Genomic DNA, 71,094 nt, shown 5'->3' with positions numbered 1-71,094 from the left:
AAACGTACTTTGCTTGTAATGCAAATTTATCCGCGATCTGCCTATCTATAAATTAAAAACGATATTGGTTACAATGCTATTATTATCGGTTTTAACATGTATCGTAAATCTTATAAACTTGGTTTTCAGATAAAATCGACAAACAATGCCAAAAATGAATACTTCAGGATGACTGGTACATGTACAACATGTACAACAAAATTATTTTAAGCATCAACCAAAACTGACCATATTTGCACTTATAATTATAAAATTGAATATGGAAATGGGGAGTGTGTCAATCTGTTAATTTATATAGGGTTAAAAAATTTGGAAATATTTTTGCCCTCCTTTTATTAAAAATATTGTCTCGCTACAAAATTTCAGTAATTTTGATACCTCAGGCTGACTCATATAACAAAATTATTTAACTCATCAACCAAAACTGACCATAATATTTTCACTTTATTATATAGATCTATATAGCCGCATAGTAAATCAGCAATATTTTGATGTCAGGGTGGATTGTATAATACAAATGACAGCAACATTGCAAAACAACATGTACAATGACAAAAATTTGTCCCCATCAATCTAGATTGCCAGCATGTCCTCTTTTTATTCAATATATTGTCTCGCAACAAAATTTCAGTAGTTTTGATACCTCAGGTTGACTCGTATAACAAAATTATTTTAACGCATCAACAAAAACTGACCATATTTGCACTTTATTATGTATATCTATAAAGCCACATAGTAAATCAGCAATATCTTGTTGTCAGGATGGATTGTATAACACAAATGACAGCAACAGTGCAATACAATGACAACAAAAATTTGTCCTGATCAATCTAGATAGCCAGCATGACCTCTTTTATTCAAAATATTGTCTCGCAAGAAAATTTCAGTAGTTTTGATACCTCAGGCTGACTCGTATAACAAAATTATTTTAAAGCATCAACCAAAACTGACCATATTTGCACTTTATCATGTAAATCTATATAGCCTCATAGTAAATCAGCAATATTTTGATGTCAGAATGGATTGTATAATACAAATGACAGCAACATTGCAACACAATGACGACAAAAAATATACCCATCAATTTAGATAGCCAGCATGTCCTCTTTTTAATTAAAATATGGTCTCGCAACAAAATTTCAGTAGTTTTGATACCTCAGGCTGACTCGTATAACATAATTATTTAAACGAATCAACCAAAACTGACCATATTTGCATTTTATTATTATGTAAATCTATATAGCCGCATAGTAAATCAGCAATATTTTGTTGTGAGAATGGATTGCATTATACAAATGACAGCAACATTGCAACACAATGACAACAAAAATTTGTTCCCATCAATCTAGATTGCCAGCATGTCCTCTTTTTATTCAAAATATTGTGTCACAAGAAAATTTCAGTAGTTTTGATACCTCAGGCTGACTCGTATAACATAATTATTTAAACGAATCAACCAAAACTGACCATATTTGCATTTTATTATTATGTAAATCTATATAGCCGCATGGTAAATCAGCAATATTTTGTTGTCAGAATGGATTGCATTATACAAATGACAGCAACATTGCAACACAATGACAACAAAAATTTGTTCCCATCAATCTAGATTGCCAGCATGTCCTCTTTTTATTCAAAATATTGTGTCACAAGAAAATTTCAGTAGTTTTGATACCTCAGGCTGACTCATATATCAAAACTATTTTAAAGTATCAACCAAAACTGACCATATTTGCACTTTATTATGTAAATCTATATAGCCGCATAGTAAATCAGCAATATTTTGATGTCAGGATGGATTGTATAATACAAATGACAGCAACATTGCAATACAATGACAACAAAAATTTGTCCCCATCAATCTAGATAGCCAGCATGTCCTCTTTTTATTCAAAATATTGTCTCGTAAGAAAATTTCAGTAGTTTTGATACCTCAGGCTGACTTGTATAACACAATTATTTTTCCGCATCAACCAAAACTGACCTTATTTGACCACTTCAATCAAAACTGACCCTATTTGCACTTTATCATGCAAATCTGTGTAGCCGCATAGTAAATGAGTTATATTTTGATATCAGGATGAACTGTTTAATACAAATGACAGCAATATTGGAACACAATGACTAAAAATTTTGTTCGCATCAATTAAGAGTGCCAGCATGTCCTCTTTTTATTTGGAATATTGATTCGTTAACAAATTTCAGTAGTTTTCATACCTTAGACTGACTTGTATTACAAAATTATTTGTCCGCATCAACCAAAACAGACAATATTTGCACTTTATTATGTAAATCTTATAGTCGCATAGTAAATCAGTAATATTTGTACAGTCCTTGGATGGTGTAAACTTCCCACTCACACCATACACCATTACACCATTCACCATACACCATTACACCATACACCTTGTGCCATTACACCATACACGTTACACCTTTGCACCATACACCTTACACATTACACCATACACCATTCCCCATTCTATCTACACGATCCAAAATTACCCATAATGCAATTAAATTTCAAAGATAGCGTGCGACTACAAAATTATTTATTTGATTTAAAAAACGAATTTTGATCACAATATTGTAAATTAATGTATAAAATTAAAATCTCCGTGGTCATGCCTATGATGTTTATATAAACTATACAGATTAAATATATATACATGTATTTGTAAATAAAGTACGCATAAAACGTACTTTGCTTGTAATGCAAATTTATCCGCGATCTGCCTATCTATAAATTAAAAACGATATTGGTTACAATGCTATTATTATCGGTTTTAACATGTATCGTAAATCTTATAAACTTGGTTTTCAGATAAAATCGACAAACAATGCCAAAAATGAATACTTCAGGATGACTGGTACATGTACAACATGTACAACAAAATTATTTTAAGCATCAACCAAAACTGACCATATTTGCACTTATAATTATAAAATTGAATATGGAAATGGGGAGTGTGTCAATCTGTTAATTTATATAGGGTTAAACAATTTGGAAATATTTTTGCCCTCCTTTTATTAAAAATATTGTCTCGCTACAAAATTTCAGTAATTTTGATACCTCAGGCTGACTCATATAACAAAATTATTTAACTCATCAACCAAAACTGACCATAATATTTTCACTTTATTATATAGATCTATATAGCCGCATAGTAAACCAGCAATAGTTTGATGTCAGGGTGGATTGTATAATACAAATGACAGCAACATTTCAAAACAACATGTACAATGACAAAAATTTGTCCCCATCAATCTAGATTGCCAGCATGTCCTCTTTTTATTCAATATATTGTCTCGCAACAAAATTTCAGTAGTTTTGATACCTCAGGTTGACTCGTATAACAAAATTATTTTAACGCATCAACAAAAACTGACCATAATTGCACTTTATTATGTATATCTATAAAGCCACATAGTAAATCAGCAATATCTTGTTGTCAGGATGGATTGTATAACACAAATGACAGCAACAGTGCAATACAATGACAACAAAAATTTGTCCTGATCAATCTAGATAGCCAGCATGACCTCTTTTATTCAAAATATTGTCTCGCAAGAAAATTTCAGTAGTTTTGATACCTCAGGCTGACTCGTATAACAAAATTATTTTAAAGCATCAACCAAAACTGACCATATTTGCACTTTATCATGTAAATCTATATAGCCTCATAGTAAATCAGCAATATTTTGATGTCAGAATGGATTGTATAATACAAATGACAGCAACATTGCAACACAATGACGACAAAAAATATACCCATCAATTTAGATAGCCAGCATGTCCTCTTTTTAATTAAAATATGGTCTCGCAACAAAATTTCAGTAGTTTTGATACCTCAGGCTGACTCGTATAACATAATTATTTAAACGAATCAACCAAAACTGACCATATTTGCATTTTATTATTATGTTAATCTATATAGCCGCATAGTAAATCAGCAGTATTTTGTTGTCAGAATGGATTGCATTATACAAATGACAGCAACATTGCAACACAATGACAACAAAAATTTGTTCCCATCAATCTAGATTGCCAGCATGTCCTCTTTTTATTCAAAATATTGTGTCACAAGAAAATTTCAGTAGTTTTGATACCTCAGGCTGACTCATATAACAAAACTATTTTAAAGTATCAACCAAAACTGACCATATTTGCACTTTATTATGTAAATCTATATAGCCGCATAGTAAATCAGCAATATTTTGATGTCAGGATGGATTTTATAATACAAATGACAGCAACATTGCAATACAATGACAACAAAAATTTGTCCCCATCAATCTAGATAGCCAGCATGTCCTCTTTTTATTCAAAATATTGTCTCGTATGAAAATTTCAGTAGTTTTGATACCTCAGGCTGACTTGTATAACAAAATTATTTTACAGCATCAACCAAAACTGACCATATTTGCACTTTTAATATTATGTATATCTATATAGCCACATAGTAAAGCAGCTATGTTTTATTGTCAGAATGGATTGTATAATACAAATGACAGCAACATTGCAACACAATGACATCAAAAATTATCCCCATCAATTAAGATTGCCAGCATGTCCTCTTTTTATTCAAAATATTGTCTCGCAACAAAATTTCAGTTATTTTGATACCTAAGGCTGACTAGTATAACAAAATTATTTAAACGCATCAACAAAAACTGACCATATTTGCACATTATTATGTATATCTATATAGCCACATAGTAAATCAGCAATATTTTGATGTCAGGATGGATTGTATAATAGAAATGACAGCAACATTGCAATACAATGACAACAAAAATTTATTCCAATCAATCTAGATAGCCAGCATGTCCTCTTTTTATTCAAAATATTGTCATGCAACAAAATTTCAGTAGTTTTGATACCTCAGGCTGACTCGTATAACATAATTATTTAAACGAATCAACCAAAACTGACCATATTTGCATTTTATTATTATGTAAATCTATATAGCCGCATGGTAAATCAGCAATATTTTGTTGTGAGAATGGATTGCATTATACAAATGACAGCATCATTGCAACACAATGACAACAAAAATTTGTTCCCATCAATCTAGATTGCCAGCATGTCCTCTTTTTATTCAAAATATTGTGTCACAAGAAAATTTCAGTAGTTTTGATACCTCAGGCTGACTCATATAACAAAACTATTTTAAAGTATCAACCAAAACTGACCATATTTGCACTTTATTATGTAAATCTATATAGCCGCATAGTAAATCAGCAATATTTTGATGTCAGGATGGATTGTATAATACAAATGACAGCAACATTGCAATACAATGACAACAAAAATTTGTCCCCATCAATCTAGATAGCCAGCATGTCCTCTTTTTATTCAAAATATTGTCTCGTAAGAAAATTTCAGTAGTTTTGATACCTCAGGCTGACTTGTATAACAACATTATTTTACAGCATCAACCAAAACTGACCATATTTGCACTTTTAATATTATGTATATCTATATAGCCACATAGTAAAGCAGCTATATTTTATTGTCAGAATGGATTGTATAATACAAATGACAGCAACATTGCAACACAATGACGTCAAAAATTATCCCCATCAATTTAGATTGCCAGCATGTCCTCTTTTTATTCAAAATATTGTCTCGCAACAAAATTTCAGTAATTTTGATACCTAAGGCTGACTAGTATAACAAAATTATTGAAACGCATCAACAAAAACTGACCATATTTGCACATTATTATGTATATCTATATAGCCACATAGTAAATCAGCAATATTTTGATGTCAGGATGGATTGTATAATACAAATGACAGCAACATTGCAATACAATGACAACAAAAATTTATTCCAATCAATCTAGATAGCCAGCATGTCCTCTTTTTATTCAAATATTGTCACGCAACAAAATTTCAGTAGTTTTGATACCTCAGGCTGACTCGTATAACATAATTATTTAAACGAATCAACCAAAACTGACCATATTTGCATTTTATTATTATGTAAATCTATATAGCCGCATAGTAAATCAGCAATATTTTGTTGTCAGAATGGATTGCATTATACAAATGACAGCATCATTGCAACACAATGACAACAAAAATTTGTTCCCATCAATCTAGATTGCCAGCATGTCCTCTTTTTATTCAAAATATTGTGTCACAAGAAAATTTCAGTAGTTTTGATACCTCAGGCTGACTCATATAACAAAACTATTTTAAAGTATCAACCAAAACTGACCATATTTGCACTTTATTATGTAAATCTATATAGCCGCATAGTAAATCAGCAATATTTTGATGTCAGGATGGATTGTATAATACAAATGACAGCAACATTGCAATACAATGACAACAAAAATTTGTCCCCATCAATCTAGATAGCCAGCATGTCCTCTTTTTATTCAAAATATTGTCTCGTAAGAAAATTTCAGTAGTTTTGATACCTCAGGCTGACTTGTATAACAAAATTATTTTACAGCATCAAACAAAACTGACCATATTTGCACTTTTAATATTATGTATATCTATATAGCCACATAGTAAAGCAGCTATATTTTATTGTCAGAATGGATTGTATAATACAAATGACAGCAACATTGCAACACAATGACAACAAAAATTATCCCCATCAATTTAGATTGCCAGCATGTCCTCTTTTTAATCAAAATATTGTCTCGCAACAAAATTTCAGTAATTTTAATACCTAAGGCTGACTAGTATAACAAAATTATTTAAACGCATCAACAAAAACTGACCATATTTGCACATTATTATGTATATCTATATAGCCACATAGTAAATCAGCAATATTTTGATGTCAGGATGGAGTGTATAATACAAATGACAGCAACATTGCAATACAATGACAACAACAATTTGTTCCCATCAATCTAAATAGCCAGCATGTCCTCTTTTTATTCAAAATATTGTCTCGCAACAAAATTTCAGTAGTTTTGATACCTCAGGCTGACTCGTATAACAAAATTATTTAAACGAATCAACCAAAACTGACCATATTTGCACTTTATTATGTAAATCTATATAGCCGTATAGTAAACAACAATATTTTGATGTCAGAATGGATTGCATTATACAAATTGAATGACAGCAACATTGCAACACAATGACAACAAAAATTTGTCCCCATCAATCTACATGTAGATAGCCAGCATGTCCTCTTTTTATTCAAAATATTGTCTCGCATGAAAATTTTAGTAGTTTTGATACCTCAGGCTGACTTGTATAACAAAATTATTTTAAAGCATCAGCCAAAACTGATCATATTAGCACTTTATTATGTCATGTATGTAAATCTATATAGCCGCATAGTAAATCAGCATATAGCCGCAAAGTAAATCAGCAATATTTTGATGTGAGGATGGTTTGTATAATACAAATGACAGCAACATTGCAATACAATGACAACAAAAATTTGTCCCCATCAATCTAGATAGCCAGCATGTCCTCTTTTTATTAAAAATATTGTCTCTCAAGAAAATTTCAGTAGTTTTGATACCTCAGGCTGACTCGTATAACAAAACTATTTTAAAGTATCAAACAAAACTGACCATATTTGCACTTTATTATGTAAATCTATATAGCGGCAGCCGCATAGTAAATCAGCAATATTTTGATGTCAGGATGGATTGTATAATACAAATGACAGCAACATTGCAATACAATGATAACAAAATCTTGTCCGCTTTAATTTAGAGTGCCAGCATTTCATCTCTGTATTCGTTATATAAAACTGTCACTAAAGTCAGTATCAGTATCTGTATTTCCCACTTCCATGATTTCTGAATATGGACGGGTACATCAGATTCCTTTTGGGCTATTGTGTGATGGGTTGGTCTGCGCATAAATTAGTCGTGCTTGCTGAGGTGTGATGATTTAAACTCAGTAGTTCAGGATGGTTTGTATAATAAAACTATTCCACCTCATCATCCAACAGTGTGACTGACATGACAGATTTCATTTGTACTTTATAATGAAAAGTATGAGAAGTTCTCTTCTAGGAAAAGTATACTGTTAGTATATTATGTCGGTTGGTTGATTTTGTTGGTGGCTAAATATCAAGTGGTAAATATTTCATTCCGTTTCACATAAGTATATTTGTTCGGACGTTCAAGATTGATTGATTGTTGGTTGCTTAACGTCCAGTTGTGGACGTTCAAGATATCATTTATAATCCGTAAAGACAAATCTAACGAAATTGACGAGATTGTTCATAATTATACAACACCTTATGTGCAATAACACTGTACAATTTTCCTTTGAACATTTTTTGGAAAACAGAATCGTAAATCCAAGGCAAACATAGGTGAATGACGATAAGATATTTATAAAGAGACTGTCAAAAGTGGGGAACGAAGCAACTTTAAAAATGATGTTGATAACCCGTGATATAAAAATAGTGTTCCGATGCGTGGATAACCTTTCTATCCGCCTTCTAGTTTAAATAAAATCCTTTCTTTTATGATAACTGCATGTGATCACAAGTGTGTAATTTTAAAGCCATTGTTTAATGTAAATAAGAATATGAAAAAAAAAAAAATTGTAATATGTGTATATTAAATATATATGACATAGAGTCTGACGAGTAAAGTTATTTGCTTTACTGGGAAAAAAGAACAATAGGATTACTATTATTGTTTATGTTTACAATCCGAAAAATTAAAATAAAATGAACTTCGGTTTAAACCAATGAAATGTCGTACACCATTCATTCACACCATTCCCGATCGCACGTTACACAATCACACCATTCCTCATACACCATTACACCATTCCCCTTACACCATACACCATAGCACCATACACCTTCTACCATTGCACCATATGCCATACACCATTACACCATACACGTTATTTTGGGAAGTTTACACCATCCAAGGGCTGTATGTAAGGATGGATTATATAATACAAATGATAGCAATATTGGAACACAATGACAGTCAGGGTACTACTTGTTCAAGTAATTTTTATTTACTTGAAGAACGAATATTAATATACTTATATAAGTAAATTTGTAGGATACTTATACAAGTGTTTTTTATTTACTTGTATAGGTAAATAATTTTTTGGCTAATGTATGTCCTTTAGACATTCATATTTGTTTTCTTATATAAGTAAAAAAGATATCCTATCTTCTTTTCTTGAATTCTTAGGACTTCTTTGCTCTAATAGAATTTTAAATTGTCTGACCTTTTGCAGATGTCTTTACTAATCATGTAAGTGTAATTTCATTTCAGAAACATCAACAGAAATCAGTGAAGTCACAAATAAAGAAACTGAGTCTGAACTACAGAAAAAGAAACAAAACAAACAAAACAAAAAAGATAAAACAAAAATCAAGGCAAAATCAGAAGCAAAAGGTCCAATTGACAAATTTATTGTGAATTCTGAAATCAACACACCACTTCAAAAACATGGAAAAAGAACAGCAACAACCCCAACCGATGAATACCACAATAGAGAAACTGACTCCAGCAAAGCTTCAAAGACATAGGTCTAAGAACAGTATAATTTTCGTTATTGCTGTTGAAATTTTAGCCTGTAGATTAAGACAAGATAAAAAATTTAAAGGATTTCAAATCAAACTAGATAATAAAACCCATACTCTAAAGTTAAGTCAGCTTGCAGATGACACCACTTTATTTTTAAATTGAAAACAAGAAGTTTCATTAACTTTGAACATTATCGAAATGTTCGGATCACTTTCAGGCCTAAAGCTTAATCGAAATCAAACAGAGGGGATATGGCTCGGAAATTTAAAATCCTGTAAAGATAAAATTGAAAATATTAAGTGGACACAAGGACCGATAAAAGTATTCGGGATATATATTGTGGACTTAATAAAAATGAGTGTAAAAAATTTAAACTTGCAAAAACAATACGAAAAATCGGAAAAAATAATTAAAGATTGGAATAAAAGAAAATCAACTATGTTAGGTAAAATAACTCTTGTTAAATCACTAATCCTACCAAATATAACCTATGTTGCATCAGTAACAGATATTGATAAAGAATATCTCGCAAAATTAAAAAAAATAATATATAGTTTTATATGGAATAATAAACCAGAAAAAATTAAAGAGCTATAATAAGTAAAAATTATCTTGCCGGCGGGCTTAAAATGATAGACATAGATAAATATATAGAATCCATAAATATTAATTGTGTAAAAAGACTCATTGATAATGAAGACTCATCACCCAATTGGAAAGTCTTATCAACATTTTACTTAGACAAGTTTGGACAAGAATTCCTTATATTTAAAATGGACTTTAACAATATTAATCTAATCAATAAACTAAAAGAAATTGTTCCAGAATTTTATTTAAAAATAATTATATCATGGATAAACTTAAAATCTGAAAAAAGAATCAAATCGACTAACATATAAGCATATCAGACAGCAACTAATATGGGGCAATAAGCATATCAAACTAAATGGTAAATGTCTTATTTTCAAAAATTGGATGAACAGCAAAATTTTATTTGTAAATGACATAATTGATGATAAAGGAAAAAATAATCAAAATAAGATTCTAGATAAACTATCTTGCCATGCTAATTGGTTTTCGGAGTATTCTAAATTGATGAAAGCAATACCAAAACAGTGGTTACAAGAGCTCATAAAAGAAGAGTCAATCAGAACAAAAGTTGCTACCGACTCCGAATTAAAATTCAAAGATAGAGAAGGAAAAATGATACCAATAAAAATATTTTCCTCGAAAGATATCTTCATCTCGATTTTAAATAGATATTATGAGAAAGCAATAGGATTTCAAAAATGGGACAGAATTCTAAATTTAGATAACAATACAAGGAAAAGAGAACAAATGTTGTATTTCACCTTATATCCAAGATAATAAATTAAGAATGTTAAGATGGAAATTTCTACATTACATTTTACCAACCAAACAATTACTTTTCTCTTGGAAAAAAACTCCTCTATGTAATATATGTAATGTCATTGAAGATTATGATCATTACTTTCTGACATGCAAATATCTAAAATCATTTTGGGATCAAATAAAACTAATACTAGACAAACTTAGAATAGAACATCATATAACTGGCATAACTGTTGTATGGATATAAGATAAACGATACAAATTATTACAATACCAACGATTTTCTAACAATCGTACTTTTTACTATGTATAAAGTGTATTACATATCCGAGCAGAAAACAAAACAAATTAATGTATTTGAAATTTTTAAAAGTGAACTTCTCCAACATTACGAAATATTGACAAATAAACAAGGCAAATATAAAAACTTCTACAATTTCGTTGCAGAAAAAATTAATTTATCTTCTTAACCATCATGTTAACTAAGATTTATAATATATCATAGTAATTTTTTTTTTTATTCTGGTATACATTATTTATTAGCAAAACTGTATGTTGTGTACTAACAAGTACTAGCCTTATGAAATGCTATATATTAACGTCAACGAGACCTGGATAAGGTACCGGTACTTTATGTATCTCTAACAAATGTACATTTCAAATAAAATTATATAGAAAAAAAAAAGATAAAAAAAAGTGTAATTTCATGGACAATGAAAATCTCATTTGTCTGTTATATTCAGAACACTGCTCATTTACAAGCCCCCAAGGAGCAATTTTTGAAGGCCTTGCGCAAATACTTAAGATCTTTGCGCAATCAGTTTCATTGTTGAATTTAAATGAGATGAAACATTGAACTCTAATAAAAAAAATTATAAGCTAACCTGGGAAAAAATCATTAAAGGCATGTTTTTACATCTCAAAACTTGAGTATTTCTGTGGGATTGTAAAAAAAAATTACTTATACAATTAAATGTTTGAGATAATTAAGGGGAGATTATTCAAACATTAAAATTAACTTATATAAGTATATGATTTTTACTTCTTCAAGTAAATAAAGATTATTTGTATAAGTAGTCCCCCTGACTGAATGACTACAAAATTGTGTTCGCATCAATTTAGTGTGCTAGCAACAATATTAAATCGTAAACACATATCAGTAGTTTTCATACCTCAGATTGACTCGTATAACAAAATTATTTGGCCGCATCAACCAAAACTGACAATATTTGCACTTTATCAAGTAAATCTATATAGCCGCATAGTAAATCAGTTATATTTTTATGTCAGGATGGACTGTATAATACAAATGACAGCAATATTGGAACAGAATGATTACAACATTTTGTTCGCATCAATTTAGAGTGCCAGCATGTCCTCTTTGTATTCAAAATATTGAATCGTAAACACATTTCAGTGTTTTCATACCTGAGACTGACTCGTATAACAAAATTATTTGTACGCATAAACCAAAACTGACCATATTTTCAATGTATTATGTAAATCTTATAGTCGCATACACTAGTAGCACGATTTCAGTCTGAAACGGTCATTTTGGTCTGATCATATCTTAATCGACTGGATTTACCGCTAGAGAAAAACGTCAAGACTTTTAAGAACTTTAAGACGCCGTTCCGATCGATAGTCTCATTAGGTAAATCAGTCCGTTAAGGCATGTTAAGATAAACAAGACTGGATCTTCTAGCAAGCTGTTAAGATCCGTTACGACGGTGTCAGACCAAAACAGACCAAATCTCAAAATTAACGTTCAAAATTGTCAGACCATGTTTAGATCCGTTAAGTATGCCGGTATGATACTACGAGTTACGCCCCTTCTGCTTGATAATGCATTTTAGATTAATATATATATATATTTATTAGAATTTAAAGTATATCTCTCGAATAAATAAAAAGTAATTAAAGATTAAATCCTCTGTAGATTCTTTATTTCTGTTGTTGTTTTGTTGAGGAACTAATAAATTATTCGTCTATATATGTTGCTTATTTTTTTAATAAATGTTAGTTTATTCATTTATATACTTATTAAATGCAAGGACGTATGTTAATTGTATACTTACAAAAACGATTGCCATACATTTAACCTAAAAATGTTGTGAACCCTGTGTGAAAATGTTTTTCGTATTTGAAAATTAGTAACGGAAAATCTTAAACGTAACCTAAAAAAATAAGAAGATGTGGTATAATTGCCAATGAGACAATCCACAGAAATGAAGCGGAGGCAAATTAACACATGCGTATTTTTGTTTTATGTCAGTTGGTTTAATTCGTTTTCTGTTGATATGTCCTAGTTTACTATTACCGTTGGAGCTGGGTTTTTTTATTTTCATGCGAGTTACTCTATTAAACTTGGAAAAGCTTTTATTGCCGTAGATTTGTACTGTACAATATAATTTTATATTATTAAACAATAATTTATTTTACATAGTGGTGCGTCTAAACACCACCAAGGTCGCCATAGTACATGAAGCTGATCATGATACTGCATTCAGTCTGTGTCGAGACAGTGTTAAACTATAAATAAAGTACCACCGTATAAAGGTTTTCATTCAAACAATGTATCCTTATATTTATTTTCTAACCCATATAATATATATATATATAGTACTTAGTGTATGGCGTAAATTTAAAATTTTCCGTTTTAGTTCAAATGATTGAGTTCAATGGCACGTGCTAGTAATCAACCGGGTCAACAGGTAACAAAATCAATGATCCATAACGTAAGAAAGTACATGACTATTTTACAATTACACTCATGATTCTTAATAAAAAGGTGCCGTAGGGCTAAAAGTTAATAAAGAATTAATGAATTTATGTATACGTATTAGTATTTAAGCTGTTGATGTTTGACCGTCAGTTTTAATATATGCTATGTTTTATATTCAATAAAATAATGAATCTGAATCTATTATAGCTTAGTATGTGTAGTTTAAGGTTCTTACAATATTATATATTTCCAAACACCATACCAAAAGATAATGCAAAATATTTGAGCGCTGCATGGCAAACCATTAAAAAACATGTACAGTTCGGAAGTTTGTTTAGTATTCAAAAGAAACTTTTCGCTTCTCTACTTATATAGTTTAGAGAGTATTCCTTTAATTTGTGTCAGTTATATAAAGTGGTGTGTATTTGTATTCTATTTATTTGGCAAAATTGTATCACTATACATACATTTTGTATTTCACAACTATATATACTATAAGTTGTGAATTGTGATTGATTGTTGGTTGCTTAAAGTCCAGTGGCAAATATTTCATGCATGTTCAGGACGAACTGTGGGTTTATGACATGGAACCCACCAGTGTAGGTTTCATGTGGTATAATTTTTTTAATTAACATGAATTTTGAATAAATCGAAACATAACGGGAGCTAGCTATATATAGACGCATGGATCACCCGGACCTATCAGTTCTTTTCTCTGTTTTGTCTTAAAAAAAATAATGTTTTTTTTTTATATTTCGATTTTGTACTTTTATATAATTTACGATAACTGTGGTTTATACGTGCTGCCAGACGAAAGATCTCTATGTGTCCTCTAGGTGTCTTTTTTTGTGTGGATTGGTTGCTTTGTCATTGACGTTTAACACAAAACTTTTATTAATTAAGTGTGATCTATGTAGAAATTCAAACGTACTTAAGAATGAAGGATGAAAATCCAGGCTTTAAATAAAAATGGTCATTAAATAGCCACACAATTAAAAGAATAAGAAAAATGTAAGTGTTGGAATAACATATACAATATATATGTGCATTGTCGGAAAACTTAATTTTATTTTACGAACTTTGGTAACTGGACAAAAAGAGAGGCGCACCAATCTTTTCTCCTTTTGTGTAGCGAGTACAAATGAACTGATCCTAGTTATTTCGTATAGCATCTTTTTTTAAATAATAAAATCGCGCGTGCTCTATCTCAAAAAAGATGCTCACAGTGCAGTGTACTACTTTTGAGACAAATTATATCAAATTATCAAAATATCAATCTCTAACTTAATATGTAAACATAATACATGTAACAGCACCCCTTCTAGTCCTTAGTGGCATAGTATACGTCCTTATAGTGCATTAAGGACTCCTTAGCAGTGTTTAGACGTACCGAAATTATAGAGCAGTCTAACAGCTCTAACTCAAAATGTGAACCATTCTATGTTGCAGGTTGGGGTCTACAATTTAGTTTGAAAGATTCAATCATACAAGTGTTTTATCCTTTTAATTTGGACTAAATCAATACTTTACCTTAAATTTCATCACCTAAATTTTCAAACATGTACTACTTTTTATTTGATGCTTAAAATATAAAGAAAGAAATTTGGAAGATTATAACCTGTATTATATACACCAACAACTACCAAAGGCTGATAAGTATGTGTCACACACACACACACAAAATATTCACACTGCCGTTTGCTCAATATGGAAGCGAAGTAACAGTATAGATAGATATAAGAAGATGTGGTATGAGTGCCTATGAGACAACTCTCCATCAAAGTCACAATTTGTAAAAGTAAACCATTATTATAGGTAAAAATAAGTCAAAGACTTTATTTAGTTGTACAATAATTGGCTGATTGCAGGGCTTAGATTCCTATATGTGTTCCAAGTTTTTAAAATCTCAGGTTTTGGATGTCATCGATTTCACCGTTCCCGTTGTAAAACAGTCCCTGACTACCAACGTGGACTTATGTTACGAACTAAAACCACTATCACACAGTTTTTACAAGCGGAGCCCGTGTTATTACTAATAATGTCATACAGGCAGTTTTGTATTATCTGTCTTTTGTTTAGCCGGACTCGTTTCCTGACAGAAAGAGCCTAAATATTAATATTACCAAAAAATACTTTATGTACAATTATTTGTCATGTATTTGAAAAATGTATTTCTGCTTTGCCTTACAAATTTATTCATACATTTTGCAAATATAGATGTGGAAGTCACCACTTGCCGATTGAGTCTGGAAGGTGGCAGGGTTTACCGAGAGAAGACAGAATCTGCCGTCTCTGTGACTCAAACGACATTGGTGACGAGTGCCATTACATTATGAATTGTGGAACATTTAAGTTGGAAAGAAAGAAATGTTTACCCAAATACTGTTTGTCAAACCCTAATATCTATAAAGGAGTAGGTCGATTTTGGCCTCAAATTTCAGGTTCATCTGATGAAAGATTTTGGTCACTTTTTAAACACTTAAGTGTCTTCTTCAGTCGATTCAATTAGTTTATGTGACAGATTTGAACCGATTTTATCATTAAAGAAGCTCAGATTCAAGCTTAAATATGAAAAATCTATCAAGTATATGCCATAATATGTCACTTTTCAGATGGTTTTTGTCAAAAATGAAAGTGGCCGCATCCGTGTTCACTCTCAACCTTTATTACCGTATCACCATGGTGATACGGTCTGATTAGTCAGAGGCTGGACGTCTGGAATGTGGTAAATCTGTTAACGGTATCTCATTGGTTATAAATAACATTAAATGGCTGCATCTCAGCTGCTTCCGGGCTGCTTCTGGGGGAAGTGAAGGATATCTTAACGTCTGATTGGCTATTATTGAGTTGTATGCATTATATGTCAACGCGTCCGTAAGTGGGGTCGGATAAAAATCATGATAGTAGGTCATCGGTAGAAACTATAATGAAGTGTTCAATTGCTATCGTAATTTAAGCCAAATTTAGTTCACGAAGCCCTGTCAATTTGAGCAAATAATATCATTCTGTGATGATGAAATTTATGTGATCTTGAAATTGTGTTGCAATTTTGGTACAAAGGTGTGTATTTATGGATAATAATGTTCTTTCAAAAACAAAACAATAATACATCTAATCTTCACTTTATAGTGCGTATTGAATCATATTTTGCTATGTTTCTTCATAAACTATAATTCTAAAAAGTAAATACACAAAACGTGTGCTCTATGATTAAAAATGTTATCTTAATATTTTTCATTGCTTGAACATATTGATTAGAAAATATTCAAATCACGGAATTTACCGTATTGATACGAAGATGTCCTTTCGTTTCCACCGCGCATTCACCGCTTCATTGATTTCTGATGAAAACAAAACAGACAATTGCCGATAAACAGCTGATTAGAAGAATAGAAAACAAACAAGGTGAGTAACATGGTTACGTGTGTGCAAGGAAGCAAACACCAAGCATCACGGTTTAGTTATGGGCAAGGGTTTCAGTGCACTTTAGTTTGTTTAATGACCCCTCTAGCTGGACGTCTACGACTATACACAGTCTATAGATAGATGAAATTAAAAAAGACCCAAGATACTTGCAACACAGCCAGGTCCCAAATGATGTTCGCATGTGGGGTAGACAGTTTAATGTACTCGTACATGATGATTTATTCTTTGGAGTCGTTGTACACGCCAGGCAGATCCAAAAAGGGGGGGGGGGGGGCTGCCCCTCCCCTTGGTTGATTATATAGGCCCCCCTTTTATGAAAAGTTCTGAATCTGCCAGTGTACACAGTGGCGCTCAGCAGTCATTGTTAATTGATATATCAACAGCACTGAGAACTGCATTTGATATAGATAAATCCAATTCTAATTTGTTCACATTACAATGTATCAGGTCTTACAATAAGTATATTTCGTCGTGATGATAATTACTATTTGCTTTGATTCATATGCTCGAGATAATAAAGGTTACCCATTTTCAGATGATGCTGCTATTTTGCTAACATTTTCAAATCTGTATGAGCTGATACTATATGTATAATCATCAATATACAATGGTGCTGAGTTTAATCTATCGGCTGTATTTGTATAAGTATTTGTAATATGTGATATTGGCAGATCAAACTGACTATGTAAAGGCTCTAGTTTATGACTTGGATGCGTTAACAATGATAGTGGTTGATAAGGAAATCCAGATCCAGGATGTTAATCCAAAACAGAACAGGTATTTTACGTATATATATTAGAATTCATCCTCCTGAACATAGTACCCATATATAATAACCATACACCTAATCGCTTTATGGAATTCTGTCCCAGCTGATCTGAGAATCTGTCCTGCTTCAACCATTGACATCATACAACAATCACTTTTCCATTGTGGCGTCAGATATTTTGTATTATGACGTCAAAATTTTACGTGAACCTTTGTGATGGCCAGTAATTGCAGACAAATAGCAATAAGTAGGATAAATCAACTCTAATGAAATATTCTTATATATATAGATGATCACATGACATCATGAACATAGACGTTGCTTTACTAGTGCCGAAAATAAATTTTTCAAATGCATCTATTGAAAATAAATTAATGCATGCCTTTCATAAGTTCTGCTTTGGACATAACTGAATAACAATGCCGAATATAATGGAAGCATACATTAAGGTAAATTTCTTTATTTTTCACATAGCATCTAACAGCATTGAATGATACGATATGAATCAGCAGATTTATCGTTGTTTTAGAACTTCAATGAGAAGTTATATATTTTACTTAGTTGGGTGGATAACATAACATTTATCTTGTCATTATAATATAAAAAAAGAAGATGTGGTATGATTGAGACAACTCTCCAAAAAAAACCAAAATGACACAGAAATAAACAACTATAGGTCACCTTATGGCCTTCAACAATGAGCAAAGCCCATACTGCATAGTCAGCTATAAAAGGCCCCGTAATAACAATGTAAAACAATTCAAACGAGAAAACCAACGGCATAATCTATGTTTGCTCAGCATTCATCATGAAAACGATCACATTACAAATCATTTTTAGGAAAGCACTGTGTAAGCAGACATTTCAGGAAGCAACAAGTCTGTAGGCTGACTGTATATTATCTGAACAAGTTCATTTCTTGTCAACTTCATAATTATTTCAAACATTTTAATAGATGTCATCCAAATTTGGTCTATTTGTTTTAGCTTAATATTCTTGCTTTTTCAAAGTCATGTTCATTTATTTTTCAACCACGCCCAGAAATATGCGGTTACCTTTAATTTCAGAAAAGGATTTAGGGAAAGGCGATCTGGGTCCCCCTTTTAAAACCTACATTTAATGTTAATGCAGACATATTACTTGTTCCAAACCAAACCTTGTCAAGTTTGGGGCCGCCGGGTACCCCTGTTTTCTATCATTCATCCTACATCTACTTTTGAATTTGTTGCTTATTTGTTATTTGGTCTATGAATATCTGTCTATATATTGACAATAAAACCACATCTTGATGGTCCCACAAAAATGTTGAAAATGTGTACATTTCATTTTTTTTTCTAGCTCCTCTCATATCATAGCAGTACCTTTTTGGTCACTATTCTGTGTTGCGTCTAAATATTAATTGTAACACTTTAAAGTGACTGAACAGGTAAAACAAATACTTCTCAAGAAACAGAAAAAGAAGACTACTTGGAACAGCACCAGACTATGTATGAATAAAAACTCAGATCGGAATAGCATGGATGATATATTTATACATTTTGTACATCATTGTGAATAAGCAAGGAAAGCTATTAATAATAGTGCATTTTTTAAAAGTTTATTGGGTTTTTTATTCATATTTTGTTCGAATTTTCACACAATCTGTCAAAAAGGCAAAACTAACTTTACTGAAACTTTCAAACAATATGAGAAGTGTTTCATTCACCAAAACACTCTTGCTATTCTGCAAAAAAAAATCATGCATGATTTTGTGAATGAAAGGGGAAAGAAGATCCTGACACAGCGCACCTGAGCATGTCAATTGCGAACTGACCCAATAATTTATATATCACGACCAGTCAACGGATACTGACATTATCAGGTGTACGCATCAAAGGAAAAATGCACAAATTACCGATAAATTGTTAAATATGATATCATAGAATTAAATATGTTTTATTACAAAAAAATGTGTTCTCAATCTTATCGAATGTCATATCAGTACCAAAGACAACTCTCCATCCAAGTCACAATTTGTAAAACTAAACCATTATAGGTTGAAGTACGGTCTTCAACATGAAGCCTTGGTTCACACCAAACAGCCAGTTATATATATAGTCCATATCAATCATGACAATAAACATAAACAAACAAAACAACTATCGCTTACTAATAATCCTGACTATATGTATTACATGAACTTGTTGCCATCAGAAATGAAAATATAAATATTCCAACTAACAAAATCATATGCTTACACATGCAACCAAATATAAAGCACTAAATTATAATACATGAAGCTCTCATCTATAGAACTTACAAAAAAAATGTCAAGATTGCAAACCGCAACAAAATAATAAAAAATATAAGAAGCCAGCTGACAACATGTTCTAGAAAATTATTTGCAATTAATATTTCATTCCAAATCCATTACCACAAAACATCTTCTTACAGCTATACTACATCTGGAAATTAGTAATAACAACACTTAACCTGTACTTTCAAAACTAATTGCTTCTTCTAAGACAAAAACCAGATGAGATATTCATCACTTGAAGTGCTCCAGCTAGAAATAGAAAGGGGCAGGGTGCCAGTGAAGGGCAGGGCACTTTTTTATGATAGGAAAAGGCACTTCTCATTTCTTTTGTCAACGTTTCTGTGTGTATCACGAGTTCACTTTTTTTTTTACTGTATATGTTGTTAATAAAGATGCATAAGTTGTTGTTTTGATTATTTATTCTATAAAATTTGCATTAGAAAAGTCATTCATACTACATGTTCATAAAACATGGCAATACACATTCATACATCAGATCACTATTAACCAAAAGAAGCGAAATAAACTTACTATTCCCCCCCTTGGAAAAAGGCGTCAGGGAGGGGCGCAATTGAAGGCACCCAGGGCGTGGCTAAGGGCACCCAGGGTGCTGCGCCCTTCTAATTTGGGCTAAAGAGACCACTGTCTTCTATACATAGAAGATGTAATTTTCTCATATTCGAACGGCCAACTATAGTAGTCAGAGGCGGATTTTAGAGAGTTTTTCAGGGGACCCCCCCCCCCCCCCTTTCTTGGGAAAACTTTGATCATATACATGTGAATCACTGAAGCATGACTGGAGCGGGCCCCCTCTTATGAAAATTTCTAGATCTGCCACTGGTAGTCCATTTTGTTTAGCATTAATCCTCAAAAGTAAACAATACGTTTTTCTTATCAACTTGATTATAACCTTGCTAACTATTACATAACTGTCAAGACACAGTATGCATGTTTAAACTACTTACATTTTCATAAAGAGTAAACAATCATATTCCACAAAACAAACAAAAAAGTGTTTGTATCGTTACTCTAGCTATTACAAACCATATATATAAATATTATCATATGTGACTATCAAGCCTCCTTCAATGATAACCCTGATTCACCAACACTACAACTAAAATCAAAAACCAGGATAAAAAAGACACTATTTATTCTAATGCTTGGAGTGCAAGATTCCAATAAAAAACCTATACCCACAAACCACCGATCTCAATACATGTATAAGCAGCTAAAATACGGCAAGCTTTTTAGAAAAGCTATTACTTGTATATGTTATGTATTATCATCAAATACAACTTGCATTTAAATATTAAGAATGAACACAAATGCGGCCACTTCCATTTAAGACGGAAATCGTCTAAAATTTAACTCAAATACTAAAATTGTGAAGATTTCAGTAATTTAGCATGACTTAATGATGCTAATACCCGATATATATGCATTGCATTGTCAAATACTGCCCATATTTATGTAGCAGAAGTATTCTACTTTCCAATAAATAGCTAAAAGTTTACATTTTAACAATTTTGAAAAACTGCTATATTTTGGGGCCAAAAAGGGGTCTTACTGGACCTACTCCTTTGATCAACTGTTCAATTCATCAAATATTGTGATATTAGAAAAACTATGTAAATTTATCAAAGTTATAAATTTGAAAGTCAGTCCTCCAAGTTAATTTCATGTGTATTGTTCGCACATGCATGTAATAATTGTACCTTATAGTTATATTTATGTATGTTCTCTATAACTATGTAATTGTAGTTTTATGAGAAATAAAGTATTCGTATGTATTCGTATTCGTCAAACTTTATTTATTTATTTAAATATTCAAATTAAATTAACTTCACAATGCATGTGTCAATAAATACGAAAGGAAATTATACATTTATAAACAGATGTAATGGTTATACAATATACATTCATGTTCACGAAATAAACGAATTTGGTAATTGTCATTATTTGTCGTTACACCCCAGTTCTATTGTTATACTTCATAGTTTCTATTTCTGAAACATGTGTAAATTGAATAGATCTATTGTTACGAATAACAATGGATTTTGACCACAGGGTGTGACGAGCGGGGTTTCTGGAAACCCCTGCTTCTACATCCCGCAAACAAAGTCCATTGTTATTCGTAACAATAGAAATTGATTATTTTTTAAATAGCATGAACATAAGAAATTACTAATAGTGTTCACTACAAATTGTTTCATGATATTAAAAAAACACATTTTAGGAAATTCCAATAAGCATCTATATGGAATACAAAAATAATCCTTTAAATACTCTTTTGCTTGAAGGTAATTTTTTTTATCCCAGTCATATGTCTCTATTCTAACGTATTGATCTTTTAAAACAACGGGGATTCTAACTCCCGGACCCCCCCCCCCCCCCCCCAGGGTTACCCAGTGGCTGATCCGGGGTTGGGGGTTCCGCGGGTTGGACCCGACTTTTATTTAAATGATCAATGCATTTGAATGGTTGGACTTCCCTTTTTCTCTTAGAGTCAAGTTGAGAACCCCCGGGATCAGCCCCCGATTGCCCCAAAAAAGGGAGTTCCTCTATATTAAATATTGTATGTTGAGCGTGTCTGGTAGTCGGGTTTTTAATGCAGACACACCTATCCCTTAGTATGTTCGAATATGAATGTTTGTTTGTTCTCGAGAAGGGGGGCTTTTGTTTTTGATAAACTCGTAAGATATAAAATACAGTTATGATTACCTTTATTAAACTGATACAGGTAAGTACTTTGAATTATAATATTGCCTTTATCTTTAGTCTCTTCTACCAAATCCAACGCTTGCCACAAAATGTCGTCCGTCTTATACCCGTTCATATTGACAACTGTATACCAGGAGCATGATGTATTTTTTGTTTGTAATAAGAATACACGAAACAGTCAACCTTGACCTGTTGATCCATATTACTACATGGATTTAACGGGAATATGCAAAACAACTTTGACATTTGTAAAATAAACTCACTTGTCAAAGTTTGAACGAAGATAACCAAAGAAAGGTTACTAGTGGGGTTTCATGTAATAAAAAAAATAATCTTATAAATCATGGTTTGGTATTGTCAATAAATATGATATCAATTTTTTTTTCATTTAATAATCAATGTTAACAAATATAGGGTTTAGAATGGGGTGTAAGTTAGTTATACACCTCGGGATACGGCGTGTCTGGATAAGAAACCCCTCCGGCCTCCGGCCGACGGGGTTTCTTATCCAGACACACCTATTCCTCGGGTGTATAACTATTACGGAATACACGTACTTGTCATACTTATCCCCATATTTAACTGCTTTCCCCAAGGGCTTATTTCATACGGCAAGGAGAGATTACTAGAATAGTTTGATTGGTTTTAAGCTTTTATTTCGTACCAAACTGTATTTGTTACAAAATCAGATATATTGTACTCCTTCTTCATTTATCTGTACAAAAAAAAAAAACACAAACGAGAACTAGAGAACGAAGTCGACCAATACACAAATAACACTCATTTTTAAATAAGCTTTTTTATTATACATGCTTGTTCAGGTGTTTATTTTATCTTGAATTTAATCAAAATACAAAAAAAAAAAGTTTTTATGTCCTAATGTTACGTATTTTCTCACGTATTTGACAAATATATTTGGACATTTTACTTGAAAATCGTCGTTTTTAGCGTCGTAAGTATGCAGCAACGGATGCAGACATAATAATGCCTTTTGTGTGAATGAACAATATTCTTTAATTGTTATAAATTTCAATGATTTCTACTGGCGATCTAACGAAATATTAACAAAACCTTTTGCCTGGTATTTTTATAGACATCGAATAGAATTCCGGTCATTACGGAATATGATCTTCAAAGATACAATTTACCAAAAAGAAGTAACAAATACATTATTTTTACATATATATATATCAAAGTGATTTTCGATCATCAATGAAGGTTTTCTATGTGAAACTTGCTATATTTTCCAGGAATGCAGTAGAGTTTATTTGATTTTAAAACACGTACAAATCGATCTATACGATTTAAAATTGCAAAACGCAAGCTGAAATCGTACCAAGTGATTATTATTTTTGCACACGACATCTAGGCTGTCGTCCCTCTTCTAATAGTAGACGGTTCTCTTGGATAGGGACATTGTGCATTCAACCGTGGATATTATAAAATATCTGTAATAAACAAAATTTTAATGTTTTGATCGTGTAATGTCTTAATTTTTAAGGTTACGCGGGTTCGGTATTAAGCGAACACAATTGGTATGAACACTCTTCCGTATACGTGTAGAATATATTAAAGAAACTTTCAATTACAAAGTTTTTTTTCGAGGATTTTTAAAGTTACAAATAAAAATCCTTTTTATGTTTTTGAAATAGGCTTTTAATTTCCATTCTCAATTTTATTTTAATGTAGAAAATATGTCATTTATATATAAAGTGCATGTAATTCTTTATGCTAGTAATCCACAAATGAAATTGCATAAATCACAAAGGTCTCTAAACGAAGATTGCCAAATCAAATGTATACTATATATACTTAGAAAATGTTAACAAGTCTAGAAAATGTTTATACTGTACATTAAATAAAGTTGAAGATGAGATACACTTTGTGACTGAATGTCCACTATATGTTGATAACAGAAATGAGTTTTTTACTGAAATATCTCTAACTTGTAATAATTTTCAATCTTTAGACAATATTTCAAAATCTTCATGGCTATTTACACAAGAAAATTTAAATATGTATAAATGTTTGGGAAAGTATTTATCTAAAAATCTTGAGAGAAGGAGAAGTTCAAAGATAATAAATGCAAATTAGCCACAAATACACATATTTTGAATGGTATATGCTTTTGAATGGTATATTTCAAAGATATGAATTGTATTATCTGGTTCTGTCCTGGCCTTTTATAGCATTTTTAATAGTATTAAACGGTGTTGTTTTCTTATATGTCTCTAATTTATGTCTAATCTTATGTACTTGTATGTAATGTGATGGAAGCTCTTTATAGAGCCCTTTAATTGGAAATGAAATATTCTTATTCTTATTCTTATTCTTATACGCAATTCAATTTTTCATCATTTAATTTACAAGTCACTGCACTTGGAATGTTTAGGTTTTATGTGGTGTGCAATGTAAGGGTGGAATACCATAGTGTCAAAAGAGAGAATATTTTTCGATTAAAACACACCCGGGAACAGCAAGAAAGTTTACCAAAGAAATTGTGGGAACTTTACTGATTTTATCATATATATTTCTGATAGTTTTCCCGACCTATTCACATATTTTCAAACTTGAAAGGTGACCTATTTCAGCGGCACGCGCCTTGAACATGTACACGTGACAGTTGTAAGTAACAGGTCATCTCAAAGATACCATAATTAGAATAAAAGGTTAAAGTACTTACAAAATATGTCATCTTGTAGAATGTGAATTGAAAAATATATTATTTTCAAATTCGCAGTCCAAGTCAACGGAAAATCTCTGTCACAAACAATTTTCATGCTATAAATCCATTCCAACAATATCATTTTAAACACACACTAGCTGGCCTTTTCATTAATTTAGATAATACAAATTTAGCTAAATTTTGTGTATTCATATCAACAGACAAATCCAACACTTATCCTAGACGTTATTAATACTCACTTCAAATTTTGATAAACAATTTATTGATACGGATGACAACACTTATGTAATAAAATAAATATTTAAATTTTAATTGGATGCCCATGCAGTGGTGTTGCAATGCCATAAAACTGGTAATAGAAAGCTATCTGTTAGTGGCGGATCCAGAGGGGGACGTAGAGGGCGTTTGGGATAAAAATTGCTTTTTTGTCTTTCTTCTTGTCGTTCGTATTGTAAATTTCATTGAATGTCCGTATATCTTGTTTACAACACGAAATCAGTGAGGTTATTCTAACTAACCATGCAACAAACGATAATTTTTCCATGTCCATTTTTTACTGACAAATCCCACATCAAATATATTGGTACAAAGCTTTGGATCCATCCAATCATTTTATGATAGACATTTAATGGGGAGAATACGGCATCAAAAATGTCTAACCCTTACACTTTAACTGTAAGAATATACATGCCCCACATCAGGAGCCGTTGAATTAGTGCATTTTACACTTATTTTATGTTTTTTAGCCCAAAAAAGGTCAAATTTTTTTTCGCCTCGCTACGCTCGGCAAAAGATTCCATACTTCGCCCCCATTTTCCTAAATCCTGGATCCGCCGCTGATCTTGATACATAGGAAAATGAATCTTAAAAAAGTTAATTCTATAAATTCAATTGTGAAAAAAAATTCACAATACCGTGCATTAACCCGGGGGAAAGTTACCACGTAGAAACCCTTATATGGAATGTATGATATCCCGTAGGTATATAGTGAAACTGATAAAAAAAAAAATCATTTTGATGTTAACAGTTTACTTGTCGCATGTCTTTTCTGTGACATCATCAACCGTCCATCAACATATATTACTTGATATTCAGTGAAATGATAACATGCAGAGTGTAAACAATTATTGTAAAAGCAGAGCAGCCTTAAATTCTTATAGTTTGGTCAAAGCCGATTCATAGTTTTACCGATGCAAGGATATTTTATATATTGAGTTGAAATGGCCTAGCGGTAGTCTGATCACTTCGAATGCAACACGCTTAATCAAATTTCGTATTAAATGCAAATTTTGCTTTATCTTTGCGGAGCATTCATAAAGTATTTAAAACTAAAATAAGAACTATAATAGCTTTCTGAATAGTTCAGATTCAAAACATTGAGAATAAGCTCCTAGCTGCCGACATGTACATCTGGACAAGCATGAATTTTTTGTATTTTTTTTGAAAGAAAAGTTGCATATGTAAGTTATCTATTTATAATCTTCAACTCTATCAGGAGTTTCAAGAAAATGGGGGAGGGGGTGGGGGAGGGGCGATTGAAGTCTAACTGTAAATATAAAAAAGATCGAGATGTGGTATGATTGCCAATGAGAAAACTCTCCAAAAGAGACAACATGACACAGAAATGAAGAACTATGGGTCACCGTACGGCCTTCAACAATGAGCAAAACCAATACCGTAATTCTCTTCTATATTCATTATAATTTCATAAAATTATAACAATAAAACCTGTTTAAGACAGACTTGATCATCACCGCGGCTCAAGTGATATCGGTGACGAATATCATTATATCACGACTTGTAAAGTATGTTTGTATTCGTTGCAAGCTGTTTATTGCAGTGGTAAATTTTGGTAGATTTTAAAAACGAACTTCGAGAGATATTTATCATTTTTAAAACAATGAGGGCACGTGTCACTGATTACACAATTACTCAGCCGTGAATTATCCAATTAACAAAATTGTTTGGATTATCCTTATTGCTTATGAAAATCATGTTATTAAAACAGTGTTTTAAATAAAATTAGATTATACACCTTATACGATATTTTGAAGTTGTTTAGGAATTGTTTCATGTTGTTAAATTTACTTTATGCGTTGTGCTTTTTTACGATTATGAAGAAAAAATAAAAAATCTCACTTTCACTGCATTTTAATAAAGTTTCTCTTATGATCTTTGCCTGTTATATGTTTCTTGCATGTAGAGATATTTCTAGTATCACACTGCACGCATGGAGTGTGATACGAAAATGTTTTACGCAAAACTTAATTTCGATTATTAGAAAAATACCCAAATATGATGAATGACAGAAACTGAGAGGAAAACGGAGATAGATTCAATTTCGGAATTTATCTAAATTCCGTCAAGGTTTGTAATACTGGACCCGTATGCATCAAGCTACTAAAGTTAAGATTTGTTCCAAACGGACGGATGCATGCAATCATTTTGGCTAGTAGTCCATACATGAAATCGCATTAAACATAAAGGTCTCAAAAAGAAGATTTTTAAATCAAATCTAGTCCTCAATTCATCTTTTCATTCTTTGCAAGTGATTCGGACACTTTAAAACAGCGTAATGGTACAAATGTAACATGTCATCTGACAAATGCTAATTCCTTACAAAATACGGCATCTTAGAGAACAGGAATTAACAAATACACTATTTTTAAATTTGCAAATCCAATTCACACGGAAGATCACTGTCACAATCCCTGACCACTGATTCATCACCAGATTTAACACAGATCACATTCATACGATTTTCAAAATAGAAATATATTCCAACAATATCATACAACTTAGGCACGCATATGCTTATGAAGCCTTTTCGTTATTTTAGAAATACGTATACAAAATTGTGTGCAATATTAATATTGTATATTTAATACTACTGTTCTGGCATAGATACATCATTCACTTATCCGAGACGTTTTTGAATCTCACTTCCAATTTGCAATTTGGATTAACTCTGTATTGATACGGATGACAACACAAGACTAAAGTAAAGACCATAAATTTCCGTGGGAATTTCCAGTGGAAGCCCAGTGGTATTATTAAAAACAGAAAACTTTTCGTTTGTTACAAAACAATCTTGATACATTGGTAAGATAATACTGATTGATTGATTGTTGGTGTTTAACGCTTATTTCAGCACTATTGTGCCATATCGTGACGGTCAAAAAAAGGAGTTCCCCCTCCCCCCTTTATTTGTAACCTTACCTATTTTTTGATCATTTGTTTTCGTCCAAAAATGTATGAAATATTTGCTACTGGACATTACGCAAACATCAATCATGAATCACCTAACACATATCTAAGGGAAGCCTTCTATGCATGCATTTACGTGTTTTAAGATTGAATAATCAAATAATTACAAAATATATTGTGTTGCCAAAAAAAAAAAAAAAACTTTATAACATTTATACATTTAAACCATTCGTCGATTTTTCAAAATGTTTGGAAATATATATAAGTAGCAGTAAACATAAAAGAAGAACTTAGAAGAAAAGAAATATATATATATATATATATATATATAAGCGTGCATTGTGGATGCAACATTGCAAATAATACTTTTTAAAAATTTATATTATAAAACTTAGTGCTTTTTTTTGTATTTTTATATAGAAAATACTAAAAGACAAAAGAAAACCCTCTTAGATAAACAAAACGTCTTAAATGGCCATTTCATTTTATATTATTTCAGAATTTGAACATCTGTGTCCCTGGATCTGAACAAGAATTTGTTCAATCTAAATTGTATCATGTCATGGCATTGTGAATTATTACTTATTAAATATGATAATTATACTGCTACATAATGTCATTTCCGTACTTGATATAAAAAATCAAATAACTATTTAATTAGTTGGCACGCGCCGATGTTGTCGACACGGTAAGTATGTTTATCAACGAATACGCGTTATCTCTGTGGTCAAGCGTAACGTAAATTGGGAAGATAAAACCCAACCCGACGGTCCCTAGATAATTGCATATAACTAAATTGGAACTATTTAAAACAATGACAAATTCAATATAAAGAAATCTCTTCGGACGAATTTTCAAGAATCGAAATTTAAAGTGTAAAATAATTAATCGTTTTTTTTCTATTACATGGAGTCTTTTTTTAAATAATAAACATTTAAGTGGTTGTCATTCTCTTTCGCTCTCTCTCTATGCTGTTTTTGCAGACAAAAATAATTCGCTGAATTAATCTTAATAGTCAGACATTAAACTCTCTCTCAGAACTTTTTGCATTAAAATTTAATTGGATGAAATTCAATAAGTATGTTATTATTCTCATCACTTTTAAGGATAACCTTAATAATGTTTGATTTTTGACAGAATTTTATATATTGTAGAATTCGTTCTTTTTGTAGACACTTATACTGTATGAAGATGATTCGTTCCAACTTTTATGTAGAAATCACCGACGTTTTTCTTATTTAAACTACATAAATATACATAAAAAAAATGTATCGTATGCCCATAATTGCCCTAAAGCTTAATGTCATCGGCAGATTATGAGGATCTGGAGAGGGGTTCATTATTTCTGTATTCTATTATTTACATGAAGATATACTTTTTATTTCATATTCAAATTGATTTGGTTAGAAATAGCTTGAATGCAAACTTTCGAAAAAAAAAATCATCGTGAGATCAAAACTGTATCGTATACCCATAATTGCCCTAAAGCTTAATGTCAGACTATGAGTGTCTGGAGAGGGATTCATTATTTCTGTTTTCTATCATTTTTATGCCATTTTTCTCTATTCTGTATACTTTTGCCCATTATTCTTTATTTTTTATATTTTAGTACCTCTTCATTCTCCATTTTTTATTTGTTTGTTCATTTTCTCTATTCTTTATATTTTTGTCAACTATTCTCTATTCTGTAAACCCCCATCCACACCCTCGTGTATAAGGGAAGACGATAAACATTTTAGTATACATACCACCCGTTGTCACTTCTCACCTGACACAGAATTTATATATGTATTACGTAATACTAACGAATGTTATATTATCGATTTAGAAAATTCAGTAGAATATAATCTGTATCAATGCACTGGCATGTTAAAGGTATTTTGATCTGACAAGAATACATTTGTTTATTTTATTTTTAGTTTATTTAGTTATATTTGTTCATGTTTTAGGTTAGAACAATGCACAAAACCATCGTATTTTCAAAAAATCTCTAGAACGTGCTGATTTTGGAACCTATATCAAAAGATTGGTATTACCTAGCTTTTGGGGTTTTAAAAAATATCCATTTAGTAATCAATTTGTGGCTTTTTTATATTTATATCAAAATTGAAATTCAAGGCCATATTTGCCAAAGAGAACAAGGTTAACATTTACCCAAAGTGCGACATGCGAAAAGATGTTTCGTTTTCCCTAAAAAAAATTAAATATTGAAGTAACGAATCTTTAAAGGTTACGTCACGTTAATATATTTTGAATGAAAAGGTGCAACTGGATGCACCCCTAAACAAAAAATGAAAAACTAAAATGGCGGGTATGCGTCAATCAGACAGCAATCCAACACAAACACAAGTAAGTTATCTGACATCTAGAATTAAGAGGCTTAAGCATAACCTGTGCTGGTATCAACTTTCAGAGTTCTGAGTAAAATTCTATATACGCATGTAGGACTTTGAACGGTTCAAAGGTTCAACCGTGAAATACACGCATTCCCTAAACACATACGGGTCCACAGACTCTTCTTATTATAATATAACGGTAAACGAGGATCTCAATGAGAGGAACAAGTTAAAGAAAAATGTTAACGCAGAATTATTTCCACATCCAGAAAATCAAAGAGGACGATCTCTCATTTAGTACGCAACTGTAACCAGAGACATATATACACAGAGATTGGCAACTGTAACAGTGGTCAGCGAAATCCAATTAAAAACACGCATCACACGAGACTTTAACGAGATCGCCATTTTGCATCTGATCATGACAAGTTCACCACCGCTTCGATTTTTATTTTACATCAAGCTTTTCAAAACAGCATAATGTAAGTATATATTTCAATTTCGTAAATTATTTACCTTGTTTTATTCAGTTTGTAGTAATTGTTAGTTTAAATATTGTGACGATTAACGTTGTATTGTGGTCAATAGTAAGGGGAATGCTTGGCCGACATGGACGTTATGAAAATTTTTTACACGGACGTATTTTTTATTAAAACCTTTTCATTCGAAAAGGAATAAAACCATTTATGAGATGAATCACTTTTCCCAAGACATACTGGTTTTGTGTAAATATGTTGAATTTTTCATTAAATCACCCACTTTGATGCAATTTACAATTAAAATTCAGTGTTCTCGCTGTCGGCCACGTTCAATTTTTAAAATATAAAGACAGGCCCCTGTCCATGTCTACAGTCAATAAACTTTTCCATCTTTAGAGAATAATTATTCCCAGCACATGAATTACTTTCTTATGACATACTGGATTTGTGTATAACAGTTGTTTTTTTTCCATATTTTCACCAGCTTTGATGCAATTTACAATTAAAAATGACCATTCAAGCTGTCGGCCATTTTCATTCTCTTCAATATAAAGACAGGCCCCAGTCCATGTCTACAGTCAATAAACTTTTCCATCTTTAGAGAATAATTATTCCCAGCACATGAATTACTTTCTTATGACATACTGGATTTGTGTATAACAGTTGTTTTTTTTCCATATTTTCACCAGCTTTGATGCAATTTACAATTAAAAATGACCATTCAAGCTGTCGGCCATTTTCATTCTCTTCAATATAAAGACAGGCCCCAGTCCATGTCTACAGTCAATAAACTTTTCCATCTTTAGAGAATAATTATTCCCAGCACATGAATTACTTTCTTATGACATACTTGATTTGTGTATAACAGTTGTTTTTTCCATATTTTCACCAGCTTTGATGCAATTTACAATTAAAAATTACCATTCAAGCTGTCGGCCATTTTCATTCTCTTCAATATAAAGACAGGCACCTGTCCATGGCTACAGTTTATAAAATTGTCCATCTTTAAAGAACAAATGTACCCATCACAATTGATCACAGGAATTACTTTCCCAAGACATACCGTTTTGTGTATATAAATTGTTTTTTTCATTATTTCCACCACTTTGATGACATTTACAAGTTTATATACATGTATATTTACATTCAGTATCTGACAGCATTTTTTTTTAACAGGATCCTGCATGTTATAAAAGAACAAAGATGTTGATCAAATTTACCTAACAGTGCAGCATACAAGAGATGTATTATCATACATGTGCTGAATGTAGGACTCCCTAGCCTTTCTGATTGAAAAAAAGATTCCCTGGCAGACAGGAACAACTATTAGTGATGACTTTTTTCAAATGTTACTGCACAGTCATGTAGTGGACCGGTTACATGTACTACTATCAATGTGATACTAAAAAATGGTTTTGTATGAGAGAAAATGACATGTGCTTATCCTGACTGTGAAGACACCACATTATTGTAGTTCAAATATCATAGTTCATATGCCAAACTTGATGTACATGTGTATGCGATTTTTGTGCAAGTGATGGTGACATCATTGAACTAAGAATAAATACAAGACTCCGCATTCAATCTTTTGAATTTGAAACAGAAGTGGCAGTTGTGCAGAGACTATACGGATAAAAATGCAAATAAATATCTTGTGTTCAACTTCATTTGTCTTCTTTACGTTTACAAAGTATACATGTACATAATTTTTACATACATGTATAACAATATGATGATGTAGTATGATTGCCAATGAGACAATGATTTACATGTATGACTATCATTGGAAGGCCACTCTATAATATCTTTGTATATCATGAGAATGGAAATGCTACCTTTGTAGCATAAAGGTAGCAAAATGTAAAAAAAGGGAAAATGTTCATTTATTCAACAACACTCCTGTGAATATACAACTTGACAGTACTAAAGGCAAAATATTTCGTTTCACAAATTCCTTCCTCTCCTCGGAAAATAACATATTTAATTGTTTACATGAAATGACAAAATGTGTAGAATAAGAAGCAAGAAATTTCACTCTACTTGCACACTACTAGTCGCTCATATTAGTCATCATCTATGTTTGTTTCAGTCCTTTAGCAATGGTGCTTGTTTATATTTATCTGTTGTGTTGTGTTGTTTCAGTTTTACATGTCCTCATTCTGTGATCACTGTTTCACCTCGCCTATTTTGAAAAATGTTAATGCAAATATTTTCTGCAATAAATTGAAAAGGCACAGCTGCTATGACTATTCAGAAATGTGAGGTATATGTCAATGAGACAACAACCCAACAACAAAAAATATTCTTTGCACATCTATGAATGTTTAAGAATTCTTGTGGAGGTCAAAAGCACATAACGTGTACTTATATATTGGTGACCTGGTACATGTATGTACCTATTGATGCATTCCGTCCTAAACATAAATTGTGTGAAGAGACCAAGCAGTTTATATGCTTATAAAAAAACTGATATTAAAATGAATTCCTGTATAACAAATTCCGGTAATGAGACACTATTTTATTTAACCCAGATGAGATATTATTAGTGGTAAAGGTTTAAACAGAAGCAGGAGATGTCAAGGGGCAATACAAAAAGTACAAGGTCATGTAACACAGATAAAAAAATGACAAATGAAAAGAAAATAACAGCCCACATAGCACTGCACCGAAACATAAACCCACAAAAGATCAGATAAAACTTGTCTTCAATTTTAAATCTTTCTAATTTCAAACTCGAGTTTCACTACCCGATAGGAAAGAGTAAAGATAGGGATGTTGCAGTACTTCTGTGGTCTATGAAACAGAACATTAAAATTCTACAGTTCAGCAGAGCATTTTACTGTACTTATGATACACGTTGTTTTTAATCAGGGTCTGTGATATTAAGTCTATAAAAAACTACAAATAATGACAGATTCATATTCAATATTTCATGACAGCAAAAATAGTGATTTCGACAACACTGTACATAATGTACGTTCATTTAGGAAATTCATGCAAAGGATCCACAAATAATGTAATTGTAGGTCAATCAAAAATTAATCAATTAAATCCGTTTTCCACGAGACAAAATTCTACTGGCTACATATTTTTTTTATATAAAAAAGTTGCTTTCTGATTTCTTTTTTTGACATGTTAAATGTAAAATATTTTTGTTCCTGATTGAATACTATAGTAGAATGTAGGACAGTAAGTCACAGGACAAAAAATCACGGACAAAAAGTCACGGACGAAAAGTCACAATTCAGTTTTGAGATTATTTTTCTCTGAACAAGAAAACACTAATTTAAAAATAATTTTTTGATTTTTTATTGAACTTTAATATATGAAGCAACTTTGTAATTAAAATTTATTCAATAAATATCAATGATGATCAAATAATTGTTATGATAACAAAATGTCAAAGTGGTTTGGCACTTAAATGGCTTCATGGTGCCAAGAAATATATTATTTGCATGATTAAAATTTAATAATTTTTCATTTATCAAGGCTTACGAACAATTTCCTGAACCTAAAAATGAATAAATGTAAAAAAAGATATTATTTGTAGATCTTTCTCTTATATATTCAAACAATTGTCAATGAATTATTTGTGACTTTTTGTCCTATCCATTTTGTGACTTTATGTCCTGTGACTATGTACTGTGACTTTCTGTCAGTTTAGCCCAGTGTTTCTGTTAAAATAAAGTTCTGGTCATGGTTAAAATAATGTCAGAATTTGTTTAGTTGTAAAAACAATTACCAAGTAATAATCCACTTAGAACTTCACCTCCGGCAAAATTCAGGTGATCGTAGAGGGCAATAAATTGCGTAATCGCACACCTGTGAATCCAGTCACAACTCTAAGGAAATAATGACCGGAAAATCGGACACACATAATTTCACTGTGTAATTTAGAAGCAAACTTTAGCAAAGAAATGTTTCTTGTAATATCATGATCATTACCAGATTTTACTTTTTAAATTAAAAGAAATGCCGAAAAAAAGAAAAAAATATTTTCTCAATCAAATACATTAAAAAAAATACAACTATTTCAAGTAGTTTTTTAGAAAAAGAATTTATTTGATCTAAAATAAGTTTTCCTATTACTTTTCTTGATTAGCTATCGAGGTTATTCATCACTGACTTGTCTACATGTTGTAGAATAATTATCGACGAGTATCTCATTCCGGGCCGCGTTTTTTAACGGGATTTCACGGAGTTGCCAATCTCTGTGTATATATGTCTCTGCTGTAACTAATAGATACATAGACAATAACACTAGTGAATGCAAATGTATGTACTGAATTTGAAACAAATATACTGCACATCTGTAGATTTTAATCTAGCTTTCACGCGTCATATCTGAGACTGCTATATGTGTTATAGTAGTCTCAGGTCATACAGACCATCGCACACCATCGGACGGCCCACTGCACTTCGGCGCAGACCATCTAACTTAAGCGTGACAATCAGACTTCAGGGTCCCCATTGCACCTCCGACTGATACATATATATATACACTTCTTTTTACTTGATTTCAATAATTGCAAACACTTTTCATACCGATTTCCTGATAATGGTTTTTATTGTACTAAAGTATTAATTGTTATTACCGCGGATATTGCCAGAGGAAAATATGAGTTTATTTAAGGGTATAAAAATCTTCATAGCTGATATATTTTGATGCTTATGTTACAAACAAAAATATATAACAAACATTTCGTAAATTGTCAGTATATAAATTTAGAAAAAAATATTAAGAAATGAAGGTTTTAGCTCCCTCAGACTAAGTTGGCCTTTGATGAATTTAGCTCTTATGTAAAAATAAGGAGATGTGGTATAATTGCCAATGAGACAACTATTCAAGTAAGTTCAATCAAGAGGATGTATAAGCAGTTACATGTATATAAAGGCAATCGTGATTAAAGTGTTGTTTTGTGAGGGAATCAAGACGTAGGGATGTGAATGAGTGGTTTATGTGTGCAATAATTTCGGCCTCTTAATTATAGTGTAAATCTGCAGTTGTTTCATGTAGTTGATATACAAATTATCACAAACCTAAATGGATAAGATGAATGAATTAATAGTTGGTTGTTTAACGTCCATTGGCAACTGTTAGATGGATTATTAGGGGAGAACATTAATCATGATATAATTATGAACATTGGCAATCATACCACATCTTCTTTTTTATAAGAATATACATGCATGTGTAGATTTTCGTCTTAACTGTAAACGACAGTGTCCCCGGGCGTCAAAACCGAATTTAGACTTGTGTAAATTTCTGAAACATACATTTCATTATTTAACCAATGTAAAGTGTTCCAAATTCACTCCAGATTTCTGAATTTATTCTCATTATGAAATCAAGAAGAAAGAATCATCAAATGCTCAGGCAAAACAAATAATACCGTTTTGAGCTATAAAGCCACAGCGATCCTAAGGTTAGGATACACACGAGACCTAACGTACTACATTTTATTTTATATGCCACAAAACGTATCTAGCTTAGTTTAAATTAAAATAAAGAACAGAGAATAAAAAAGTTGCTAAAGAGAAAATACATATCCGTGTTAATTTTGCCTCAGTTTGTTTATTCAAGTTTGACATCCAACTTCTTAATCCGCAATCCACATTCACCCGACAACCTTGTATATTGTATATGCTTGATGAAATACCCTCATGTACATGCATTTGACCACCAGGAACTAGGACAAATCTGATATCTTTCATGCTATTTATCAAAACCTAAATGATTGAAAATATCTAAGTAGAATATGAATTTGCCAAATAAGCGTTCAGTATTTTAATCTAGCATAGTTCAACATTGGAGAAATGACTCAAGTTGAACGTTATTAATAAGATGTCCAAAATATATATATACATGCATATTGCGATTGGTGCTGCAGTGTATCAAAGGTGTGAGTTCAAATCCCGTTGAGAGACAAACATTTGTCAGCTTAAAGATCTAATTCTTACACTAATGGGTTTAATTTTCAGACTCAATTATAGACGTAAGTAAAGTTTTAACGCAAAATCGAGAACAAGAGATTTGATATTTGCTGTTTCAAATATATTGCAATTGAATTAAGATAAAGTTACATAATAGTAAACCCATTTCTATAACATCATGATACACATATGTAAGTAGATGAAAAAATGAGTATCTCGCAATTAAAAAAAAAGTTTTCCAATCAGTTATGGTTATACAAGACTGTAAAGTCATCTTACAAAATGCACTAAAGACTGAATGAATTTCATCCGATTTAGAATTAACACACGTTGAGTGCACATTACACGATTAAGAATGAATGAACGTTGAGCGCACTAAACACAATTGAGAATGAATGAACGTTGAACGCACTTAATACGATTAAGAATGAATGAACGTTGAGCGCACGTTGAATGGAAAACACACAGAATGATGAACAATGAGCGCACGCACGTTGAATGCACGATGAATGAACGATGCACGCACGCAGAACGGACGATGCACGATGAATGCACGGAAAATAGGTCAGTTTGAATTTTAAAAGGTCTGTATATATACATATTTTATTCCACGAGTTTTCCGATGCAAGAATATTTTATTAAATTTCATATTGGTTTTTTTTCCGTTTAGCCTGAATGGAGAATTTAGAAATAAAGTAGGAAAATAGATTATAGCCTAGCGTGCTGTCGAAATATACCTTGTGCGCTAAATTGTAGAAAAGGGAATTTGGTCCTATAAAAATTACAAATACGAAAATGAAGAATTTTTTATAGTGGCGGGAATTTGTGTTCGATCTCTGTAAAAATACAAGGCACTTATTTTTGCTAATATATTTTTAGTTTACATGTAAAAATCGTTGCAATTTATACTAGTAAAAGAATATATTGTTCATACAACCTTGACCATAACAGGTCTCATTAAATCATTCTCGTGGATGCATAGTAAGCCGATAAAACGTTTTTTTGGTGGTTTTTTTGTACTGATAAATGAAACAACTCCAAAATTGATAATTTCGTATCAAATAAAATGTTGTCCCGAATAAATACTGAAACTCAATTTAATGAATAAAAAAAAACGAGTATTTGATTTATGTACATGTCGTACGAAATAAATCACTTGATGTCTGTCGTCTGTTTGTATTGTAAACATACTGAATTCGTTTTTTTCCAGAAATATATCTCTTAAATGAGTTCAAGTATATATATATATAAATAAATCCATAGGGTATCTTGTGGCAGTTGAAATTATTCAGTGAAATCATTTAGAGTCCGTCGTCGACTGTCATACATTTCAAATTGTTTGCTGTTGGTCGTCTGTTGTTAATGGCAGTCGGCCCTCTGTCTCCAAATTTTAGCCCCCACTTAGGTCAATGACCAATATTTTTTGGAAAGGGGGTGGGGAGGGTATTTTTTTCGAGACAAACATTTTCTTTACTTAAAAAAAAACTAAACAATTTTCTATGTTTTATCATCAAATTAGCAGATGTATACTCAAGTTAGATTGCAACTATAGATGTTGAATTAAAAAAATCATTTAATCTGTATGGTTCGGTGACCCTACTTCTGTTTAACACATGACGCCATCAATCTACACGACCGTTTGGAAAATATGCGGACGATATTAACCATGGCTAATTCTCTTGTGGGTTAAAGAAAAGGAAATTTATGCCTTGAAGTAGTAAAATATTGTTACCTTTCAAATTATTATTTTTATTTTTATATTCAGATCTTTAAATGTTTTTGTTTATGTATTCACAATTTTATAGAAACTCGTGACAATTTAGAACTTGATATATTGTGTAAACACCTGTTTCTTGTTGAAGACTATACATGTATATGTTGCCCTCTTGATGTTCTTATGTTGTTTGTGTCGTTCGATTGCTGTCATATTGACGTGTAACCCACATCTCAAACAGTTTGAGTTCCGTTTGATTAATTTTTAACTCAACTTTTCAATCAGTTTATGACAAACTGAAAGGGTTATCGAGTTAATTAATTGCTTTCTTTCCCTCAAGCCATGAATATACTCAGTGGAAGATATATATATATATAGGTATAAGCGTTGTCTATTTTTATATGACAAGACCACAGTAGCAACAATATCCTTTTAATATAGAATTCTTTATAAAAAAACTATGCCGACAATGTTCAAGCATCATCGCATACAGGTTTGTTTTATAAGACAGCTGATTGGATAAAAGTTATACATTCCCAAGCCTACATTAATCTGATGTCCAATCAAATGCCTCCAGAAACCTGTCAATAAAACAATTACTGCAAAAATTGATAAGTTAGAGATTTGATTGTGTATTCGATATTTGAAAAAAGTAAGAAAGCTTCTATTCGTTCAACATTAAATTGCGAAGAACGTGTCGTGTAACAACCCTCCCCCTTTCATGTTTACACCTTCTTATTTTAACACTTTCTTTTTCAACGGAGAAAATATAAAATATAACCGTACTGCAAGTTTCTGAATTTTGCAAGAATTCTATGTAGCAACGTGTGATTCACGGAATTGTCATATTTTCAAGGTTTAACAGACCTCTGAAAGAAGTTAGATCATACAATTTTCATCAACCATGTGCAAAAAAAAAAAAAAAAAACCCACCGAATTATATTTGCAAATTGGAAAAGATTAAGAATTGTTTTATATCCGTACTAAAAATCTTCCGTAATTATTTGAAATAAAACAAAAAAAAAAATATGTTTCTCTCTGCCTGAATGCAATCGAAAACAAATTTTCATTTTATTCTTTATCTATAATTTGCAAAAGAGGAAAAATTATCAAATTATTAAAAGAAAGACTAACGATAATATTACCATTCAGGTAAACGAGTTTTCCATAAAGTAACTAATCCTTAATTCACAACCGTCAATGTACTTGAAAAACTCTGGATTCATTTTTGATATTTACCTGATAGATAGATAAAAACAAAAACATATCTGTAAGGAATTTCGATGGCAAAAATGAAATAATAAATGTGTTTTTTTTGTAGACGAGTAGCAAATTGAAGTAGGAAATTTTGTTGAAAGAAAATTAAAATATATTTACATCTTTCTGAGTAAAGTGTCAAAAATGCAACAGTATAATTGTATTAATAGTAACTGATGACTATTTTATAGATTAAGGGATTATAATTCGAACACGACACTCGCACAATGTACATAATTTAAAACTGTTTTTTTTTTTTATAGATTGCATTCAGAAGTGCACATGCTAGGCTAAGATAGTTGAATGTTCAGCGAACAATATTACATGATATGCAAATGATATCAATCGAAAGCAACAGAGGAAGATTTAAGTTTTGAAATCAGAGCATTCCTTAAATTAAACATTTGAAACAGATTTTTTTAAGCACCAGCATGCATATTTTGATTATATAAATAAAAAATTGAGAATGACTGATGTACTTATTATTCTATTTAACAATTAGCATTGGTAGTCTCGGCAGTTTTCTCTCCCTGAGTGCGGGAGGTCCTTTTTAACGGACAGCGGAAAGAAAGTCACAGGACAGAAAGTTACAATTTTGATAGGACAAAAAGTCACATATAATTTGTTGACAATTGATTGATTATATAAGAGACAAATCTTGAAATAATTACTTTTTATTACATATTTTCTTTTTACAGTTTGGGAAATTGTTCATTAGCCTTGATAAATGAAGATTTATTAAATTTTAATCATTAGAAGGATATGTTTTTTGAAGCACCATGAAGCCGTTTAGGCACCAAGCCACTTTGACATTTTGTTTTTGAAATGAGAAGTAACACGGGTGCTATATAAAACAAATCTGCTACTAAACAGAAATATAAACCGTAAACTAGATGTATAATTATGTACATTTTCTTTTTAATAATTGTTTCATAACTTATTCTATGTTATATTTTTCTATAATATAGTTTATTCTTTTTTTTTAGTTCTTGTTAAAAAAGACTTGATGCTTAAAAAGGTCAGAGAAGTATCAAAATCGGGTTTTATAGGTACCTATACTAAATATAAACTGTTACCTAGATTTTTGAAATATGCTTGCATTCTTGTTGCATTTATTTTGAAATAATGTTGTATAATTTGTAAATGTAATAATTTTATCCGGTGTATCCTTATATATGATAAAACATGGCAACATATTTCACATAATTTCCATGGATAAAACAGTCACAGCGTTGCACGGGTATTTATAATTATTAAGATAGTGTTTGACAGTCCGTTTCGGTTGAATGCTCAGATAATCCGTATATTAAAATGTAAATAACTTTCACCAAACATCTGTCATCTGTCAAAAATTAGAAAAATATAAAGTAAATAAGATACTCAGAATATATTTTCCTTAACTAATTTTATATGGGTAAGAACAATTATTTTAAATCACAGACGAAAATGTGTTTAAGAACATTTTTGATATTTATTACTAATCATTATATCTTTACAGACGGAACGAATAAATACTAAATTACTTAATGCAAGAAAGCACAACTGCAAAGTTTATATGACTTGCTTACTTTTCCGGTTACACCAATTATTCTTTTCTTATATAATCAATTAAATGTTTACGTGAAATAACATCGGAAAAAAATGAATTGCAACTTTGCAAACGTTATTTAATTAATAGACATACAACATAACATTAAAAGACCACAAAAGAATACCCTCCATTCTTTTCCGATTTTATTCACGAAAGGGAAACAACCCCTAATAAACACAGAGAAAGTGTCGCCCGTTTTGCATCCGAATATTTAAAATCTTAACACGACTGAACACGATCTTACAAAGTCTAAACAGCATTTTTACCTTTAGTCTGATTTGATCTGAACATGGTCTGATCAAGTCTTAATCGGATGCAAGAACAATCTGTCTTGTTTATCTTGACATGACTGAACGGACTTAACACGGTATATCGTGACAGCGTCTGAAAGTCTGAAAAAGTCTTGACGTTTTTCTCTAGCAGTAAATCCAGTCGATTAAGACTTGATCAGACCATAGATATCTATGATCAGACCAAAATGACCGTTTCAGACTCAAATATTGCTACTAGTGATAGTAAATCAGTAATATTTTTATGTCAGGACAGATTGTATAATAAGTAAGTAAATAAGTAAGTAAGTGAATTGTATTTAGAGTCGGCATATATATACATAATAACAGACAAAACATGAGCTCTGGTGAGCTCTTTAACCGACTATCACATAAAAGTCATGCAGCATCATGCAAATACTAATAAATAAAAATGAAAAAACATGCAAAAATAATAAAAGCAAATCAATTTTTATTTCTGAGCCTCCAGAGTCAAAGCTCATGCGGCAAGCACCTCTATGTGCATTGAATAGGGGAACCAGCAAATCATTTAAATATCATAAATTATTAACAAACTAAAAAGCATAAAAGCAATCAATAAATAAATAGATTATTAAGCACTTGCATTTAATAGCAGGTACACATAATACATGCATAAAAATCAGAGCAAAAGGCCATAATAAAAATAAAAAGAAAGAAAGAAATTTCAGCTTTGAGACGGCACTCTAATAAAGATGACAGCAATATTTGAACACAATGACTACAAAAGTAATCGTGATAATTGAAGTTAACTCACGAAATATGTGCACGTGGTGTTAACTTGCGTTTACTTTATGTAATGCTTGGTCTGCACCCAACTGTATATACATTTTTTCCTTTTTATTGTTTCTTTACTTTGGTCGATGTTGGAATATCTTATAAATGTCTGTGCCTGTTATACGCAATCGTGTGTGTGTGTTTGTGAATACTTGATTGCAAACCACATTATCCCGTATGAGATGACAGTGTTTCAGAAGGTGTAGCCGCAATTTGCTTATGCCAGGATTATGTTTCGTAGCCATCACAAGAGGAATGTCCTGGTTACGTTTGCATTCTTTAGTTGAAAACACATTTTTTCCCGTCTTTGGTTTAACATGTTTAATATATTCGAATATTTGTGACACTTCTTCGTGGTTGCTTCAGAGCAAAGAAAAGCAAGTGAAATAATATCACATGTTAATGATAATTGTTATATAACATTAGTGAATTAAGCAAACGCTGTGTTTGCATTGATATGACATGTCACGGGAGATAATCACAATATCATTCCAAGTCAGTTTTTCGTTTGTTATAGTTCATATCTTTATAATGTGCATATAATATTTTGTTTCAACAATTGTTTTACCTATTGAGATATATTAGAATATTAGTAACACTTCTATGCAATGTGTGGTCACTTTACAGCAACGAAAAGCAAGAGAGATAACATCAATTATCAGACTGGAATTTGTAATGATCCTTTGTAACATAACATTTATTAAGTGAATTACGTAAACGAAAGATTTGCATTGAGCTGCATTCAACCATTTTAGTCACGGAAGATAATAGCATGTGCACGATCGCTAATTTAGTTCCAGGCTTGGTTTACATCATATCTACAACTTACCTTGTTTTGAAAATAAATTTCAATTCCATTTCCAATAAGCTAATGAACAATTTCTGTATGTCCTTTACTTGCAGCACTATGTAGTGCAGTCGAACCATCATTGATCGAAGAAACAGTTATGATATAGCAGTGTAAGAAATTTAAAACAAAATATCAAACATTAGCGGAAGGGAAAAATATAGGTTTCACGCAAAGTCATACATTGCAAGAGAAGTTTTATGATAGTGTATATTGGGATTGTTTTTTTTTCGAGTTATAACTATAGTGTCCATTTGAAATATTCTTCCTTTTTTTCTAAGAGATATTTCGAAAAGATGTTCAATATTCATACAACTGAGACTAAACAGCAACGTGTTTCAATTCCAACTAAAAAGTTGCCTTGTATTCGTTATTGTAAGACATAAGAATTATAACGTGGTTAATGAAGGAGAGATTACAAAGCACATATCTCTTAGGATGCATGCCATATGTAAAGTGTTGTTTTCATTGTTTATAGCACTGAGTCCATACCTCTGCTGGTGGACTACCATACCCTAGGGGTATCATCAGTACGTCGATACTGACATGATTAATAGAAAACATTTGCTGTATATATTCTTATTACAAAGTTAAATCACAAAAATACTGAACTCCGAGGAAAACTCAAAACGGAAAGACCCTAATCAAATGGCAAAATCAAAAGCACAAACACATCAAACGAATGGACAACAACTGTCATATTCCTGACTTGGTACAGGCATTTTCTTATGTTGAAAATGGTGGATTGAACCTGGTTTTATAGATTATAGGATAGCTCATTTATGATTAAGTCTTCCTCATATAATGACTTGCATTTAGAAATAAACAATAAGGATCTGTTGAAAACAAAACCTTACGACAAAAGGTCTGAGCTCTGCTTCGCAAATGTAAACGTTCCATATATAAGTAGCAACAGTCCAGTAGCGCGGTATATATCCCAGTTATATTCATCTACCATGATGTCCTTGGTAGAGGATTGCTGCTCACAAGTAAGCTATTGCATCGAAGTGGAATAAGTGAAGTCATCAATTCGAAAGTTGTACGGACGCCATCATGGTTTTGTTAACCGTCATGCAATTAATTATAGTCTCTGATGCATGATTTTTTTTATTATTAATTGTTTTGGCTTTTAACTAGCAGTCAGTAACTGCGAGTACTCTCAAATCGTACTTTCTTGTTAATTTGACCTGTTGATACTATTTGTAATCTTTTTTTTATTGTTATTTAATGTTAACATGGAACTTGTCTATATACCAGCTTTGATTATTTGAAATTACTACAAATTTTCACTCCTTCGTACTATGAACATCAACATTATTTCATTTCTCCTTAAATACTGTTCTTGCACTTGTACAGGAAGTTTTATCTAGACCTTATTGTATAGTTTTATTGTTGATATTCACCCCATAGGTACCAAGTGTTAGATTAGTTTTATTGATATTAAAGAAATTTCTTGGTATTCCTAAACGGAAGATTTTATACACACAGAAGAAGAAGTATACTTAACAACATAATTACTTTCATTTACCTGTGTATAATATGACGCAGGTTTTTTTTTTCAAAAGTGATGATTTTTCTAAAAATTGTTTAACATTTTACAGTGGTATCTTACTTTAACTTTGTTTAAACCTATTTATTTACTTTTGACCTTAATTACTTATCCCTTATAATTTTTATTAACTATGTGTCTGCATTCAGGTATCACAGGTCAAATTTATTCGTTCATTGTGTGCTTATTTACGTTTTGTTATTGAGTTAAGCCTTCCAATTGATATTTTATAATGTGTCTTTCTATGTTGTGATGTTATACTATTGTTTCAGAAAAGGGAGAAGGTTTGGTACCATTAAAACGTTTAATCCCGCTGCAAATGTTTGCACCTGTCCTAAGTCAGGAATCTGATGTACAGTAGTTGTCGTCTGTTTATGTAGTTCATACGTGTTTCTCGTTTCTCGTTTTTATATAGATTTGACCGTTGGTTTTCCCGTTTGAATGGTTTTACACTAGTTATTTTTGGGGCCCTTTATAGCTTGCTGTTCGGTGTGAGCCAAGGCTCCGTGTGGAAGGCCGTAACTTGACCTATAATGGTTTACTTTTATAAATTGTTACTTGGATGGAGAGTTGTCTCTTTAGCACTCATACCACATCTTCCTATATCTAATAGCTGTGTCATATTTGACTACGGATAAATTCACTTATCACTTAACAGAATTGAGTCCTCGTGATTTCAATTATGAAAATTTCGAACGCGACCAGTAATCGCATGAGAAACATGATGGGTGCCACCTGTGGAGAAATACATGCTTATCGTTACGAAGGAGCCTAAGTTATTCTCCGGATTTCGTTAGGGTTCGTTTTGCCTTGTTTTTATTTAACTACTCAATCGTTTGTTATTGTGGTAAACTTTGTTCTTTTGAATATTTCGTTTTATTTTTTTTGACAGTGGTATTTTCTGTTTCATTTGGATTTTGAGTTTTGATTCCCCATTGGTATCCTTTCTCTCTTTATCTTAGTGTAACGGAAATCGGTCATAGTTTATTTATTTTGATGTGAAATACCAGTTGTCTTTTACTATTTATTGTGTTTCTATATGTATATTAGTTTCTCCATAGTTGGAGCACCATCTGGTACTTAAAACACCCCTAAAGTTGGTATAGTCTTGATTTTCACCCCTTTAAGTATAATGGACTGATCCAGATGGTAGTATATAAACCAGCCCAAGACAGAGAAACTCTGTCAGTTTTATGTGGACCGTTGAAGTGATAACATCAGGGATTATTTTCCAACTGGTAAGTAGAGTAAATTAAGTGATTCCAAAGGATATATATGAATAGTGTTCGGATTTATATGTGGATATTGCAATAGTGATTGTGATATAAAGTGAAACTTATATAATAAGTTATTTGTATACTTGCTGGTGTTGCAAGTTGTACTATGTGGAAGTGTGGATACTTCATAGATTTGTATTAGTGAGAATACAAGGTGTATACTTGCTGGTGTTGTAATATTGTGGAAGTGTATTAGTGAAAGTGCACTGTGTTGAACCTTACCAGTTTGGAGAATATTCATTGTGCGGGAACTCATAGGGATAGTTAGTGCGCGAGTTCAGCTGTGTTTATATATATATTCCTTGTGCATAGAAGGATTTGTGCAAGTGTAAATGTGTCATTGTGTTGTTGTGGTTAGTTGCATACTCACAAAGTGATACTACATATTGGTGGACGTTGTAAATAGAAGTTATATATATATTTATATATATATATATATATGCAAGTCTAAATTGAAAACAACGTTCAAACCTATGATTTTTATACGTGTGCATGCAAAAACAAATTTCTTGTTAGAGGGGTCTAAATACAGCACAAACAACATTTTCCAAAAGACCAAAAAAGTGAAAAAGTATATTTTAACAAAATGCATTTGACTAACAGGTCGAACAACAAATGTTCTTTAACCCTGCTGACTGCCATTGGCGATTGCCAAATAAACGGATCACAAGGTGTAATAAATGGATCTTAATTAAAAATTGAATACCAAACAGAAAACAATAAACTTGCGGCAAAGATGGTATACCGCAAACAAAGGTGCAAAGATTGTTGTACACCATATCCGGATTTCGACAATTAATGTCTCTTCAGTGATGTTAGGAATCGAAACAGTATTTGGAAGGCCAATTAATTTACCTCAATTTAGGATAGACTCTCGAATTTTGAGGAGTCAAATTAGGATGAACGGATCATATAAACCCGAAGGCAAATATAATACAAGCCCAAACGAAAAAATATAAACAAGTCTAAATTGAAAACAACATTCAAACCTATGATTGCGTTGGATAAAAACCGCAATTTTTATACGTGTGCATGCAAAAACAAATTTCTTGTTAGAGGGGTCTAAAAACAGCACAAACAACATTTTCCAAAAGACCAAAAAAGTGAAAAAGTATATTTTAACAAAACGCATTTGACTAACAAGTCGAACAACAAATGTTCTTTAACCCTGCTGACTGCCATTGGCGATTGCCAAAAAACGGATCATAAGGTGTAATAAATGGATCTTAATTAAAAATTATATATGTATATATATATATATATATGTTTGTTTTTGTGTTCATATGTTTTGTGTGATACTTACCTGATGCATGTTGCATAGTATTCTGTTGGTGACATTGTGTAATAAAGGGCCTGTTGTATGTTGCATAGTGATCTGTTAGTGACATTGTGAATAAATCGGTCTTATACATGTTGCATAGTGATTGCGTAGTGACATTGTGTATATATATTCAGTTATGAAACATTGTGTTTATGCATTGTGAATGAGGTACTTCACCATACATTTTGATTTATGTACATTGTGCTGTGTATATATTTTGCGTTGTGAATCCATTTAAGGATGTGTTAATTGTTCTGAATAGGACAACTGGCTGTGGTGCAAATTTGTGTTTAACACTTGAAATCCTGATTTATTCAGATACGGATCCATTGATCGCCCGTTACACGTTACATTATCCTGTATAATATTGTCCTATAGGTATTTGACAAATCCTATTGAATGTTGAAATATCATATCGAATGATATATTTTTACATGCAGGTGAGTAATAACAAATGTTTTGTCATGTATTACCTCTACCGTGGCCAACATTTTTGACAAATTTTGCTGCCCAAAGCATGAAAAGTGCAAATCAAACTCAAATTGACAAAAAAGAATTCTAACTTATAGTTTTGCATTGATTTTAGGTACAAAAGTACCAAGTTAACCTCTATACCACCTACTTTAATGTTCATATACTACTTTACATACATGGTACTTCATATGTGGGTGGTTTAATCTTAACAAGCATATAACTGATCCTTCTTTTATTTGTTTGTAAAGAAAACGTAGTAAGAACACTAAGAACAAACAGACTGTCCCACAAAGTCACGCATCCCGTTAGAAGTGTTATGGTAGTGTACTATGGTATTATTGTTTTTTGACTGGTTATATTGTCCATTCAATATATTCTTTTTCTTACTTCTATGAGATCTTTCGGAAAGATTAAATATTCACGCAACTGAGACTAAGACAGCAATAAGTTTTAATTCCAACTAAATTTTTTTATTAAATCCGTTTGTAGTGGTATTCGTTGTTGTGAGACATATAAACTATATTGTGGTTCATGAAGTGAAAAAGTATATGTTCTGTTTTATTTGGAGTGTGAGCTTTGTTGTCCCCTTGGTAACTTTTCTCTCTCTGTTTTGTCCTATATAATTGTGTGTCACAGATATATAGGAAAATACAATTAGATGTTGAAATATCCTAAAGAATGATATATTTTTAAATGCAGGTTGTTAGCTGACAATATATTTTGTTTTGTACTACCTCTACATGGCAGACATTTTTGACACATTTGGTTTCCCAACGCATTATAAGCGCAAATCAATCTCACATTAACAAACATACATTCTAACTTATATTGCTGCATGGGTCTTAAAATTAAGTAACGTACAAAATGACAAATAAACCCCTATTCTACCTACTGTAACGTATTCTATTTTACATACATGTGCCATCGTTATCCTTTCTATATTTTTTTGCAAAAGAAACGTATTAAGAACAGTTAGAATAAACAGACTAAGAATATACATATATATGGCAAAACTCTGATGTGAAATTTGTCGTTACATCATCATTTTATTTACATATTGAAATATATTATAATATTATAACACTTCTTTGATATCTGTTTTTACTCAAAGCAGAGCAAATAGAAAGAAGTAACATGACATATCAGACTACAATTTATTATGCTGCTTTGTATCATAGCATATATGAATCAAGCAAACGCTGGGTTTGCATTGACCTGCACTCTACAATGTTTGCCACGGAAATGTTCAAATTCTTATTTTAAATCAGAATTCGCTTGTTATATTTTATATGTACAACTTACCTTGTTCTGAAAATTTATCTCAATTCCATTATCTATAAGCAAATGAACAATTTCTGTATTTCCTGTACTTGCAGCACTGTGTAGTGCAGTCGAACCATCCTTGATAGAATAATAGTAACGATATAACAGTGTTAGACATTAACAAAAACAGGGGAAGGGAAGTATATTGCTTTCCCATCAAGTCACACATCCCATTAGACATGTTAGAAGTGTTATTGTAGTGTTCTATGGTATTTTTGTTTTAAGACTGATCATTATATTGTCAATTTAATATATTATCTCTCTTACTTCTATGAGATCTTTCGGAACGATTAAATATTCATGCAACTGAGACTAAGACAGCAATGTGTTTCAATTCCAACTAAAATCCGCTTGAATTAGTATTCGTTGTTGTAAGACATATAAACTATATTGTGGTTTATGAAGTAGAGATTACAGAGTGCAGAGCGATGGGGACGAATGACATTTATAACATGCTGATATCACTGGATCGATATCTCTGCTAGAAGACTATCAGTCCTCCGAGGGTATCATCAAATCATGTCAATACATTGGTACTGACATGATTTATAACACATCCTTGCTTCATATATTCATATATATTACTCATATATGATCAAGTCTGTCACATATCATGACTTACATTTCGGAATTAATCATGAGGCATGTTGAAAACCAAACTTTACGACTTTTCATTTCTATGAAGCAACATTCCAGTATCTCTCAGTTATATCCCGATATCATGAATTCCTTGATAAAGGGTTACTGCTAACAAGGAAGCGATAACATCAAAGTGGTTAACATGTGGTTGAACGTTGTGAAATATCTATGTCATAGATGACTGCAGATATGTTCTTCTTGTCATACTTATAATCTTTTATATCGATTGTTAATTTACCGGAAGAGATTTCGTGCGAGATTTTGTATTGCGTCAGTAACAAGACTGATTCTATTTGTGGAGCAGGAAATGGTTCTACGTCGGAAACACATGAGTTCATCCTAGGTTTTTGGACGGGTTTGTTTGCATAAGTCTGTCAATTATGTTTTGTGATAGTTGTGTATCCATTCATTGAGTTTACCTTTGTGCAATGAGGCTGTCTGTGTTTGCCTTTATTTTGACTTGAGATATTCAAATGATGCTATGATATCTTCATTATTTGTGTTTAGTATTCATCGTGTTATTTTAGACAATGATACGGGAGTGTTGAATCGGCTTCTTTCAAGTGATGGTCAGTGTGAATCCCTTGCTATTATCCCTTTTCTTTAGTAGGTCAATGTCTGACACAGACAATTGTTGATGTTAGGAAACTGTTGTGTCAAATACAAACAGTTCATGATTTCAGACTATGCTCTCATATTGATAAAGAAGTATTAGTAAATTTACAATATTACGAGGTAAATGCAATACAGGGGAAGTCCATAAAATATTAGAAATCAAACGTTAAAATTTATCAACCAGCGCAACCATTGGAAACCATCGGTCATATTATTGACTTGCTTAATATATGGTATTGGTTTTTATCATTGTTGAAGGACGTACGGTGACCTGTAGTTGTAATTTTCATGTTATTTAGTATCTGGGAGGAAGATGTCCAATTGACAATCGTACCACATCTTCTTATTTCTATATTCTACGAAAAAAAATGTTTAATTAGATCTGGCTTTACAGCTATCTAAATTCCCCACTGATTTGACAATTGTTGATAGTTCTGTTACGTTGACAAAAATGGGTGACATTTTATCTTAAAAAGATAAATTGATACAACAACAATCATCAAATTCTGAGCAAAAATATATATTGTATGAACCCATTTTAGTGCACGAAAGTTGTAGACATGAAATTGACCTAATAAAAAATGCGAGTTCGGTGCAGTACAATTGCTTCCGTGTAAAATTATCTTCTTGTTGTTTCCTTGTCCGAATATTTTATGAAATATCTGTGCCATACTGACTACGGATATATTCTTTTATCACGTAACAGAAATGCAGTCCTCACCTTTTTGATTATGAACATTTCGAAAACGACCAGTGTGAAAGAAACGTAGTAAGAACAGTACGAATAAACAGACTTAGAATATACATATGTATGTAAAATTCCTGATGGTAAATTCGTCGTTACATCAACATTTGATTACATTTTGAAATATATTATAAATATTGGTAACACTTCGATGCTATTTGTAGTTCCTTCAACTAAAAAAAAATAAAAAGAAGTAGCATGAATTATCAGAATACAATTTGTAATGCTACTGTTTATTATAACATATGTGAATCAAGCTAATGGTGGGTTTGCATTGACCTGCACTCTACAATGTTTGCCACGGAAATGTTCATATTATGATTTTGATTCAGTTTTGGTATGTTATATTTCATATGGTCATCTTACCTTGTTCTGAAAGTTGATCTCAATTCCATTATCAATAAGCAAATGGACAATTTCCGTATATCCTCTACTTGCAGCACTATGTAGTGCAGTCGAACCATCCTTGATAGAAAAACAGTTACGTGTTAAAAAACGGGCATCAGTGAAAGTGATGTACATAAGTGTTCTGCAAAGTCACGCATTGCATGAGAAGTGTTATGGTAGTGTGCAATGGTATGTTTTTATTGATATGTAATGTTTAGCGTTTGTCATACAAGTGAGAGGTTTAGCTAGCTATAAAACCAGGTTTAATTCACCATTTTCTACATAAGGAAATGCCTGTACCAATCAGGAATATTCGTAAGATTATTAAGCTTTTGATTTTGCCTTTTTATAAAGGACTTTCCGTTTTGAATTTCCTTTGGAGATTCTGTTAAATGACTTTTGGCTATTACTTTTACGGAACAGTCCAGTATCTCCCAGTTGTATCCCTATGTCATGATTTTCTTGATAAAGGATAACTGCTCGCAAAGAAGCGATTACATCGAAGTGGTTCAACTGAAGTCATCAATTTAAAAGTTGTACGGATGTAATTATGTGTTGGTTGAAAGTTGTGGAATATCTATGTCGCACAGTTATGTTCCGCTTGTCATAATAACAATATTTTCTATCGATTTTGACTTTACCAAAAGAGATTTCGTACCAGATTTCATATATGAAAAATATAAGTAACAGGCTATCAGTCAAGTGCAGAAACTGGTACATATGTGCTTACGGGGTTAATGTAAATTCAATAAACTGGAACTAACACCAGAGAGAAGAAAGAAAGGAAAAGAAAGCATCAAAAACGTTGCAGTGTATACACATCGAATAAGAAACGATTACGTAACAAAGTTTCAGTCTAGCGCCCAAAAAAAGGGGAAACACGCACTAAAAGTGTATTTTCACCTCTACGAACCACGAACTAACACCAGAGACTGAAAAAAGAAAAGAAAAGATACCATCAGAAAGAAAAAAAAGACGTATAAAATGCGAATGAGTAACAGGGTATCAATCGAGCGCAAACACAGGACCAAACGCTCTTAAAAGGTTATTTCACCTTTACAATTCACGAACTTACTCAAAAGACTAGAAACGTATACAAATTAAAAAAGGAACAAATAAGTAGCGAATAAGTAACATGGTACCAGTCCAGCTCGGAAACGGGAACACACGCGTTTAAAGGGTAATTTCGCCTCTACGAACCACGAACTAACAGCAGAGACAAAAAAAAAAGATAAAAGTTTTTAAAAGGTGCAACGTATAAAAATCGAATAAGGAACAAGTAAGTTGCGAACAAGTAACAGGTTATATGTCCAGCGCAGAAAATTGTACATATGTGTTAACGGGGTTAATGTAACTCCAATTAACTAGAACTAACACCAGCGACAAGAAAAATAACCTTGAAAAGCTTCAACATATAAAAAGCGATTAATGAACGAATAAGTAACGAATAGGAAAACACGACAACATACGCGCGTAAAGGGTAATTTCACTACTACGAACCACGAACTAACACCAGAGACAAAAAAAAAAAGAAAAAAAAATATTCAAAAGATGCAACATATAAAAAGCGAATCAGGAACGATTAAGTAGCAGAATGTCAGTAGAGAACAAAAGCGGGTACATACGAGCTAATATGGTTATTTAATCTGTACCCTCCAAGAACTAACACAAGACACAAGAAAAGAAAAGAAAACATTAAAAAGATGCAACGGATACAAATCGAATAAGGAACAAATATGTAGCGAATAAAAAACAGGGTATCGGTCCATCGCGAAAACAGGTACATACACGCTTGTAGTGTAGTTTCAATTTTACCAATCAAGAATCAAGCAGAGACTAGAAAAACAACACTATTAAAAAGGTGCAACGTATACAAATCGAAAAAGGAACAAGTAAGTTGCGAACAAGTAACAGGTTATATGTCCAGCGCAGAAAATAGTACATATGTGTTAACGGGGTTAATGTAACTCCAATTAACTAGAACTAACACCAGCGACAAGAAAAATAACCTTAAAAAGCTTCAACATATAAAAAAAAAGATTAATGAACGAACAAGTAACGAATAAGAAAAGACGACAACATATGCGCGTAAAAGGTAATTTCACTACTACAAACCACGAACTAACATCAGAGACAAACAAAATATGTGAAAAGAAAGCATTAAAAAGATGCAACGTATAAAAAGCAAATAAGGAACGAATAAGTAACAGGGTGTCAGTTGAGCGCGGAAACGGGTATATACGCGCCAATAAAGACATTTCACCACTAAGAAACAAGAATTTTCACCAGATACAAGAAAGTAAAAGAGAATAATGCATTAAAAATTGCAACGTATAAAAATCGAATAAGGAACGAATAAGTAGCGAATAAGTAATAAGGTCTTAGTCGAGCGCAGAAACTGGTACATACACGCTACTAGGGTAATTTAACCACAACGAACCAAGAACTAACACCAGGTAAAAGAAAGTAAAAGAGAAGAAATCATATGACGAGAAGCGAAAGATACCAAAGGAACATTCAAAGTCGAAAATAAATTGACAACGCCATGACTAAAAAAGGAAAGACCAATAAACAAACAAAAGTACACAGAACACAACACAGAAAAGAGACTGAGCAACACGAACCCCACCAAAAACTGCTCATGTTAGTAAACACCCGGTAATCAGTCTTATTCGGTATGTGACATTTGAGAATAAGGGACAAGATTGTAGTTACGACATTAAGAACATATCCGTTATCATCTGTGAAACGGATATTTCATAACGATCAACCGTAAAATTTCGTTTAAAATGTCAACGTATACAATTCGAAGGAGGAACGAATAAGTAGCGAATAAGTAATAGGGTATTATTCAAGCACAAAAAGGGTACATACGTGCTAGTAGGGTACTTTAACCTCTACCAACCAAGAACTAACACAATAGACACGAAAAGAAAAGATAGGAACTCATTAAAAAGGTGCAACGTATAGACTCGAATAAGGAACAAATAAGTAGCGAATAAGTAACAGGATATCAGCCCAGCGCTGAAACGGATAGACACCCGCTCAAAAGTTGATTTCACCTCTACAAACCAAGAACTATTACTAGAAATTAGAAAAAAAAGCATTAAGGATGTATTCTTCTGACGTTTCAGCCTCGTTGAAATCTTGTTCTGGAATTATTTCCAAAACATGTGATTCAAGTAGAAAATATCAACGAATTTAAAAAAATAATAAAATCAAACTTAAATCTGTGAAAAAATTGTTTATTTATTATAAGTAGTTTTTGAGTAATAAAATTTTCAAATTTAATAACCAATCAAGTCAGTCTCATTAGCCAAAATGTCGAGAAAATCGGTGAGGGGTACAATAAATGAGTTTACCAGACACATGTACATCTCATATCATTTTTTTATTTTTCAAATTTCTTAGATATGTATTTTTTTGAATCATTTATAAGAAATAAGTTGAAATAATATGCTTTTTGTTCTTAAAAAAGGGAAAAATACAAAATTTACAAAATTGACAGCATGGTAAATTTGACACGAAAAAGCAACACAATTTTATATAATTGTCTTATATTAACAACTACCTATATTTTTTTTAAGTTAAATTTATTTAGATTGATCTTTAGTGAAAATATGAAAAAAGTTTAATTGTAAAACTTGGATTTTTTTCATGATATCAGCCCAAAAAGGGGCAAAAATTGATGTAAAATGGGAAAATCATCAAAATTGGGTACTTTCAAATGGCCGTCGCAAAAAAGAAGTGCACCACCATATGATTTTTTCTCTTTACCAATTATGTTTTACAGTCATATAAACCCAAATATCAGGTTAAGAAAAAAAGTATAATTCTAGAATGTTTGGCTCCTCAGAGGTGTACATCCTTAAAAAGGGAACACATATTATAATCGAAAAAAGGACGAACAAGTAACGAATAAGGAATAAGACATAAATAACAAATAGGTAACGAGAAAGGAATAAGACACGAATAAGGAATAAAGAATAAGGAATAAGTAACGAATTAGTAACGAATAAGGAATAAGAAATAAGTAAGGAATAAGGAATAAGGAATTAGTAACCAACATGACCATCCTATTTAAGTGAATAATTGCGCAGCGATGTTAAGGCAATTTCGATAAGATTTTGTCAGGGGCAGATAACCCCGTAAGGACCTCGTTATGTATTCATATATTCATTAATGGCGAAAATTCCGTAAGCTGCGTCTTTCGATGAAACTGTATGAAATCAAATTACATACATGCCTGTTAACTAAAAACGGGTAGCCATATGATGTAATGTGTTTATCGAAACACGAATATTGTATGTGTGTGCTTTAACTATTATGGCAAACAGTTGCAATAGCTGTTTTTGTTGACGAGATTGTCGGCTTGTGGACCCCGCCTCCTTTTGCAGATAAACCAATCAGTAGACGATCGCCGTCAAATAGATGTTTGTAGTTTGCAGAATGGAAAGAACCTTGCAGCGAAAATTATTTTCACTTCTATGTGAAAATCTAATCAGAAAAGTAAGTCTGAGCCTCCAAATATGTATTATTTATGAAACATACGTTGCTTGTTTTGTTAATCATTCGCTTCAGAAATAAAAAAAACTGTATACTTATAGATAAAAACGAGTTCAATGTGTTGGCAAGCATGATATACACGTGCCGTGTTCATGTTTGTCAAAACGAAACTAGACTGCAACAAATATCTGAAATTTGAATAATTTATCGAATCCCGTCAATAAATGAACAGAATATCGAATGAAACAAGATCCCTCCATTATACCGAGAGCCCATTCTCAACATTTACCTTGAATTTCGTTTCTAATTTTCGTTTAGCAGGTACTAGTCCAGATAATCATGCCGTCTGCTGTGGGTATTTTTCGATTTTGACTTTTTTTTATCCCACATTGAGAAGGCGTCAAAGAAAAAATTTAAAATAGCTTCCTAGACGTCACAATTATCTGGACTAAGCAGGCACCTGCCATTCGGGGAGAAGGGGGGGGGGGGGGTCCCACCGTTCACTTTTCTCCGGCACCCACATTGCTGGAGCCAAGACCCCTACTTTCAAAGCATGGTGCTCTAAATTTGTAACACAGGGCACACAAACTTGCTCAAAAGGAAGCCTTGCAAGACGTCATAATTATTTGGACTAACTCCCCCCCCCCCCCTCTTTTTAACTTCTACTCCAACCATTTAATCAGTCTGAAGTCCATACTATATTATTTTCTGCTTAGTACTGTTGGTATTCATCAACTTTGAATTTAAAAGGGCGATAAAGGGTTAATTTTATGCAATGTTTTCTATTTACCCAGTGTTTATATTTTATTTCACTTGTTTTTCGTGTTTTGACGTTTTACCTCTCAATAGACAATACATGTATCTCGTGTTTGGTTCGATGTGCGTGCTTCGTGTTTCCCCTTATTTATTTCCATGTTTCCTGTTGTACAATTTATTTCTCATGCTTGTCAAAAAAGTTTTGCAATTCTATTGAATATTAATGGTTCATGTAAGTGATAAAGAACTTCAAATTTAAATGTACTATAAATAATAATTGAAATAAAAGAAATCGAATGCAACTTAAGCTGTTTAGGAAGTTAAAAGGTGACAGCAACATGATTACATCTTTATGTCCATTAAAAATGACTGCAGGAGGCTGTTTATCTGGGTAATTATTTGGAAATATCCTGGACAGTGCGTCTTTCTCTGGAAAAAGCCTGTGCACCTTGAATAAATTATCTTATTATCTGTGAACCAGTATTTTTTAAATCATTACCAAGTCAGAAATATATATATAACCAATTGCAAGTTTATGTACTTAAATTGCTGGCTAAATAGAACAATTTTTAATACAGTCAAAATGATATTATAATTTCTTGAAAGGCTTTGTTAATGATTAACTTGGACGCCTTCCTCATGTTCCTATAACCGTCATTATTAGGAAGGAATCGCAGCAAAAAATTGAAGAAGCTTTTCAAAACACAATAATATACTAATTAATATGTAGTTTGCTCTGCTCATCAAGACTGCCCACTTTGACATATTCTTTTTATATATATGTACAATGTAGGACTCAAAAGTGGGATGGTCACGGTAAAGTGCGATGATCTACGCAAAAGTGCGAAGGTGTCAGACGCTAAAGTGTGATCAGATGACACACTAAAGTGCGATGGTGTAACGGGAATGGGATTCAGGCGATGGTTTTTGTTTTTTGCTGTGTTCTTATTAGTTTTCGTTTATTGTATTGTTTCTAAATCATGTCGTTGTTATTCTCTTTTGAATTGTTTTACACAAGTCATTTTGTGATCCTGTATAGCTTTCTATGCGACGTAAGCCAAGGCTCCACATTGAAGGTCATAACGTTATTAGGTGCATACATCAACGATTTTTGGTCTTTGGTGGATATTTGTTCGTTGACAATTACACCACATCTTCTTATCTTTTTTTTTTGTTTATTGTTTATTTTGTATATTAATCAGTCTGTTATCTTTCTCGTTTGAATTGTTATACACTGGTCGTTTTGATACTCTTTGGTCGTTATAGAATACTATCTGCGGGATTAGCCATACGGTAACCTATAGTTAATTACATTAATGACATTTAGCATTGGATAGCGACTTGTCGCATTGGCAATCATATTATGATACTACACCTCTGGTCGTTATATTACTGTCTTGTTGACCAATACCCATCTCTTTTACAGACATGACAAACCATATTTTAAAAAAATGTTTTTACAAAATTATTCAATTAGAAAGATAAAAAGTAGCTTTTATTTCACGCAAGTAAAAAATTGAAAACAAAACTTTTAATTATTTCATGCGTCCGAAGCGCTTTTCTGGATTTACCTTCACCAGGAACGCTCAAAGCAAAACATTTGAAATCTGAGGATGTATAAGTACCGAAACAGTTGAAGAGCTATATGCTTTTCCAGTAAATCACATGGGACGAATTAAATACTTTGACACTTGGTGTATTTTGCCATTTTCGCTCTCTTTTATGGTATACACCTTCCCCTTACTAACTTCAATTTCAGTCTATGTTGATGAAAAGTATTTTTTTTTCCAGTATACAGACAGAATCATGGTTGTCCCCGCAGACACAGCGGGATCAAAGGTTTGCATTCTGTTACTGTGTATGATTTTTTGGGAAGTAACTCCTCCGCATACACACTCTTCTAGCACCGACCAAAAATGTTCCAGATTGGGATCATTTGTTTCTTGTCTATTAAAAAATCTTTATCTGCACTAACATTCTCGTTTACCGGCATGTCCATTTTTGTTTGTACAAACGGCTTGTAGCGTCATAAAGCGATTTAACATTGCAAACGTCAATACTTTCGCGAACAAACGCACTTTAGCGTAACGTGGCATCGGACTTTAGCGTGTTCCATTAAATAGCACAGACTATCGCACTTTAGCGTATCAAACCATCTCACTTTAGCGTGACCATCGCGTTTTAGCGTCCCCATCTCACTTTAGAGTCCTACATATATATATAAGTAAAACAGTATTTAAATTGAATAGAACACTGCATGCATCATCGTTCTAAAAAAATAGAGTATTACATAAAATATCTGAACGGTATCCCTGTTGGCAGGAATTAAATCCATTACTCGAAGATATATCCCCGGTAAACAGAAGGGACCCATTTATACAATTTTCTTTGGGAGACCACTAGTCAGAGAGGCAGGAAAAAGCCCCATTTGTAATAAAGTTGTTTATTCTGTGACAACAGACCAATTTGTGGAATCACTGAAGTACGCAAATCACATAATCAATTTATAAAAGGAAAAGGCCACAGCTCTGTAGGAACCCATAGATTAAGGGGGGTCTCATATTCTTATTGCTCTGAAAGTAAGTCTACCACCAACCGCTGAGAAAAAAAAAACACATGTACAAGTGTTATGGACCAACTATCGTAACGGTTAAAATGAACCAGACACCATGAACACAAATTAAACAAAAATTGATAATCATAAATTAAATAACAGCTATCACACATATGTGTCATAATAACAATATTTTTTATCGATTTTGACTTAATCAAAAGAGATTTCATACCAGATTTTATATTGGTTCAGTAACACGACGGGTACTATCTTTGGAGGAGGAAATGATTCTCCGTCTTGAACACCTGATTTCAACTCCGGGGTTTTTGAAAGGGTTTGTTTTCATGAGTCGGTCAGTTATGTTTTGTAATAATTGTTTGTCCATTCCTTGAGTTTAGTGTTGTGCAACAAGTTGTCTGTGTTTGTTTTTATTTTGACTTGGTGCTTTCACATGGTGCTATGATATCTTCATTCTTTTTGTTAAATGTTTATCGTAGTATTTTGGACATTTAAACGGGCGCGTTGAATCGGCTACTCTATTGATGGTCAGTGCGAATTCCGGAATATGATCTCTTACCTTTTTAGGTCAATGTCTGAGAAAAACAATAAATTTATGTTAAGAAGCTGGGTTGTCAAATACAAACAGTTCATGTTTTCAGACTTTGCTCTTAATATTGATAAAAAGTATTAGTAAATATATATCGTACTCAAAGGTAAATTCAAAACGAGGGAAGTCCGTTAAACATTAGAAATCAAACGTTAGAATGTATCAACCAGCTCAACCAATGGAAACCATCAGTCATATCCTTGACCTGCTTAATACACTGTTAGGTTTTTCTCATTGTTGAAGGACGTACGCTGACCTGTAGTTGTCATTTCGTCTCTAGCAGGAAGATGTCCCATTGGCAATCGTACCACATTCTCATTTCTATACTTTATGAAGAAAATGTAATTGTTTTAGACCTGGATTTACAGCTATCTAAATCTCCCACTGATTTTTGTTTATAGTTCTATTGTATTGACTCAATTGGGTGACATCTGATATTAAATGGATACAACAACAAGCATCAAATTTTGAGCACAAATATACATTGTATGAACCCATTTTAGTGCACAAAAGTTGTAGACATATAATTTAACATATAGAAATGCGCGTCCGGTGCAGTACAATTGCTTCCGTGTAAAATGCTCTCTCTCTCTCTCTCTCTCTCATTCGTGTCCTTGTTGGAACTTTTCGTGTTTTATGAGATGTTTATACTTGGTAGCAGAGTTGAAACATTAAATGGATATCCAGCATCATTGGTGCAGTCAAATTGTCATTGCAGATATTGACATGTGACTGATAATTGATCATTTTGATTGATCACCCACTGACCTTTTCAAGTAAGTTGACATCAATACCAGCGTCGATCAGCATCTTAACCATTTCTGTTGTACCATTTAATACAGCAAGGTGAAGTGCAGTTTCACCATTCTGGATAGAAAAAAAAACATTTAAGCGTCACGTTGAATGATAAATGAGGCAACTGAAAAGACATTTAAACAATTAAGGGTTTCACTTAGCTAATAATACACCCGGTAGCCAATATCAGAGTTCAATCAGACATGAACATTATTGCATTCTTCATGTATGTTTTTTATATGATAAACACATTCAACTTGTTAAACAAATAAAAACTATACCTTAAAACTAAGAGTTAACACATTCTTATGCGATCTTAAATGTAATAAAACATTGAGGAAGTCTTATCGCAGCCGAGAATTAAAAGTATTACAACTTGAAAGTTTTACGGGACGTCAAATGTCGTAGCCATAATGCATACAGTCGTTTTGGCAATATATAACGCTTTATTTTGCGTTGATATGCCAATGTAATTGAAAATTGTACAAAGATTTAATTATACATTGACCTACATACTCCCTTTTGCTCTATGAGTATACATTGAACAACATGCTCCCTTTGCTCTATGAGTATACATTGAACTACATACTCCCTTTGCTCTATGAGTATACATTGAACTACATACTCCCTTTGCTCTATGAGTATACATTGAACTACATACTCCCTTTGCTTTATGAGTATATTTTCATGGTTTATACAGTTATGTTGATTAAATATTGGACCTATCAATTCTAGAGCGCACTACATTTCCTTTTACTGTCGGTTTGTATTATCATCGAGATTGTCATTCACCTCAGTTTTAAGTAATAATTTTTCCTGCAAATTTGTCTAACACATTTCTTTTTTGGGGAAAGTTAATATGGTCAGTTTATTTTATGAGTTTTAGAATAATTATTGCAAAAATTAGGATTATTACTGAAATCAATATTTTTAATCTGTGAGAGCAACCTTAGATTTCACAAACAGCGGTATTGCAATATTTTGTTGAATAAAAACAAAGATTAAATAGTATACTGGATAAACGAAAGAAGATAATGCTAGAAACTACATGTTTTGTCAATGAGTTCTCACTTTGTTATGATTAAAAGTCATATTCAACAGCCTCACAACACCTATTTTTAATATGATAAATGAAGTCATACATAACTTCTATGTCATTGAGGCTTAAGTCGAGAGTTGTCTCACTTGGCATTTAAGCCACATTATCTACTTTGCATATGACAATATAATTTCTGAAATTAACTTGACTTGGAAATAACATAATTTGATGGCAACCAATCAATTAATTCCCGATATTTTTCAGCTAATGTATGGTTTACAGTTAAGGCATAGAACCACTAATTCATAGCCCTATTGCATTCTATGTTAAATTCTGCAACTTCAAGCATTAATGGCTACTTTGTCTTAATTTCAAATAAAGTGGCAATCATTTCATGTCAAAACTATACTTTATCGTGACTTGTGCTGAAAAGTGCAACATACCTTTATTTGCATATTAGAGCTACTGGTTCCTGGAAGTTTGCAAAATCAGGTACTTCTGATCTGAACAACAAGGTAAATGTGCCCTCCTATTTTAATTTTATATACTTTTCTTAATATCTAAAAGAAAATTTCAACAAGGGTTCTAAAGTGATCCTAAGTTCCCAGAGATTTTATTCGATACAAAAACTACTCAAATAGTTCACCTAATGACACAGATACAGCTATGCGTAGGAACTATTTTGTTAAAAATATATACTACTTCCTTGTATGTTCTTTCCGACCTGGCCCGAATTAGTGGTTCTGTACTCTAATGTATAATTTATGATTTAGCTTCTTCAAATATGGCATAACAACATTGATTCATAATTAAAACGTTTCGATCTGCAGTCATTGTCAATGCAGCAACGTTCCAGCAGCGCCTGCATACGGAGTACATTCGAACATCTTCTTGTTTCTTTATTGTATGCAGAACATGCTGAACTACAAGCATCAAATTCTGAGCACAAATATACATTGTATGAACCCATGTAAGTGCACAAAAGTTGTAGACATGAAATTGACCATATAAAAATGCGCGTCCAGTGCAGTACACTTGCTTCCGTGAAAAATTATCTCCCTCATGTTTCCTTGTTCGAACCTTTTATGTTTTATAAGAGGTTTACAGTTGGTATCAGGTTTGACAAATTCAAGGGATGTCCAGCATCATTGGTGCAGTAATATTGTCATTGCAGATATGGACATGTAACTAATTATTGTTCCATTTGATTGATCACCCACTGACCTTTTCAAGTAAGTTGACATGTATACCAGCGTCGATCAGCATCTTTACAACTTCTGTTCTACGGTAAAATGCAGCAAGGTGAAGTGCAGTTTTACCATTCTGGATAGGAAAAAAAACCAAAACCTTTAAGCATCGCATTGAATGATATCTGAGGCAACTAAAAAGAAATTTAAACAATTTAGGGTTTCACTTAGTTTATAATAAACCCGGTAGCCAATATATGATTCCAATCTGTCTGATATTTGTTAATACTTAAATTATAAATACAATTAAAAAAAAACTAAAAACATAAGACATGTGAAGAAAGTATGTTGAACACCGAAATGAAGCTTAAACATTGCAATGTATATGGAAACACTTTTTAATCAAGAATATATTAGATCTATAATAAAGGGAATAATCAAGAATCTTGAAATTAGGTGTTCTTATGTGATATTTGGCAATCGCCAATGGCAGTTCGCAGGGTTTAAGAACATGTGTTGTTCGACCTGTTAGTCAAATGCGATTTGTTAAAATATACTTTTTCACTTTTTTGATCTTTTTAAAATGTTGTTTGTGCTGTATTTAGACCCCTCTAACAAGAATTTGTTTTGCATGCACACGTATAAAAATTGTGGTTTGAACGTTGTTTTCCATTTAGACTTGTTTATATTTTTTCGTTTGGGCTTGTATTATATGTGCCTTCGGGTTTTTATGATCCGTTCATCCTATTTTGACTCCTCAAAACTCAAGAGTCTATCCTAAATTAGGGTAAATTGTATGGCTTTCCAAATACCGTTTCGATTCCTAACATCACTGAACAGACATCCGGATATGGTGTACAAAAACCTTTGCACCTTTTGTTTGCGGTATACCATCTTTTCCCCAAGTTAATTGTTTTCTGTTTAGTATTAAATTTATAATTAAGATCCATTTATTTGGCAATCGCCAATGGCAGTCAGCAGGGTTTGAGAACATTTGTTGTTCGACCTGTTAGGCAAATGCGTTTTGTTAAAATATACTTTTTCACTGTGTTTTGTTTTTTGGAAAATGTTGTTTGTGCTGTATTAAGACCCCTCTAACACGAAATTTGTGTTGCATGCACACGTATAAAAATTGCGGTTTTTATCCAACGCAATCATAGGTTTGAACGTTGTTTTCAATTTATATTTGTTATTTAATATATACGTATATATATATATATATAACATCAGCTGACCTGTAACAATTCCATCTTCATGCCTTATACATCATGTACTGTGTTAAGACGCTAGATTAAAAATGACAAGAAAAGGTAACAGCCGACCACCGAAAGCTATATTTTTTAAAGCCTAGGTGGTCGAGTGGCCTAGCGCGTTGAGCATAGTACTAGGCGATTTTGTGGGACGATATCTCAGTAGCATGAGTTCGAGTCCGGCCAGGAAAGAACAAAACATTTGCTTCCGCAAATTTTCAGATCTAACATTGTTGGGCTGTTGTTTAGACGAATTATATATATTTTTTTTATCTTCCCTGGCCGGGATTCGAACTCATGCTACTGATATATCGTGGCACCAAATCGCCTTGCACTGTGCCCGACGCGCTATACCACTCGACCACCTAGGTTCTACAAAAATAAAGATTTCGGTGGCTGCATCTTACATTAATTTGTAGGATCCTTCAACATTCAATCTATCTAGGCGTGGATTAGTTTGTAAATAAAATGATGCAGTTACTACATAAAATTATATAAGTGCCTAAGAATGTAACTTTAACACACTAATGAGTGTTATAAAATTAGTTTTTATATTTTATATTATTCACGCAATATTTCGCTAAACAAATTAGCTTCATCAGGCGCGTGCAGCCAACCAGCTAAAAGTTAGAGGCTGTACAGAAATTTTTGCAGCTCAATGTTAAATGTCTAGAACTGTTTTTCATCTCTCTCATTAAGTCCATCAGGTTCAAGAGTACGTAGCTGATGCATCCAGAACCTTTCTCTCTGTTTTCTCCTTTGGGAGTCCCAATTTTGGTTTACCTCAATTATCTGAAAGGTGATATTTTCAAAAGTATGCCCTGTTCTTAAGAGGTATCTCGTAATTGGACAGTTTCAGCTACGTACTCTTGAACCTGATGGACTTAATAAAAAGGGTAGAAGCCGGAGTAACTGGAAACAAATAATGCCAGGAAAATGAGTAATGGTACCGAAAATGAGTGAGGGCATCAATGAAAAAACATAGAATGAGTCACTCAATTTCCCTACCATCACTCATTTTCCTGACATCATTTGTTTCCAGTTATTCCGGCTTTTTTACTTGACTCTTACAGTTTAAAGGATTCTTTTTGAATTTTTTGAATTTTACTAGTTTAAATACCAGGGTTCTTTTCATTTGGTAGGGATGTACAAGAACGCATCCACGTCCAATTATTTAACCTTAGCCCAAATTTACTATTATTTTTTCTTTTCATTATAAAACTGCTATTTATTTGGGATCATAAATACGCAGCCTCTGTTTGACATATTTTACCAGCTTATATCGATCAGTGCTGTTTTTTTTTTTTGGGGGGGGGGGGGGGGGGGGGGAATGTATTTACACGCAGTTGTTGTAACATCATTACTGGCGTCATTTTCGAATTTTAGAGTTGTGCCAGTTCATATCTTTATATATTATTTTCATTTTAGGCATGTCTTTGAGTTGTTTCTTTAAATCTTAAAAATTTATTAACGTCTCTACATATGATGTTCGGGTCAAACTGTTTCATTTTTTTTATTGTATAGAAGTCAAGATTGCTATAGTTTAATAATCAGAATAGATTGATCTGATTCATTTTGCATCGTACTCATACTGATGAAGGATATCTGTTATCCGAAATATTTATAGTTACATTTGTTCGTTTATTGTCATTTTTTTGTGATGTTGTACGCTTTTAGACTGGTTATATACATATGTATATGTATACCGCAAACATGAGGTGCAAACATTTGTACACCATATCCGGATTTCGACAATTAATGTCTGTTCAGTGATGTTAGGAATCGAAACGGTATTTGGAAGGCCATATAATTTACCTCAATTTAAGATAGACTCTTTAATTTTGAAGAGTCGAAATAGGATGAACGGATCATATAAACCCAAAGGCAAATATAATACAAGCCCAAACGAAAAAATATAAATAAGTCTAAATGGAAAACAACGTTCAAACCTATGATCGCGTTGGATAAAAACCGCAATTTTTATACGTGTGCATGCAAAACAAATTTCTTGGTAGAGGGGTCTAAATACAGCACAAACAACATTTTCCAAAAGACCAAAAAAGTGAAAAAGTATATTTAAACAAAACGCATGACTAAAACTTAAAATATACTTTTTCACTTTTTTGGTCTATTGGAAAATGTTGTTCAATCCACCATTTTCTACATAAAAATGCCTGTACCAAGTCAGTAATATGACAGTTGTCATCCATTCGTTTGATTTGTTTGAGCTTTTGATTTTGCCATCTGATTAGGGACTTTCCTTTTTGAATTTTCCTCGGAGTTCAGTATTTTTTTTGTGATTTTACTCTTTTAAATGCAAGAGTCCATCCTAAATTGAGGTAACTTATATGGCCTTCCAAATACCATTTCGATTCTTAACATCACTGAAGAGACATTAATTGCCGAAATCCGGATATGGTGTACAAATTTTTGCACCTAATGTTTGCGGTATACCATCTTTTCCGCAGGTTTATTGTTTCTGTTTGGTATTAAATTAATAATAAAGATTCATTTTGTTACATCTTGTGATCCGTTTAGTTGGCAATCGCTAATTGTAGTCAGCAGGGTTTAAGAACATCCGTTGTTTGACCTGTTAGTCAAATGCGTTTTGTTTAAGTATACTTTTTCACTTTTTTTGTCTTTTGGAAATTATTGTTTGTGTTATATATATATATATAACTGCCTATAAATAGCAGCACATGACATACAAATCTATGGGAGTGTGGATTAATCAGTACAGAGATTAATTCAATTACACAAATACAATTATAGATTGCCTAACAATGTAATTTTAACACACTATTTAGTATGTAAATATAAGAATGTTTAAAATATTTACAAAATGATGAAAATAAACGCAATATTTCGCTAGACTAACTAGCTTTATCAAGCGTGCATCTATCCAGGTGAAATCGGATGTAGATGATAAGAAACTTTTGCAGCTCAATGTATATGTTGCACTTGAGTTTTATTGCCTTGAAAATAATACATAATTTGGATGAAATTCAAGATTTTTACAAAATTGGTAGTTGAAGTTATCAACGTCCATTGGCCAATATTACAGGATAAAAAGGACGATGCTGTGTACTAAATTATTCTTTATCTTTCCTGTATCTTTTCTCATCTTTTTTCGTTAAGACCATCAGGTTCTAAAGTGTGGAGTTGGTGGATCCAAAAATTTTCTCTTCTCCTTCTCGCCGTGGTGTCCCACTCGGTGTTGACTTCTATGATTTGGAAGGTAACCTTATCAAAAGAATGTTTCGTTGAACGAAGATGTCTTGTGAGAGGACAGTTTTTGTTGGTTTTGTACCATGAACGATGGTTATTGAGCCGAATATTAAATTTGTCCATTGTTTCTCCCACATACTGAATGCCACATGTGTCACATGTTAATATATAAATTGAGTTCTCCGTTTTACAGTTGGAAACGGGCAATCCAGGTCGACCAATTATTTCAGCAAATAGTCATCCAACTGAAAAGATATCAGAATTTTTAGACCATCATCTAAGACCTCATGTGAAAGAACTACCCTCTTACATCCAAGATACGACTGATTATCTAAAGAAAATGGAAAGCCTCAATCCTCTACCAAGCAATACTATACTTGCATCCATGGACGTGTCTTCTTTATATACCAACATTCCACAAGACGAAGGAATAGCAGCGTGTGAAGAGGTATGGAACACTCGTAGTGAAAAAAATCCTCCAACTGAGTGCCTTGTTACACTTCTGAAACTAGTGCTAGAGAACAACAACTTCTCTTTCAATAAAAAACATTATCTCCAGATAGACGGTACTAGTATGGGCACAAAAATGGCCCCGTCATATGCCAACATATTTATGGGCCAACTTGAAAAACGCCTCTTGGCTAGTGCTCCATACCAGCCCTTATCATGGTTCCGATTCATTGACGATATTGATTTCAAATGGACAGATTCACAAGAAAATCTTAATGAATTTCTAGGACACTGTAACTCTTTCCACCATTCAATAAAATTTACATATGAATCATCTATGGAGAAAATAAACTTCCTCGACACTACGAGTTACATCAAGAACGGAACCATTATAACGGACCTTCATACCAAACAAACGGACAAACATCAATTCCTTTCTCCTAAAAGTTGCCATCCTAAACACTGCTCCCGTGGCATCCCATTCAGCCAGGCATTGCGAATTAAAAGAATATGTTCTACTGAAAATACGCAAAATGCTAGACTTGGACAACTACGTAAACATCTAGTTGTTCGAGGATACAATAACAACATCATTGATAGCGCTTTCGAAAGAGCAAACAAAACTAGTCGCCAAGAACTTCTAGAGTACAAAGATAAGAATAAAGCAGCTAACAGAACACCCCTTGTACTCACTTACCATCCTGATTTTAAAAATGTGTCTTCCATTGTTCAGAAGCATTTGAAAATTATAGAAAATGATTCAAATCTTAAAAAAGTATTTTCCTCACCACCAGTCATGGCCTTCAGAAGACCTAAAAACATCCGTGATAAATTAGTGACATCTGTATTAGCAAAGCAGCCTACTCCATCTCCCGGTTGCTACAAACAATGTGGTCGAAGGAACTGCTTGTGTTGTAAAGCTGCCAATACAAGCAGTTCTTTCATCAGCTCCGTTACTAAACAAAATTATACCATCTACTCAAATTCCAACTGTAAAACGGAGAACTCAATTTATATATTAACATGTGACACATGTGGCATTCAGTATGTGGGAGAAACAATGGACAAATTTAATATTCGGCTCAATAACCATCGTTCATGGTACAAAACCAACAAAAACTGTCCTCTCACAAGACATCTTCGTTCAACGAAACATTCTTTTGATAATGTTACCTTCCAAATCATAGAAGTCAACACCGAGTGGGACACCACGGCGAGAAGGAGAAGAGAAAATTTTTGGATCCACCAACTCCACACTTTAGAACCTGATGGTCTTAACGAAAAAGATGAGAAAAGATACAGGAAAGATAAAGAATAATTTAGTACACAGCATCGTCCTTTTTATCCTGTAATATTGACCAATGGACGTTGATAACTTCAACTACCAATTTTGTAAAAATCTTGAATTTCATCCAAATTATGTATTATTTTCAAGGCAGCTAAATTCAAGTGCAACATATACATTGAGCTGCAAAAGTTTCTTATCATCTACATCCAATTTCACCTGGATAGATGCATGCTTGATAAAGCTAGTTAGTCTAGCGAAATATTGCGTTTATTTTCATCATTTTGTAAATATTTTAAACATTCGTATATTTACATACTAAATAGTGTGTTAAAATTACATTGTTAGGCAATCTATAATTTTATTTGTGTAATTGAATTAATCTCTGTACTGATTAATCCACACTCCCATAGATTTGTATGTCATGTGCTGCTATTTATAGGCACTTATATTATTATCTTCAGTAGCACGCATTTCACAAATGTTTGTGTAATCCATTCAAATCTATCGCTATCTTTACAACATGGATAGCGCACTGCATTTCAAGAAATTAAGATCTTTAACTAAAAAGAAACTACAAACTGAACATCATTTATCAAACTTAAAAAAATATATTCAAAGTAGAACTGTACCAAAAGGTTTAAACATCAAAGTGAGTCCCCAGGCACCGGGACATAAATCCAAAAGATTCATGAGTCGTTGGAATGAAATTCTGTTTAACTGTTCAATCCAGCTACTTCAACTGTTACTTTCTTTTACAACCACAAATTACAAACAAATTGTAAATGAAATATCAGATATCATCAACAATAGTAACATTTCACGTGACGATTTACCAATAATTAAACGTCGCCTCGCAGATATTGAAAAAATTGAACTATCCAAACATAAAGAAAAACAAAGGAATAAATTTCAAAGAGATAAAATTCACACTGTCTATTTAAATCAGGATATGAATGATATCAATACAACAAACCATAAGGTCCCTAGAAAAAGAAAATTCAAAAGACGGAAACAAAAAACTGAAAGCATTGTTGTAAATTTGTCATCTAAAGAACTTACACGTGCTGAAGAATCTCTTTTAAGTAAAGGTTTAAACTTCTGTCCTATCCTATCAAATGTAAATAACTTTCAGCTAGACGAGGACTTAGACCAATTCGCTAGACGTTAACGCTTGA

At 32.3% G+C, this 71,094-nt stretch overlaps 2 long non-coding RNA genes across 2 annotated transcripts; one reads left to right on the top strand and one right to left on the bottom strand.

Moving 5' to 3' along the window:
• Positions 1 to 1,723: 1,723 nt before the first annotated feature.
• LOC127717458 (uncharacterized) lies at positions 1,724 to 4,472 on the bottom strand. The gene is made up of 2 exons (XR_007989190.1): positions 4,368 to 4,472; positions 1,724 to 1,932 (listed from the first exon to the last, which is right to left on the bottom strand). It is a non-coding gene; the product is annotated as an uncharacterized LOC127717458 (long non-coding RNA).
• A 26,865-nt stretch (positions 4,473 to 31,337) lies between these two features.
• On the top strand, positions 31,338 to 33,163 carry LOC127717454 (uncharacterized). The gene is made up of 2 exons (XR_007989186.1): positions 31,338 to 31,504; positions 32,678 to 33,163. It is a non-coding gene; the product is annotated as an uncharacterized LOC127717454 (long non-coding RNA).
• Positions 33,164 to 71,094: the final 37,931 nt, after the last annotated feature.

The sequence above is a fragment of the Mytilus californianus genome, unplaced genomic scaffold, assembly GCF_021869535.1.
Source record: "Mytilus californianus isolate M0D057914Y unplaced genomic scaffold, xbMytCali1.0.p SCAF_10, whole genome shotgun sequence".
Classification (NCBI taxonomy): Eukaryota; Metazoa; Mollusca; class Bivalvia; order Mytilida; family Mytilidae; genus Mytilus; species Mytilus californianus.
Note: the sequence above shows the minus strand (reverse complement) of the source record. Positions and strands in the feature narration are given on the sequence as shown.